Below are 69,894 nucleotides of genomic sequence, written 5' to 3' on the forward strand. Positions count from 1 at the left end.
AAAGGGAAAGGGAGGCTTTCTTCACTGTCTGGCTGCCTCCTGCCTGCCCTGCCATGGACTGTTTGTCCTCTGCCAGGTCCCTCAGCCGTGCTGCCTTGCCTTGGAACTAGCCAGCCCTGGACTGCAACCTTTTAAACTCTGAGTAGAAATAAACCTTTCCTCCTGTAACTTGTGGCTGTCAGGCATTTTGTCCATCAGTGAAAAAGTAACTTAAGGGTCAGAAATACAGCACCTGCTTGGCAAAAGCGAGGTCCTGAGTTTGATTCCAGGTACAAAAAAAAAAAAAAAAAAAAAAAAAAAAAAGAAAAGAAAAGAAAAGAAAAGAAAGAAAGAAAAAGAAAAAGTAGATTAAGATCCCATCCAAAAGCCTGAGATGGCCACGACCCTCTCTCCTGGCACTGCAGTCATTCTTGGCGTGCCCTCAGTTTCCCAAAGGCCGACTGCTGCCGAGGTTATTTCTGTGCGAGCTCTCTTCTCCTGACACTTTCACTAGAAAGTGACTTATTTATCACTTATTTAGGATTTATTTAGGATTATTTACCGATCCTGCCCCTGCAGGCACACTCCCATTCCCTACAGATCACTGTGCTCCTGCGCCTGCCACGTGCAGTTTGTAGGGACTCTGCAATGGGGACAGGCTTGTTCTGGAAGCCGCCGGCACTTTCAGTGTCCACTAGGATGGAGCCCTCCTGCATCCTCGGTTTAAAATATGGCAGGGTTGATTCTGCCCACCTGCTTTATGAAGTGCAGTCTCCATCGCTGGTGCCCATACCCCAGGCTTCCCTAGGGCCAGCGGGAGGCCCCGAAGTCCACCCTGGGTGAAGTCGGCGAGAGGAAGGCTTGCCCCCAGTTCCCCCAGCCTCTGTGATGCCCTCATTTCCCCTCAACACCTTATGTGCGTTAAGCTGAGCACACTGTCCCGGCGCGGCTGTGACACCCCCTCGCTCTGTTAAAGAGTCCGCTGGACTTGGGCTGCTGTTAGGAATCTGCTGCCATCTGCCCCCTTCCTTGGGTGGGGTCCATGTCCCTCCTTTCTGGCATTTGATGGAGCGTTTTGGCAGTGTCCTGGGTGTCTGTAGTCACCATCACCGTGCGGGGTGCGTGTCCTGGTCTGCGGGGTAGTTACCGTGGGGAGCTCTGTCTCCCCACCGCTGGGGGGTGCGGGGCTGTCCGGCTTCTCCTCAGCCTTCACCGATGTTTTTCTCCCCGGCACCCATCACGTCCCCACAGGAGCTGCTGGCCGCCTCTCTGGGCGCTGGGTTCCTCCTGCTTCTGGGAGCTGCTGCACGAGATGGGTCTTCTTGGTCCCATCTTATTTCTGGACACAGATGGAGACTGCCTCTGTGCTTGTGGGTTTTTGTTTTGTTTTTGTAACACTGGGGATCAAACCTAGGGGCTCATGCATGCTACACAAGATCTGTACCACCGGCGACATCCTGCCCACATTCCCTGTTTCTTTTTTAAAATATATTTTACCAGTGCCTGTTAACTTTACAAAGTAATAGCTGCCATGCGTGTATTTTGGTGGCATCTGTTCCTATGTCGTCCCTTACGCTGGAGAGAGCCCGCTCAGCGATCAGGAGAGACACAGACAGAGAGGCCTCACTGCTTATAGGTGCTGGGCCAATGGCACACCCAGGCCATGCGCACAGAGGACTTCACACACGTGTGCACACAGTGGGCAAGCTCTGGCCTGGAGCACTTGCCATCGCTGGGGTGAAGATCAGGAGCTCAAGTGCCAGGGCCAGGCAGCAGTGGGACAGGTTAGAGGGCAGCTGTGAAATTCGAAACAACTGGGCATGAAAACCCTTTCCTGAAGGATGTTTATCCTAGAGTCCTGCAGGCCCCAGCTTTCTGGTCCCCACCACAGGAATGGAAGTGGAACCTCCCTTCCATCCTAGCCAGATGGCTGAGCACATGGTATTTGCCTCAACTTCACTACAGGCAGGAATGAGGTGTCGCAGGCAAAGTCACCTGTCGGGATGGCTGCTGCCCTGGAAGTCATCTCTGACCTCTCCCTTCCCAGGCCTGCACAGAGGTGCGGCCCCCAATTAATTTATAACACCCCGGCACATGAGATGGGGCAGGGAGAATACTTGGCCTCCTCTCTGGGGTGAGGGAGCCCAGGAAGCGTGATCGGTTCCCAGGAAATGAGTCCCCGTCCTTCTGATGGCCTTGGGGTCTGGGGCCAACAGGCCATGACTGGAGCCCTGAAGATCTGCTCTGTCCCCATTGCTGATCTGATGCACACACGTGTGCATGTGTATGTGTGAGTGTGTGCACATGTGTGTGTAGTATCTGTGCACCCCCAGTCCACCTGACTTCCCTGTATCTGAGCCCTCGAGAACAGGGCCCCAGGCACGCCCTGGCCTCAGGGGACCCACATTCCCGGGTCTACTCTGCGTGTCTCTCTCCTCCAGGATGAATCTGAGCTTACGTGTCCTGCCCAGGGACGCAAGAAGGTCCCTGAGACCAGAGCCCAGGGCTCTCTGACTCCCATAGGACCCCTGTGGCAGGGCACCCTCAGGTGCCATGGCCTAAGGGGTCTGCTGTCTCCACACACGTCCTGGGGCTCCACACATAGGTGGCTGCACCTCTGGGCCTGCACTCCCTCCTGGGAGCTCTGCAGGCCACCCCTCTGGATGCTGGCCCCGGCCTGTCATCTTCTGCCTGTCATCGTCTGGAGCATGACACTTTCTGGCTCCACTGCAGAGCTGGCCCAGTGTCCGGCCAGGAAGGGACCTGTCATTCTCCCTGCCAAGTTCCCTGGGCCCCCACACCAAGCTGTATAAAGGGCAACCAAGGAAGGACCCCACAGAGCTTCCCCGGCCGGTGAGTGAGCTGCTGGACGCGGACAGTGCAGACTCCAAGATGAAGACCTTGATCCTGACCATCAGCCTCGTCCTCATTGCCAGCCTGCAGGCCGAGGACCTCCCGGTCGAACAGGAGGAGACCCAGACTGTGAGGCCCGATGGGCAAGCGGAAGGAACCTTGGATAGCAGGAGGCCACAGGGTCTGGGGTGCAAAGGGCGGCTGGGAGGTGGACCCGCACTTCACTTCTCCTGGAGTGGTGAGCTAGCGCCCTGAGGGCCTGGTGACAGCAGTGGGGGCACTCTGGGTCCCTATCTTGGGGAGCTAGGTGGGGTCTGCCAGCTGTGGGCATGGGGAGCAGGGGTCCTGGAGGGCTCCCCAGAGGCTGACAGAGCAGTCTTCTCCAGGTATCAGAGACCTGGTACCTGAAGGCTGTGGCCACTGACAAGCCGTTTCCTGCCAAAACATCTGTGTCTGTGACCCCCATGACCATCAAGATCCTGGAGGGGGGCAACGTGGAGCTCAAGCTCACTATGCTGTGAGTGTGTGGGCGGCCGCCACCCCTGGCTTTCCCTTCTCTGCACAGGACAGCTGGGCGCTGGAGGAGGAGACCGCACTGGGGAACCTTCTCAGCCCCTGGGGCCTTCGCGTCACTGTGCCGCTGGGAGGGGCCCCAGGGAAAGGAGGGACCCCAGCAGACCTCGTGGGTCATCTGTCCTCTGAGGGGAACCGCTGTCTGCCATGCAGTCTCAGCTGATGGGGGAGCTGGGTGTCCCCCAGACTCCCGACTGAAACCCTCCTAGGAAATTTCTGCTGTGGAGACTGGCAGGGAAGGGATCTGCATTGCCAGGCGGGGGATCCCCCACCTGGGTGAATTCCACCCTCATGCTCCCTGTGCGGCTCACACCTGTGTTTATTCCCACCTGCATGGCTCGGGCCTGTGCAGCCCCTGCTCGCAGCTTCCACCTCTCTCCGGCTCCCTCCCGTGCAGCTCAGACCTGCACAGTTCGCGGTTTTACCTCTCCTCTCACATCTGTGAAGCTCCCGCCTGCATGGCTCCTGCCCGGGTGACACGTCTGTCTGTCTGTTTGTCTGTCTCTCTGTTTGCACTCCCACCCTGGGAACGAGCCCTAGGCAGCCAGTGACCTTGGCGAGGACCCTAGAGCTTGCTTTTGCCCTAAATCCCCCAGCTGAGGTTTCCCCTCCGTGGTGCAGGTGACAGTGGATGTGGGGCCCCTGCGTGTCTTCAGTGACAGAGGGCAGCTGAGAGGACTGGGCGGGGTGACGCTGGGGCACTGGCTGGTGGGTGGCTGCAGATGATGTCCGCAGAGCACACGGCCCAGGTTCCCTCTGCGGTGAGCAGAAGTATGGACACCGCATGACCCTGGGGCTGCCCTGTGGGACAGGAGGACCCAGCGGGAGTGTGGACTTGAGGGGTAGTGAGACCGATCCTCTCAGGGCTCCTCCTAGACCAGGCCACTCACAGGGCCCAAAGGTGGCTGCCTTGAGCAGGGCGGCACCTGTGGGACCCACACAGCCTCTGTTTTCCAGGGCTAGAGGCCGGTGTCACAACTTAAACATCACCCTGGAGAAAACTGACGAGCCGGGCAAATACACGGCCTGTGAGTCCTTGGCTGCACCAGCCACACGCAGGGCAGCGGGTGCCTCCCCGGGGCCTTGGCCTGAGGTCCTTTCTCTCCTCTGCCCTGTTACCCATCACCCCCTCAATGGGCAGCTGGCCTTAAAATCGAAGCAGCGACCACAAGTACTATACCCAGTGTGGTGCATTTGTCCCCAGAGGGGCTGAGCTGTGCAGTGTCCCCCACTGGCTGTGGCTGAGGCCCTGGCAGCAGTCAGGAGCACAGCTGGCCTTGGCTGGAAGGGACCGAGGCACCAGCTCCAGCCCCACAAGCTGCCCTGTTTGTTACTCACTGGCTTGGGAAGTGACCACCTCCCAGGGCACTGCTGTGGCCTCCACAGCCTGGCGTCAGAGCTGGGGAACCTGGGTCAGGGATCCTGGGGCAGCTGGGCAGGCGGACAGTCGAGGGGTTTCACCATCTATGTGCCAGGGTGTCTCAGACCCTTGCTGAAGGATCAGGTGGTTTCCTCAGGACCTGTCACTGTCCCTCTGCAGTTCGGGGCAATCGTGTGGTGCTCGTGACTCCCTCATCCATGCAGGACCACTACATCTTCTACAGTGAGGACAAGTGGCCCAGACACCGTCGCCGAATGGTCCAGCTTATAGGTGAGTCACCTCTCCTGTCGCTGGTTCCCTGCAGCCTCTAGCTGTAGCCCTTCCCCGTCTTCCCCAGGAGGAGCCACTGGGACCCATGCGCAATATCCTTAGCACGGGCTGTGCGAAGATTTGGGATCCCCGTCTAGGTCTCTGCGGTGTGAAGGAGGAAGGAGGTGCAAGGACACAGATGTCACCAGTGTCACAGGATGAGCCAAGGCCCAAGGGGGAGGGTGTCTGCAGTGCGGCTTGGGAGCAGAGTTCCAAGGAGTAGGACAGGCTTGGGGCCCAAGGTGCAGTGCCACGCCTACCTGAAGGGGAAGCTTAGGCGCCTGAGCTCTTCCCTAGCCAGGGTGTGGGTGCAGAGCAGGGGAGCGTGGATGTGCTCCGGGGATGGCGTGGGTCCTGCATGGGCCCTGCTGCCCTGGAGCCCACACTGTGGAGGTGAGCAGCTCCCGAGTCTCCCACCCAGGGCCCTGGTCCCCCATCCTGCCCAGGCTCTCCTTCTGCCCAGGCTCTCATGCCCCAGGCCTCCAGCTCAGGCCTTGTGGCTCCAGGTTCCTTCCCAACCCCGAGGCTGCTGGTGCTCCCCAACTTGGCCCCTCACCCTCCCATCTGGCCTCGGCCTACCCCACAGGCAAAGACCCCGAAGCCCACCAGGAAGCCTTGGCAGATTTTAAGACAGTGGTAGAATCCAGAGGCCTTCACTTGGACAGCATCTTCATCCCCAAGCAGAGCGGTGAGAAGGACGCACCTGCCACCTGCATCCCCCGCCCCGCAGCGGGAGTCACTAAGGCCATTCCACGGAACAGGCTGTGGCTGGCTCTGGCTTGGCCCTCTCTGGGGTGGTGGGAAATGCTGACCAATGCAGGGCCCCTGGGGTCCTGTGCAATTCCTGGGGTCCCCTGAATCTGGCTTTCTTTCTTCAACAGAAACCTGCTCTCCAGGGAGCGCCTAGGGTGAGTCTCAGGGGACCCTGGAGCTCCTGAGGCTGATGGGAGGTCCCTGATGGTCCACCTCCCCCAGCCCTGCTGCTGTCTGGGAGGAGAGACTCCCATGGCTGGAGGGGTGGGATCTGGCCCTGGGTCATCCCCAGCTAGGGCACTGGCCTCAGATTTCCCCCACCCCAGGACTTCACTTGGGGGCGGTGAGGACCTGCCATCCCCCAGGCTCCTGAGGTTGCTGAGGAGACACTGTCCCTGTCCCTCCTCCCCAGCATCCCTCATGCCCACCTTGTGAGCAGGTGGAAAACTCCTCCTCAGCCCCCTCTGTCCTCAGGGGTCCCAGTAACTCTGTTTACCCCATGAGTTGCGTTAAAGTCCTGCTGCACCAAGGCCACGGGACCTCAGAGCTCCTGGGGCCCCCAGCCGTGTGATGTTTGCAAAGTAGGGGCTCAGAGACTCTCTGAGGTCTCTGGGCCAGGTGCAGCAGAGCAGACACTAAAGGGCACCCCATCTTTCCCTTGTCACCCTATTGGTGGGAGTCTCTGTGCCATCTTCCGACATGGGCAGCTGAGGAAGGAGCCTCCACCTCTGCTCTGGTCCCTGGAGGAGGAGCCCCTCACTGCCACCATCAGCCCCTGCAGTCCCCTGCTCCTCTCCTGGCTGGCCCTGCTGACCTCCCTCCTTTCTAGGCCAGTGGACACGGCTCTGAAGCAGCCCCGGGCGGAACCACTGAGACCTCCATCCTGGGGACTCGGAAGGAGACCCTCCTGGCCAGCAGGCCTCCCAGCCTTCCTCCCTGGACTCTCTCCCAGTTCTGCATTAATAAACAGCTTCAGCATTTCCTTGACTCTGCCTGTGTGTGGGGTCCCTGGGGGGCTTCTGAGCAAGCAGGGGTGTGGACAGGGAAGTGGACAGAAAGGACCCAAAGGCCCAGCCCCATGACACTTCTAGGTAGAGGCGTTGATGGGGAGGGGGATTTGAGGCCCACAGGGCTGGGCTCCAACCCATAGGTAAGGACCAATCGGTTCCCCACCAGCCAGAGGCTGAGGCAGAAGGAGAGAGAGGAAAGCATAGTTCTGGGGCTGGACAGTGGGGACTTCACATTGGAGGGCTCTGGGAGGACAGACCAGGGCTCTCTACCCAGGGTCATCAGCTAGAACACTCTAGTAGCTTTTTAACATCAGATGCCTGGCAGAGATTGAGGGTACCCTCAAGGCCAGGTCATGTGAGGGGAGCTCTGCCTTCGCTCCCTGGGAGACTACTGAGGCCTTCTTGGCCACACACCCTCTTGTGACATCCGCCTCTGACGTGTGCACTCCCAAGGAGGCCACACCATAAGCCCTGATTCATAACTCTGCCCTTGTCACATTGCACCTGGCCACGTCCCTCCTATATATAGCCCCTCCCTGGATGCCCAGCAAAGTACCATCCACTGCGTTGGGCATGCGCTGTGTCTCACAGGGGCCCTGGAATCCTCACACACCAATGGGCTTGGTCAACTTGGCCACCCTTCCTGGAAACCTCGCGAAAGCAATAGAAAACACTGTTTCAGCCCTGCTGTTTCTATGGAAATGTAGGAGCTGTCCTTCAAGTGGCCATTCCTCCTGCTATTTGCTGAGCTGTCACCATGACAACCGAGGCCATCCTAAAGCCCACAGCTAGCTGTTCCCGGAGATATGAGTCTTGGCTGCAACAGGCTTCAAACTCTAATCTTTCCCAGATGATACTGTCCTGTAATCTCTAAATACCCATAAAAGAGATATCTGGCCCCTAAAATGTTTGTGAGCAGTAAACCCGCATGTGTGGGCCCTCCTTCCATCTGTCCAAGGGTCCCCCCTCGCCAAACCTGCTTGCGCTGCATCACAGGTCCCAGTAAGGGCCTCACATGAGTAAACCCTGTATCTGTGTGTGATTCTTATTTCAGGTAGGATGAGATGAGTGGGTTGCACTGAAAAGAGCTGGTAATGCTAGGGTCCTGTGACCCTAGAGAACCCCAGATTGCAGTGGACACGGGTGACCTGTGTGGACCAGTGTAAGAGCCCCAGAGAAGCAGCAGAAGCTACTGGAAAAGCTCTAGAAAGCGGCTAAGTGTGTGTTGAGCCCTGCCACCGAGGAGCTGACCTCCACAGCCTGAAGCCCTGGATACTAACACTAAGAGCTAAAAGGCCCTGACAGTCACAGCTCAAAGGTGAGGCTCTCAATGTTAAGAGCTGCTGTGCTCAGAGCCTGGGGCTGCTACCGTCCACCCAGCCACACTTTGCCAGTTTGTGATTTTTATCCAAACTGAGAAAGGTTACTGTTGACAGGCAATGCATGGAGGGTCAGCTGGACATGGACATGGGCATAGGGCCAGCACAGAGTGGGGTGCATTGATCCTCTCCCTCATGCACTATTGGGTTTCCATGGCTGGGACAGAAGTCTGACCTGGTGAGTTCTAGTGGGGACCCCACCGCTGTGGGCAGACAGCTCTAGGGCCCAATTGGCACAGCCCCAATCCGAGTCCTATGGCTCCCAGGAAACACTGACTTTGGGGGCAGCTCCGCCAGCCCAACTGACCACTGAATGAGGTGTAAGCTGTGCCACTCTGGCCAGGGCTGTTTCAGCTGTGTGCTCAGGGTCCAGGAGCCCTGCTCCAGGCTCACCTCCTGCACCTGTTGGGGAGCATCAGTGATGGTAGGGGCTAGATAATCCCATCAGCCCCATGTTTACTCACCCAGCCTCAGGAGCCCTGTGTTAGTTTTCTAGCTTGTAAGGCAGTAGCGTGTGCGTGTGTGTGTGTGTGTGTGTGTGTGTGTGTGTGTGTGTGTGTGAGTGTGTGTGTGCTCCCACACACAGCTTGGAGTCATGTCTGCATTATGTCTCGGCAAGTCTTGAATGGTATAAAACAAGGTGGCAAGGGGACTGAACTGGGGAGACTCAGCATCACACATGGGCTTCCTCAGACAGTGTGGGTTTGCACACACAGGCAGGTGCTTCTGGGCTGGACAACTGAGCATTACAAGGAAATGGTATTGAGCACAGCTTCATCTAGAAGAGGGTTAGGCCACCTTGGGTGTTTTAAACACCCTTGTCTGCAACAACAAGCAACTTGGTGGCCCCACTCGTGAGCAATAAGCGACAGGGCCTTAACCCTATCATTTCCTACCTGGCAGGAAACTGTTTCAAGGAGTGTTTCCTGGCAGGGAGTGACATGGAGTGTCCGGACCCTCGCTGTTACCTCTGAGATTCTTTGTTTGTTTTCTTTCTCTTAGACCATTCTAACCAGCCACCTGGCCACACCGCCATTCCTGAGGTTCAGAGTGCTCCAAAGACCTGTCTCACCCTGAATCCAGCAGGCGAAACTTCAGGAAGGAGTCTGGATCTGATGGTGGCTCCCTGGGGTCATCCACAGGCCTCAGTGATGGGGCATTGCCCCACTTCCACCCCAACTTGGTGACCTGGGACTAGGAACAAGATTCTCAACCAGGGAACACAGCCACCCCCCACCTGCACGAGGCTGGCCAGACTCTGGCCCTTCCAGAAGGCAGCATCCCTTGTGCTGCTCTAATGGGCAGTTCTTGTCTCCTGGTTCCCTGCTGGGACTCAGCATCGTGGTGGGGTGGGGAGCCTAGTGAGCAAGGGACAGGTGCTGTCAGACCTGCAGATTGGGACAGGTCTTCTCTGATGTGTGTAGATCCTGTGTCTGTGCTGGTGTATGTGGGGCCTCTCTTTTGTGGATGAATAGAGAGCCTCTGTTGGTGCTTGAGGAACATGGGTGCCCTGAATCCTTGGCAGCACTGTGGGCTATGTGGGCTCTCTGGCCTTTACCCTAGTGCAGCCACCAAAGGGCCACTTGGCCCCTGGCTCCTTAGAGCCCACAGCCCAGCCACATGCTGTTGTTTCTTCAGTGACCCCTTCTTGCCTGACTCCCCTAAGCCCAGGGCAAACCCTTAGACACTCTGGGTCCTTGGTTTTTCCTTACTAACTGTGAGGCTGTTGCCAGTCCCATCAGCTCCTCTAAGCTTCTGCTTTCTCACCCATAATATGCAACTCAAACTTCTTCAGGGTCCTTGAGAAAATAACTGGAGACCACAGATGTGAAAGCTATTGGTTAAGGAGTCAGACTGTGTCAGTCACTGTGAGTTCGAGATGCTGCCCCTGGGCAGAGCCCAGTGTGGTCACTGGGACTCGCTGCTCAAGCCTCTGTCCCTCCCGTCACTGCCACAGCTCCCTGCACACAGAAGATGGGCAGGGCCAGCAGGTAAGGAACCACAAAGCACAAAAGGTGGGTATTTTTGGAAACGTTGAAATGTATCCTCCAAATCCTCATTCTAGATTAGAATGGGCACTGTTGATCAGTGTCCAAAACTGGTCAATGTGACTGAAATTGTCACAGGTCATGTTTCCATCACAGTAAATGTTTACAGTGGTGATAATGAGACCTGTAACATCTTTCCTACTACTGAAAAATACTGACCTTCAATATTATAAATGAATGTTTAATATAGAATCTAGATCATGTGACAAAATACCAATACTATGTATACTTCAAATTCTAGACTCCTAAAATACAGATTGCCAGCAGAAATTGGATGATAAGATCCCAGGAGTTCTGAAGTTGTCACTGTCCATAATTCAACTGGAGATAAAAGAATTGTGATGGAATGAGTGGATTAAGAAGCAAATTTCTTTAAAAAGGGCTATCTTGAAGATGACAATCTCATTGAGTGGTCTTAAGGAATATTACAGAAATCACCTGAAATTTCTTAAATAAAAATTTATTTAATGTCAAAAAAAAAAAAAAAGAAATGTATCCTCAAGTTCCTGTGTGGAAATGGAAAGTCAGGCTATGCACTCTCACTGCACATGGGACTGTGTTTACTGTTTTTATGGCATAAAGTCATGTGCTGTGATTTGAACTGGCCACAATTTACATGCTGCCGTGGTTTGTGTTGTACCCCAAAAACAAGCCCTGAGCTGTTGTCAAGAAGTGGGGGGCAACTTTTAAAAAGAAGAGCTTTTATTTAAGTCTTTTATTTAAGTCTTTTAAAAAGAAGTGCTTTTATTTAAGCTGGCACCAACGGCAGAGTGCAGGTAGAGTTTGCAAAGCTGTGAAACTGGGTTAGAATTTTGACACATTTTTATAGCCCATTTATGATTAGCTCATTGACCATTAAGTACATAGCAAAGAGAAACAGAAACAAGGTGGTTCTTTGTTCCCCTTTGCTTGAGGTCAGAGACATTTCACAGTGGGTGGTTAGTCAATTCATAGCCCTTGGTCTTCCAACTCCAGGGACATTTGTCTCTCACAAAGAGAACAAAGTCTGACACAGCAAACAGGTTACTCGGGGGTCAACACATACAGAACAGCATGACAATGCAGTCAGTGTGGTTGGTGCTTCAATTATGTGGTTACAAGGTAATAAGCATAGCACAGAATGACAAAGCTCTTTTTGGTAATAACAACCTTTTTAACTTTGCATTTTAGTTTTTTAGCATTTTAGTACAACATTCCCCACTGATTTTTGTCAGTGATCCAAATCATTGGCTCATGGAGTTTTCAAGCAGAGGCATCTGTTCATAAACTTGTGTCCTTAAAATCATGAGTTTTATAGTTTGAACCCAATCTTTGACATAATTTACCAATTTCTTTATAATGCAAGGTCCAATTGTTAAACAAGTAAGTAAGACTAACAGAGGTCCAGAGGCTGCTGTGATTAATGTTGTCAACCAGGGAGATAGAGAAAACCATCATTCAAACCAATTCTGTTCAGCTTGTCTGGCTTGTTCTCATTCCTGTAGCCGCCTTTTAAGGCTGGCCATACTTTGTTAGATAACCCCAGAACAATTGGCATACAAGCAATGATTTTTTCCTAATGCCAGACAGAGGCCTCCTTCCTTTAGGAACAGGAGGTCTAGACCCCACCAGTTTTGCAAAACCATCCCAGCCAGTGAACTTAAAGAATCGCCTAATTCAGAGACAGAGTCACTGAAGGCTGCTAGATCTTGGTCAAAGAGTGCACTTAAATGTCTATAATTTTGGTCTCCAACTGTTAGGCTGGACACTCCTAAACCTATTGACCCTGTCATCCCAATTCCCAGTAACACAGGTAAGAGTACAGGATTTCTCTTGGCTCGGACTGGACTCTTCAAGTGAAAGCTAGGGAACAAATGACTCCTACCATTATCTCCAGAGTACGAATACACTTGGGGAAAGATATGGACTAATATGCAAAGCTCAGGGTGCTAGGTGCACAAGTGATGCATGGAACAAGGAGTTATACCAGAAGTACAGGTTCCACTGGAAGCAGCAAGGTGCTGATTAGCAGGACAAGAAAAATTATGAATCAAAGTTGAAGAGTAAGATTACAGTGTGCAGCATAAGAGAAGTGTACAAAGAGTAGGAGGCAGAGTAAATACAGGTTCCTGGAGTACCCTGTATATTGTCCAATGTGAGCAGGGGCCTATCACCCCACCAACAAGTGGTGTCATCTACAGAGGAATTTAAAAGTTGATTTGCCATAATAGTCACAGGGGTGCCCATATAGAAGGGAGGTCAAGATGGAAGACATAGCCAGCAGTCAGCAGTGAAGTTTGGGGCACTAAGATTGAGAAACTGGTAAGCAATGTCCAGAGGCAAAAAGGGGTCTAGGGATGGTGCAGAAATAGCAGAGGGCAAAAAGTTCTCAAGAGCAGGAGGTCTAGTGGAGGAGGGCAGATGATGAGTAATAGGAAGAGATTGAGGTAACTGGGAAGCCTGAGGGCCTATGGGCCTGGTAGGGGGTGCTCGAACAGGCCCAGGAATGAACTGAATGGTTAAGGCCCTTCTTGGGTCATATACAGAGACCCATAACCTAATACCATAATGTAATACTGCTTTCCAAACAGGATCAGCTGGGATTTGGGGGTCTGAAAGTCATAAGATAACACTGGATGAGGGTGCAGGAAGATGGAGTCTCCCACGTAAGGAAAAGGTAATGATCCCCTTTATTTCCCTGCCAAGGAGATACAGATTTACAACCCCAATGTCTACAAAAATATTCTGTCTCTATGGACTGTGAACACCTACTAGTGTGATCAGAGGCTGGCTGTTGCTTTTGGGGCCAAAGATACCAGCCAGTGGACTATAATTTATTTTGACTACATAGGTCCCTGAAAAGGTCCATTAGCAACCAATCATGCAGCATGGCATGCACCGAACAACATTCTCTTCTGTCTAATTTTGTTGGGACATTATTTAATAGGGCACATAGATCTACCTTAATTATCCCATGGACGATAGCATTGGCTATCAATAATTCACCAGTGAATAGTCAGTAATTTTCCAAGTTCCAAACACTGGGTTATGAAGTATCTCCTTGGAATTTCCATAAAGAAGAACACATAAGAACAAGATTATCGGATACATTTGGCAATTTTAAGTTTTAAGAATCCTTGGAGGGAACAACAGTCCACTTATCTGTAGGTTGATCACTGTTGGAGGCTGGAACTGGCTTGAAATGGGAATGATGAATCCTGGCAGGCTTTCTAGCAACTTTGACGGTAGTCAGAGTGCTGAGGACCATGGTGTAGGGGCCTTCCTACTGTGGTTTGAGCGACTCGTGGTGATGTTTCTTGATGAGGACTAATGTCCTAGGTTCCACTGCAGGGTGCTCGTTCTTGGGATGGGCTGCAGGCAGAGGTTGTTGTTCTCAGAATAACCAGTGGATGTAAGTCAGAACTAGTTGAAGGGCCTGGAGAGACTTAACAAGATCTTGATTAGCCAGATCAACTAACTTTTCCTCAGAAATCTTAGGAATAAGAGGAGGAGGTCTCCCATATAGAGCTTCAAAAGAGAAAACACCTGCAACATAGGGGGTACATCGCATGCGCAAGAGGGCAAAAGGAAGGAGACTCACTCAGTTCTTGCCAGTTTCCAATGCCATCTTAGTTATTACCATTTTTAAAGTCTGGTTCATCCTTTCTACTTGTCCTGAACTTTGAGGCCAGTAAGCACAATGGAGTTTCCAATCGATCTGCAAGGCTTGGGTTAGTTTTTGAGTTATCTGGGCTATAAAAGCCAGGCCATTGTCAGACCCCATGGATAAAGGGAGGCTAAATTGGGGAAACTGCTATCAGGGCTGACTCAAGACTTAGTAGGAAAAGCTTCGATCCATCCAGTGAAAGTATCTACCATTACTAATAAATTCTTATTCCCTTGAAGTCCAGGCTTTCCCATTTCTGTGAAATCTATTTCCCAATGTTTTCCAGGCATAGTCCTATGATAATGAGTGGTTTCCATTTGTTGTGGTTGCATTGGGTTCAACAACTGGCACTGAGGGCATCTAAGGCTCACAGACTGAGTAAGCTTCAATAACTGTGGGATAAAGACGTGATCTCGAAAAAGGGGCAGTGAGTTTTGATCCTCCCATGTGAGTGGACCAATGAGCTTGTTGGATGAGTTCTCATCCCAAGGCTTCGGGGAGAAGGATTGCTTATGAGGCAGTTGGTACCAGCCCCTGGGGATATCAGGCTTTGCTTGGAGTTGAGCTGCCAAATGCAAGTTTTTTTGAGAAAAGGGCTCTAGCAGAGTAGGTGGAATCAGCAGTGATACCAGGGCTGTCTAAATCCCCACTGATTTTGTGGCCGATTTTCGGACAGCAGCATCTGCTAGATTATTTAATAGCCACCTTCCTTGGCATCCAAATGGCAGCTAACAAATCCAAAATTTGGGGAGCATTTTTTATCTTTTGGCCCCCAGAAGTCAATAAATCCAGTTCTTGATAAATGGCCCCATGAACATGGGCAGTAGCAAATGCATATCTGCTATCAGTCTGACAACTTGAGGGCTTCAGTGAGGGCAATGAGCTCAGCCCATTGGGCCAATGTTCCTGGCTCCATGGTTTGTTCCCATAGAATCTGAGAGTCCATAGTGATGGCGGCTCCCCTGACCTGCTTACCTTGACAGATGTAACTGCTTCCATTGGAGAAATATGATGGAACTCCAGACAGTGGTTCATATGTCAAGTCTGGTTGAAGTCCTGTGAGATGATCAGTAACCTCCAGGCAGTAGAGTAGGGTTTAAAGCCACTGTCCCCTTGAAACTGATGGTAGTCAGATGCAGAAGTAATGCCTGATAATGCATCACTCGGGAGTTAGGCAGCCATCAGTCCAGCGGAGCCTTGATGAGATTCTCCAGTGAATGGGAGGAGATAATTAAGAGTTTCCATCCAAAAGTCAATTTTTGAACCTCCTTTACAGGGAGGGCCACTGAGGAAATCACCAGCAGACAAGGTGGCCATTCAACTGTCACATTATCAAGCCCCTTGGAAAGATCTAAAGCCCATAGAAGAGCTTGGGACAGTCCTTTTGCCAATGCCCCTTTTCTTTGCAATAAGCACATTGATTTTTATCTAGGAGCAGATGAGACTTTGCATCGTGCTGGGTGACTTTGTCAGCTAGCATTCCCTGCACCTTTGTCTGCTTGTGGTCTTTAGGGCCCTCCTGGTTGTCAAATATCTCTTAAGCAATCTCTAATAACTAACTGAGGGGCACTCCCTCAAATCCCTCAAGCCTTTGCAATTTTTTCTTAATATCAGGGGCTAACAGTTTAAAGGAAATATCAGTGGCCCTTGCTTTTCAGGTGCTACCAAATCTATGGGTGCAGAAACCCTAAGGGAGACTCATCAGCCAATTGTCTCACCTCTGCTACCTTGGACAAATTGGTGGGATTCCTAGTGGTGCCCTCAAGAGCTTCCAAGAACAACCGGTGATACTGGTCAAGAGCCTCCTTACCTCTGGTTGTCCGATCAGGGCAGGACAAAGGGAAAACAGGGTTCTGGAATTCAGAATCACAGGATGGGTTTTCATCTGGAATGCACACTGCTTTTTATCCCGGGGTGCGAATGTTCTCTCTCCCTTCTGCTGTAAACAGAACCTGGAAAATCTGCTGGCAGTCATCCCAAGTGGGGAAATGAGTGGAGAAGACAGATTCCAAAACAGAACTAAGGCCCTGAGGGTCCTTAGAAAAATGAGGTTGAGGAAGAGAAGTCCAGCAATTCTGAACAGTGATGGCTCTTAGTCCAGACAGAACTGAGAATTACAGTCCTTTTCAATTTTTATTTTCATTGGCAAATATATTTCATATAATGGTCAATACTGACTTCATCATTATATAAACTTGGGATGACAAAGGGCTCCAGTTTGTCCTCCCCCTTTTTGGAATATAATCTCATTTTAATGGAAACATTTTGCAGTAAAGGTTTACTGATCCAATCTGTCAAATTCTGAACACATTTGTTTTTCTCTGTTTTTTACTTATTACCAATCAATTAACTTTTCTCTAGCTTTTTAGACAACACTAAAACATTTAACAAAATCCTTGAAGTGACTTTCTTTTAGTAGTCTAAAATATATTGAACCATTTTATATCTTTTTACCAACTTAAAATGCCACACTTAGAAACTGTTATTTTTAAAACTGGCTCAATAACAATATGACCTGGCTTCACTTGGTAAAGTTAATATGATTTTAAAAACAATAAACATAAAAAACATAAATATATATATATATATATATATATATATATATATTTACATTTTAACCAGAAAGAAAAATAATTTTTAAAGGCATGCCAAGGTTGTAAGTAATCAGTTGAGGACTAAAACATTAAACAAGGCACACAAAAGACAAGACCAACATTAAAGACACAAAGGTTTTTCTGTCTGTGGTTGAGTGACTTAAAGGGAAATAAATTTTCATTATGACCCTGAAGTCCAATAAGCTGCTTGGAACCTGCAACAGTAGTTTAAGAGAAGTAAAAGAAACCAGAATGCTAGTACTGAACTAACAGATTCAAACGAACAAATGGCTCCACAGTAAAAATATACCAAGCACAAACCAAATGGACAAAAAATCCCCAATCACAAATGGGCTAAAAGCCCTTTCCTGGAGGGCATCCCGCTTTGATGCAAAAGGAGTACCAGGGCTCATCTGCAACTTCAAACATGTGCACTCAAATTACACAGAATAAAAGACCCAAATACTTACAGATGGTTCAAGCCAATTGATTGGTGAAAAATAATGTGGGAAGGGGTCCCTGTGTAATCCCAGATGAGCCCCCAAATGTTGTACCCCAAAAACAAGACCCCAAGATGAAAAAACAGGGCAAGATGTCTTTTTTTTAAAAATGAGAAAGAGCACTTTTTTGTAAGCTGGCACCAGTGGCACAGTGCAAATGGAGTTTGGAAAGCTGTGCAACCGGATTAGATGACAGATTTTTATAGCGATTAAACTGCTGATGTGACAAGAGCAAGAATGGGGAAAGCCTTTGTTTCCCATTGCTTGGGGTCAGAGACGTTTGACAGTTGGTGGTTAGCCCTTTTTTTCCTTTAAGTTACAGCACTTGGTCTGCTAATTCCAGGAACATTTGTTTCTCACAAAGCGAACAAAAGTTGACACAGCATCATTTGTCTCTCACAAAGGGAACAATGGTTGACATAGCTAACAGGTTACTAAGGTGAAGACGCATACAGAACAGTATGGTGACATGGTCAGTTAATTAATCTGTAACTATGTGGTCGGTGTTCCAGGTACATGGTTACTAGGGCAATAAGCATAGCACAGAATGACAAAGCTCTTTGTGCTAATAACAATCTTTTAACTTTGCATTTTAGCTTTTTTAGTATTTAGCATGACAATTTATACCACATTTTCTTTCCCATTTGTCTGTCGACAGCCATCTAGGCTCTTTCCACAGCGTAGCTGCTGTGAATTGTGCTGCTACCAACACAGTGTGCCTGTCTCACTGTGGTATGCAACCCTTAATTCACCTAGTGATGGTGTAGCTGGATCAAATGGGACTTCCATGCTTATCTTACAAGGGAGCGCTGTATGTATTTCTGTCAGAGTTGTACTGGTTTATATTCTTATGAAAAATATGGAAGACTCCTCCTGCCATCTTGCCAGCATTGTGCTTTTTGTGTTCTTGACAATGGCCATTCTGACTGGGGTCAGGTGGCATCTCAATAAACTTTTAACTTGCATTTTCTTGATGGCTACAGATGCTGGGTATTTTCTCTATACCTTTGGATATTGAGGAATATCCAATCGATTCACTTGCCCGTTCTTACAAATTGGACTCCCTTTTTTGTGGAGGTTCATTTTTAAGTTCTCTATATGCTGTAGATACTAGTCCTCGGTCCCATCACCCAGCCGTCTCTTCACTGCTTAGTTTCCTTTCCTATGCACAGCATTTTAAATTAGATGTGGTTTTGATTGTTGATTCTTGATATTATGTCCTCTCTCTCTTTTTTTTTTCACCATGTAGCGCAGGCTGGCCTTGAACTCACTTACATAGTCCAGGCCAGCCTTGCACTCATGGTATTTCTGCTGCTCCCGCCTCTGGAGGGCTGGGGTTGCAGGCATTTTCCGCCACACCCAGTCTCTGTCACTTTGCAGTCCTGTTCAGGGAGACTTCGTCTGTGCTTGTGGCTTCATGTTTTCCCCCCATGTTATCTTCCAGCAGTTTCAATGCTTCTGGTTTTATATCTAGGTCTCTGATCCTTTTTGGGGTGACTTTAGCCGGGGTAAGAGATAAGGGTATAATTTCAGTGTTCTGTACATTGCTGTCCTGTGCCCCAGCACTGTTTGTTAAGGACATCATCTCTTCTCCAGCACATAGTTTTGGACCATGTTATGGTTTGTGTCTAGATGTCCCCCCAAACCTGGTGCAGTCATGGGGTTTTTTCAGAGGTGCTGGGATTAAGGGTGTATGACTACTAAATCAATCCACTGGTTCAGGATAACATTAAGGGTGTGAGTGCTACCGCCATAGGGTGGGTAGCGTGCATACCACATAAGGAACAATATAAATCCTGTCCTCCCTTGCTTCCTACTTTTGCTGTCTTCTGTCACAGTGAACAGTTTTTCCTCTGCCATGTATCACCCTGCTGTGGAGCCAGCTGATTATGGACCGAAATTTCTACAAACTGTGAGCTAAATAAACCTTCCCTCTTTTAAATTTGGGTGTTTAGTATTTTGTCTTAGTGAGAAAAGTAACTAAGACAGCTCTTCTGTCTTTGAATCTAGTTCTGTATCTTCTATTTTATTCCATTGGCCTTCACATCTATTTTTATGCCAGTACCACATTGTGTTTGTTGCTGTAGCTTTACAGTACAGTTTAAAGTTCAGTGCAGTGATGCCTCCACATTACTTTTTAAGCTCAGAATTGCTGTGGCTATTGTAGGTCTTCTGACTTCAAATATAATTTAGGATTTATCTTCTCTAGTTCTGCGAAGAATGCTCTTGGTATATTAGTAAGGTTTACATTAAGTCTACAGAGTACTTTGGTAATGTGGCCATTGAACTATTTAATTCTTCCAGAGCCAGTTTAAGAACAAGACATGTGTTTCCACTTCCTAAGTCATCTTCAATTAATTTATTTCTGTAGTATCCTATAATTTTTATGGAGGTCTTTAAGCTGCCTAGGTTGGTTGATGCCTTGGTATTGAATTGTTTTTGAAGTTACTGTGCATGGAAATATTGTTCTGATTTCTGTATCAGTGAATTCATTATTGGCGTTCAGGTCATCTTCCCTTGGGAAGCCCTGCTGCGCCCAATGCAGCTGTGCCTACCGACCTGGTAAGCTCTCCAGGTAGCCTAGGATTGCCACTTCCTCTAGGCCATATGATAGAATCTCCTATTTGATATGTTGTTGTACTTCCTGCCCCACAGCTGCAAATAATTATCTTCACTTACTAAACTACCGTATAAAACGACATAGCCAGTCCATTTAATAGTTACATAAGAAAACGTTTGTGCCTTCTTAACGATAAAGATCTGTGCACAGGGACACACATGCAGGCAGGCTGAAATTGGATCATGAATTTTGCTCACCAAGCCACACAAGTACCTGTGACACCTGATCCCTTAGGGGATTTGGTTTGATCCACACTGCGGTGGCCACAGGAGGCAGAGTTAGCAATTCACAGCACCCTCCCCTACGCAGCATTCCCTTGTCCCCGGTGCAGTGCACACTTGAACATCACTCAGTCTAGTAATGAAATATGTCACCAAAAATCACATGAGGTTAGAAGATTATAATTGCGTTAGCTAATGGTGAGGTCAACTTGAACGGATTAAGAAAAGCCTGGTGGCCTGCGGAGCACAGTTCTGGGTGTGTCTGTGGATAACTGACATGCAGGCTGCAAACTGAGGAGCCAAGACCCGCCCCGGATATGGGGGCACCAACCAATAGGCTTGTGGCCTGGATAGAATAAAAACGGAAGAAGAAGGACGTCCACTCTTCCGCTTCACCATCACCTTTGGGCATTTGTTCCATTCTTTCAAGCTTCCAGCAGGCTCTAGCTCTCTAACACAGACCCTCTGCCCTCCCACACAGACTTTGCACAGGGCTCTGCAGTGAACCCCAAGCCTTCTGACTGGACCCTCCTACTCGCCAGCACACAGCAGGCTGTTTTACACGGTTACACCCCTGATTCCGCAGGAGACCATTGTAAATATATATGATTAAATCCATTCCTCTAGTGAACCCTAACTGATGTCGTAATATTGTGGGGCTGCATCACTAGCTCTCCAGGGCTTTTGTAGTCCATAGACCAGAGGTTGAACATATGTACTCTACCATTCACCCAGGTTTTCCCAAAGGTAGCATCTTGCATAAGTATAATGTGACGTCAGAACAACAGAAGGTGACATCAGAACAATCCAAATGACCTTTTTCAAATTTTTCCAGTGTTATGGTTTATATCTGGGGTGTCCCCCAAAGCCTCAGTGCTTGGCAGGTGATCGGATCATGAGGGTGCTAGACTCATCAGTGGGTTAGCTCATAGCTGAGGAGACAGGACCAGGTTACAGGCATTCTCTGGAGGTGTTATCTGGATGGTCGACACCGTCCCTGGATCCTCCCTTCACTCTTTATGTCCTGGTTGCCAGGACCTGAATAGCTTAGCTTCCCTTTGGGCCAGTCCCTCCCACCATGCCTTTTCTACCTTGAAACTGGCAGACTCTAGACTGAAATTTCTGAAAACTGAACCAAAATACACCCCTCTTCCTTTAAGTTATGAATGTCAGATATTTCATCCCATCAGTACGAAAGTGGTGGAGAGAACCAGTTACACATATGCAGACATGCCAGCATGCTAAAGTTTCACCGCCTGTGTAGATTCACATGATAATCATCAGAGTCACATTGTAAGAGTCTCTTATCACATCCTTTCAGGGCCCAGGAAAACCACAGCAGGTGAACATCTCCAGCTGGCTGAAATGGAGCCCTTCTCATGGGGCTAAGGGACATAGCACAAAGCCATGTAGAGTGTCCCCACAATCCAGGCAATCCAAAGCTCACAATCCAAAGCTCTACCCTTGCATGCATGAGGCTTTGAGGAAACACCCAGCTGTAAACTATACCAAGCTTTCTTCTCTATCTCACCCTCCCACTGGCTTCCCAAATGCTCCTACCCAGGTCCCAGTTTTGATCAAAGCCACTTGGGGCAATAGCTCATGTGGCCTCCAGGAATCCCATGGTCCTACAGACCAGTAAGAAGCCATGTTCCTTGGTGTCTGGACCCTACTGGGTCTAAGGTCTGCCCAGTGATCCTGGTGGCTCCTCCTCATAGCAGAGCTCTTAGGGAGCTGATCCAAGGTCTTGTCACACCCAGGCCAAACCCAGAAAGGCTGCTGAAGTTGTTTATTTTGAGTCAGGTGGGGTGAGGGGTTTTGCAGGAGGTTATGGAGGGTGGAGTTGTTCAGGAGACTGGGCCCGGAGCCAGGATGGTAGATTCAGGAGGTTCAGACCCAGTTGGCTACAGTGACAGAAAAGGGAGCAGTGGTTGGGGCCTCTTCTGCAGGGATGGAATTGAGGCAGGAAGAGATCTTCCTCCAGGCCACCATGCAGTCCCTCCTGGATGGAATTGCACAAAGGATGATCCTGTCCCCTCCATGAATGGCCTGGTCTCAGAACCCTTGGTGTGTGTGTGGGGGGGGGGGTGAGGACCAGACCAAGTGGAGACTAGGGAATGGGAGGGGCTAAGTGGATGTTGGTAATGGAAAAGATCCCCAGATGTCTTGAGGCTATGCAGGGCCAACTCCTGAGGTGACCACTCCTGCCTGGCCCAGCGGGGTCTCTCCTGGTTGGGAAAGGAGTGGGGCCAGAGGAGATGGATGCTGGAGTTGGAATAACACAAGATTCACCCAGAGTCACTTACCCTAGCTGTGCTCAGGCACACAGTTTTCTATAGAAACAAGAAAAATTCAGAAGTGAGAGGATACCCAGGGCAGAGACCCACACCCCACCATCCCTGCAGCACAGATGCTGCAATGGGCAAGACCCCAAGGAGAACCTAGGGGACACTGGAGGAGACATCAGGAAACAGACTTGAGGGACACAAAGAGACACAAGGGTACATGTGGGTCCACAGGGACATAGGAGAAACAAAGAGGACATTGGGGACCTGGAGGGGATGTGGGGGAGACCACAGGGCAGAGCTGTCTGCTCACCCTTCTGCTCGGGGATGAAGATGTCCTCCTGCGGGAGTCCCTTATGCTGTGTGAATTTCTTAAATTCCTCCAGGGCCTCCGGGTTTTCCTCGGGGGTCCTCCCTGTGGGGCAGGGGCCAGGTGAGCAGAGGTGCGATGGCTGCACAGCTCTGCCAGAAGCTAATGGCCCAAGGGCACAGTCACCTAATGTGGTTTAAGGGGGGGAAGGAGGTGGCCCAGGTGACAGGGCCCTGGGAAGGGCTCATATTGGGATGTCCTGAGGCACTGTGTGACCCAGGGGATAGAGTGGTTCCTGCACAGTTCTGCAAGAACCCCATTTCGCAGAGGCATTGTGACATTCCTTTACCCTGGAGGCACCTGTCCCACCAAGGCCACAGTCAGGACATTACAGCCTCTGAGTTAATCCCCTCTGGCTCCTGAGACTGTAAGAAGTGGCACTTGGTGGCCTGTATCACTGAAGGCGACTTCTGCTCCATGGTGGACGGTCCCCTCCCGACTGACCCCTGCCTGCCACAGTTTGTACTCTTCCCAGGCAGCACTGTGCCCAGCACCCCAAGGCCAGCACAGGGACCTGCTTACTATTCTGGTACTAGGACACAGCTGCTGCCAGTGCAGTGGGGTAGGAGACAGGAGTCTCCAAAGGACCCTCACCCACGAGGCTTCCTACACGGATCGTGGTCCCATGGGAAAGATGCTCGGTGTAAAAGAAGCAGTGGTCCCGCACAGACAGCGCCTCTATATGTATGGACATCTTGCCCTGATCTGTAGAAGAACAATGAGAAATTAGCTTGAAGTATCTTTGTTCCCAGGGCAAACATCACTGACCATACTAAGAAGCAGTTGCCCGGGAGACCCACCCAGCCCTAGCCAGTCCTGTGGTGACCTCTGTGACAGGGCAGGAGGCCACTATGGAGAAGAGGAACCTCATGTGTTGACATCAGATGGTAAAGGCCAGGGAGGCTGAGGCAGGAGTGTGGCGCTGGCCCTGAGCAGCTGCCCCACCCTGCTTCCTTAGCCTCAGTTTCCCTAAGGGTCACTGTTAGGACTGCCCGGTGAGAGATGTGGCCTGGCTGGTCCGTGCTTTGGGCCAACCCAAGGCCTCCCGGGGAGGAAGAGGATGCCCCTCCTGGGGGAAGGACAAGGCTCCATGTGGAGAGACCCGTTACCCCTCCACAGCTCCCCAGCTCAGGGCACTGCAGGCAGGACTCACAGGCGCTGTATTCACCAGGCTCCTTGGCTTTCCGCAGCAGAACTTTCTCCTCATGGCACCGTCCCATCTTACTGGAAACCAGGAGACATGGGGGCAGCTGCTCTGAGGACTCCGTGGAGCCCCGCTCAGCTCCCCTGGAGAATCAGCCCCTACCCGAGCTGTGTAAGATGCGGGCTGTGTCCCTTCAAAGTCTGGGGACTCTGATACCAACATTCAAATGGGCAGAGAGACCCTCACTGGTGACACTCACATGTAGGTGATCTTGGCCTCCACGTCCCCTCCTTCCAGGACCATCATCATTATGGGAAACACTTTCCTGGGCTTGTCCTCCTCCGACAGGCTCTTGCTGGCCACCATACCTTTTAGGTGCCAGGTGCCTGTGACCTGGAGCAGGCCAAGCCCTGAGCCCACCATGGCCTAGCCTGACATACTGGCCTACAGCTAAACAGACACTTGCAGAGCCCAGGCTGCAGCCCCCAGACCCAGAGATGGGCCTGGCCTCCACAGCCCAGGTAGTGCCCTGGGAGCAAGGCTGGCTTCCCATCAGCAGATTGTTCGTTCTCTTTGGACCTGTGGCCTCAGCCAGAGGCACCCAGGAAGCCCCCACTTCCCACCCTTGGAAGACTTCTCTTCAGCAGGACCCCCAAGCCAGGCTTGGAGCTTTGTGCTCTAGCCTTGCCCTGGGAATGGCCTTGTGTGCCGGCAGAACCACAGAATCCCCCGAGCTCAGACCATTGTGGACTGGAAGTGCAGGACCAGAACCCGGATTTAAATGACACCTCTTGAAACAGAGGTCCCAGTTGCTGCCTGCTGTCCAGTAGTCATGGTCTTTCTCCTACCCTAGCACCACCCCTTTCCCCAGCCTCACATTCAGCTCTTCTGAGAGGAAGGACAGAGGGCCCTCGGCCGGCAGGGCGGCCGCCACCCTGAACAGCAGGAGGGTCAGTAGCAGGGTCTTTATCTCCATGGCTCAAAGCCGTGCAGGTCTCCTGGAGGCTGGACGAGGCTGTGTCAGCTCCTCTCTGAATGCCCTTTATGTCCCCTGTAGCCAGGGCCGGTGCCCACTTGGCACAGACCACACCCCTCCCACACATCCCTTATGACCAGGCCCACATCCCTTACGGAGCGGTGCTGTTATTGTTGGGATCTGATGAATAGCAAGTTAGGAGACAAAGACCACAGTGCTGGCCAGCATCTGCCCACCCCAGAATCCTGCCCACAGCCCAGCCCACCTAGACAGGAAGTCCTCCTACCCTCCCTGCCCTCCTGGCCCTCCGCACCATGGCTGACCAGGGCCAAGCTCTAGGGGAGCCACCCCCTCCTCCTGCCCAGGGGAGCCCTTTTCTTCCTGACTCCTGCTCCACTCTTTCTAACCCGGCACTGCCTACTTAGTCTTGGTCTTTTCCTGTGTCTGTGCCCCTCTGCCATCCCCTGGTTACACTTTAGGAGCAGGGAGTTGGCTGCTTGGGTTCACAGTTTTACTGTGAACCGTTCTGGGCACATGTTAGGAGGTCACGCATATTTTTCCACTAACAGAATAAACTGAGCTCTTTCACCTCCATGGGCCCAGAGCTGCCTCTCTCATAGGAGAACTTGAAACTTCCATCGCTTTAGACATCAGAAGGCCTGCTGAGGACACGGGAGGCCTCCAAGCACCCCTGGCATGGCTGAGACAACATGGGTGTTGGTTTCTTCTCTCCCATCTACATGTAGTGGGACTCAGGACCAGGTGTGACTGTAGCTTTTCAGAAACTCACATTTATGCAACTCCCTTACTTTCAACCCAGCAGGGCCCCCAGCTTCACGAAGGCCTCCTCCTCCTCAGTGTGGACCACCCCCCCACACACACACACACAAACAGCCTGAAGCTTATTCTCAGTAGATGAACTAGACCAGAAGCATAGGGAAGCCCCTTGCCTGCCTGGGTCAGAGTCTATGGCCAGCTCCCCTGGTTACCCGTTCTGCTGGCCTTAGACCCTGCTGTTTCCCCATGAAGAATTCTGCCTTCCCTGCTCCAAATGCCGCAGTTCCTGGGCCTCAGACACCTGACTGAGCTGTGGGTACAGGTGCTGGGGCCCCACAATGGCACCTTTGTGCCTCTCTGGGTCAAAATTGGACAGCCCCAGGTACTCACTAAATAATACTAATAAGCACTCTCTCTAAGACCTAGGGTTTTCCTGAAGGTGCTGGTGTGATCTGATACTTATGCCAGAGTGGAAAGGGCTGTTGACCAGGAAGCCTGTCACAGAAGGGATGGGGGAAGAGGGACCCGTGCTCCCAGGACCAGAGATTACTTGGTAGCATGGCGTCTTCGTATCAGTGAGGAGACTTTTCTGTCCTCATTCTTGTGGACTGCATCCAGGACACCTTGTATTTCACTTGTGTGTGGCATTGATAGAAGCAGCTGGTGACACTGGTACTTATAATGACATTGTTTAAACAGACAGGAAACAACATGCAAAGATGACCGCGGCACCAGGCTGCCACCATAAACCCCATGCTTGGTGCCAGTGGAGATTCACAGATGTCTGTCGTTTTCCACCTGCCCTTCCCTGCATCCCAGGAGACCAAGGTCCCAGCTATTTGTTGGATATTTGTTGTAATGATTTAGATCTAAATTGTACCCCAAAGTTTCATGTGTTTGGAGGTCGAGCGGATTGTTAGGGGATTATACTAATCAGTGGATTAATCCACAGAGTTTCATAGCTGAATGTGCTCTTAGCAGGTGGTGCCCAGTCGGAGATGGATCATGGGAGGCATGCATGAGCTGAAAACGTTTATTCCTGTTCCTGACTCCTCCCTTCTCTCTATGCTTCCTGGTTATAAGGTTTAGCAGTCTTCCCCTGCCATGCCCTTCCCCGACGCATTTCCACCTTGGAGCTAGCTAAACTCTGGACTGAATCCACTGAACCAAACTTTGGACTAAACCCACTAAAATTATGAACCAAATGAACCTCTCCTAAAAATTGTAGGTGATTGTTATTGTGTCCCAGTGATAAGAAAGTGACTGACACAGATATCAGTACCGGAGAAGTGAGGTCGTCGTTGTTACTAAACCTGACCATGTGGTTCAGACGCCTTTCAAACTGGTTTGCAGGAGAAATTTGGTAAATTTCTGAGATATAGGCAAGAGAAGTCTTGGAATGCTGTATGCAGAGTAAACAAAGAACAATGGGAGATTCTAGTTCAGGTTCAGAAACCCAGGATGCCAGTGGGAAAGTGGACAGTAAAGAGGAGGCTCGGGAAATTTCATCAGAAAACAAAGACCCCATTGGCAGCTGGACTAGAGAACATATATGTCATACTTTGGCAGAAATATTTCTTCTTTTTTTTTTGCTCATGTCCTGAGACTTTGCAGGAGACTGAGATTAAGAACAGTGGATTAATTAATCTGGCCAAGAAAATTTCAAAGCAGACTAATATTTAAGCTGTGGCATGGGTACTGCTGACAGCTTTTAGCCATGTCTACAATGAAAATCAGGACAAAAGTTTGCAGCTTCATCAGACAGGAAGTCCTTGCTAAATCTGGTCTATGGAGAGCATGGTTGCTGTAATGATTAGCATTAAAAAGATGCCACATCGGGGTAAGTTGGCTTGAAGGATTCTCAGGGATCAGCAAGACCCCACTTGTCACAGACTCAGATATACCAAAGTGTAAAGCTTTCATTTCAGAAGAAATTTCCTGCTGAAAAGGGCTCATTGTTGAAGAACATTTGTCTGAGGAATTGGTTTCCCAGTATTCTTTTGATAATGTCCAGTAATCAGGCACTGAGAGGCCTCTTCAGCCATGATGCAAGGGGTCTGGCTTCTGCTTGAATTGTCAACAGTCCTCGGTGTCATCAACAGGGTGTTTGTTATATAGTCATGACTGAAAGCATTGTGGGGTCGCAGAGGCTTCCACACAAGTTTCAACAGAAGCATGAAAGGCCAGGGAGCATACATTTAAGAGGGCACTGCATGAAACTGTGAGAGTAATGCCAGAAGTTCAGTAGAGACCCCAGGAAGTTAGAGGTGTTTGGAATATGCTGAAAAAAGCAATGTGATATGTTTCTACTCTATTTCTCAGAGCGTTTTCAGGAACACCAAGTTATTTTCCCACAAAGGTACTTTTATTAATATATTTTGCATGTCTCACTTTGTCTGAGATTTTTGAGCTCCAGAACAATGAGACAATAAGTTTCTGTGTTTTAAAAAGAGAGGGGAAAAAAAAAAAAAAGAAAAGGAGCTCTAACGGATATAACAGCAAGTGTGTTTGGGGGTGTTAAATAGCTGACTTTATCAATGTTTTTGGAACATTGAACACAGCTGTTTGCAGTCTCTCTGTTTGAATGTCCACCTTGTGTTCTTTGATACTGTGATTTGAGGAACTATTTTCAAGAAAATAGTGTGTAATCTACTAGCAGGTAATTTCTTACTGTTATGGTTTTTTGTTTTGTTTTGTAGTTCTGTATTGCGTGTACCCTTACGCCGCTTTGGTTTGTTTTGTGTTTTTCTCTTTTTCCTCTTAAATTAAAAAAAAAAAAAAAAAAAAGTTTCTGTGTTTTGTATTATCCTTTTTGTGATACTTTGTTGCAGCGGATCTGAAAATAATACAAACATATTAATAATTATATTGAATGTAAATGGCCTAAATATGACAATTAAAAGATAATAATTGGAAGATTGTGTAAAGAACTATAATAAAACTATATGTTGTCTACAAGAAATGTACCCAAATATAACCACAGAGGTAGGCTGAAAGTAAAATTATGGAAAATGATATGACACATAAATATTAAGCAAGAGAAAGTAGAAATACTACTTTATTATCAGATAAAATACCCTTTGGAAGAAAGAAAAGTTGACGTGGTCTTATGATCTAAATGAATCATTCCATAGAGAAGATGTAACAATCTCTGCAATTTTTTATTGTAGTACTAAGGGTTGAGCCCAGGGCCTTTTGCATGCTACTCAACTGTTCTTCTATAGCCTAAGCTCAGGAAGAAATAACAGCCTTAAGTGCAACAGTACCCTAAAACAGAGCTGAATAATCTGCGAAGCAAAATGGGTGGAACTGAACAGAGGCGGAAACAAACCCTCAATGTTAACTGAAAACGACGACACCTCTATCTTAACCATTAAAGGCAGCTAGCAAGGAAACCAACAGTGCATTGAAGACTCCAACACACCGTCCGTTCACATAACAGCCCTATACACATTCTTTCAATCACCTATAGGATAGAAACAAAATGAGACCATATCTGGGGTCATGAAATGAAACTCAACGTACGTATACATGCATGAGTATATCTATGTATGTATATTTTGGTCTCTTTTGAGGCAGGGTTTCACCATATGGTTCAGGATGGCCCGGAACTCACTTTGTAGCCCAGGCTGACCTCAAACTCACAGCATCCCTCCTTCCCCAGCCTCCTGAGTGCTGGGAATACATGTATGTGCCACCGGGCCTGGCTTCCATGTATTTAAAAGAATGGAAATCATGTAGAAGTGTGCTCTGACCATATGAACTGAGACAGAAAATTGATACCGAGGGTTAATGGCGAGTCTTTCTCTAGGTGCTTCTGAGGTGGTCAACACAATTTTAATCCATGGGTAGAAGAAGAAGATTTGAGATAAAGTTCTCAAAAGTCAATTAAATGAAAAGGCAGCATAACAAATCCAGTAGGACTCAGCTGTCTAGCGTTGAAAGGAATTTTAAAGCACTAAATGCACATGGTAGAAAAGATTAGACATCTAAAATCAGGCATCTTAACACGTACGCTCAGAACCTAGAATAGGAACAGTAAAAATAAACAAGAGAGGTAGGTTGAAAAAAGAAAGAAATGTAAGAACAAGTCTATTAAATTAAAAATGAATAACAACAGGGAAAAACAATGAGAGAAAGAAAAGTCTTTGTCAATATCTAACAAGCTGGTAGGCTTCTCAAAAGATGGACAAAGCAAAGAAAAAACAATATGAAATTACCAATGTTAGAATTAAAATAAAACTATTTCTACAGGAAGACAGGACAGGACAGTGAGAGGAAGTAAGACAGACTAGACACATGCAAAGGGACTCAAGCTACTTCAAAATTATAGAGGACAAAGCAGGTGAACTGGGCGACTTAATTCAGGACTTCCCTATGTAGAGCAATTGATATCTGTGACAATGGCAGGTGACATATTTGGGGACCAATAAGAAGCAGAAGATGGGATCTAAACCAGACCCTAATGTCCCCCAGCTCAAGAATCCCGTTCGCTCTGCTCACACTCGCCAGCTTCCTCGGAGTACCGCCCACTTATGGGGTTCCTGTTCCTAAGTCCAGGCTGGGGTACAGGCGTCAGCAGCGCCAGCCCCCTGCTCCCAATGCCCCCCACGAGGACACCTCCAAGTGAGGGTTCTCTCTAGACACTGGCGCCTCCTGGTGTCCCAGGTTCACTCAGCACGGCGCACAGCTCTGCAGGGGACTCTGCTGTCCAGAGATGTCCAGGACGCAAGAAGAGTTTCTGCGCAGGGTCCCAATTCCTGAAGCATCCTCAAATCCCCCTAGCCTCTCCTGAAGCTTAGGACAAAACAATCTCAAGTCTCATCTGGGCAGAACTCCCCTGAGCACACCTGCCTCCACGTAGCTGACAGCACCCTGGAAGCTCTGGAGCCTCACAGGAAAAGTGTCTAGCGGGTCACAACCTGGAAGAGCAGAGGACAGACACAGGTTCCCCGTGCTGGTGCCTCTGGACGCAGGCATTTCCTGTCCCACCATTGCTCAGCCCTTCCATTTGGGACAGTCAGAGGAGAAAACACTGTGGGAACGGGGGACTCTGAGAGTCACGGCACCTGAACCCACGGGAATAAGACCCATTTCCCAGCCTGGTCCTCCAGGACCCCTGAACCCTGGCACTGGGGAGTGAGCCCACCTCCTGGAGCTATCACAGTGGGATCACCCACTGCACAAGGGACTGGGGCAGGCAAGCCGCTCTTTCATGGCACAAGTGTCTGGTCAGGTGGGGCTGCCCCTCAGGAGCTGTGCCCACAAACCCCATCCAGAAATCTGGGCAGCGTCTGGGGGTTCCCTGACATTTGAGGGGCTGTCTCAGGAGGGGCCGAGTGTATTTCCGGTGGTCAGGGGAAAGAATTTGGCATCATATATTGGAGCTTCTCCCACAGAGACATGGTGTCAATTTCTCTTTCCTTTGAATGCAGCCTCAGCAACGTGCATTCTGATGTTTTCAGTTTTCTGTATTCTTAGTGGTTCCATATTATTATTATTATTATGGTACTTGTGGTATATGTTTGAGACACATGATGGCTTCAGTGGTTCTGAGGAGCTGTCATTTGTACCATTTCTGACCATTTTTAACTCTTTTCTCCCCTCTCTCTGCATGCTCTCTCCCCTTTCCCTGCTTCCCTTTCCCATCTCCAAAGCTTCTGCCTCCCTTTCCTGCCACCTCTCCCTTGGACACACTTGAACGTTTTCTTGTCTTCTGTGTTCTTGGTGCCTGGCTCTGGGCCTCTGCTCCCAGGGTGCCTAGCGCCATCAGGTCAGCTAACGCCTGCTGATAGCCCAACGCTCCCATGCAAAGCCCTCCCTCCCCTAAGGCAGCCACACCTGCGCCACTGTCCAGCACCGGGTACCGGAACTCTAGGGGCTGTCCACAGACACCAGGGCCTGTAGTCCCCACGCTGGCTGACATTAAGCCTCCTTTCTGAGCACTCTCCTTACTCTGCATCATTCACAAACTGGCACGCTGGGTCCTCTGTGGGCCCCTCCCTGCCTGCCTGACTTACCGCTCTGCTGTGCCCAGGGGAAGCCACCTGTGTGCAGGAGCCTGGGTGTGATGAAAAGCCCTTTCCTCATGCTCATCGTCGGTGTGTCTGAGCATCTTCCTGCACCCAATCAAAACAAAGCCTGGCCCCTTTGGCACTGTGTGACGCCTTGGCCAGGGCATATCTGGCGGCTTTACTGAAAGCAGAACCATGACAAGGCATGGTCACCAGGAGCCCTGCCTGCAGGTAGGAGAGTGTGGTCACGGGTTGAGTTTCTCACCCTGACGGCAGCGTCTGCAGCGGTCCCCGCATGCCTCAGTAATCTCTGTTCAGCTCACAGTGCTCTGTGGACCCAGGAAGAACAGGGGCAGGGGGAGAGGGGTGCGCTCACCATTTTATAGGGAAATCATGGGTAAAGGAAGGAGCAGCAAGCACAAGTTTCTTCCTCTACCAGCCTGGGGAGCGTTGGTGATGACTGCTGTCTTCAGTCTTCTCTCCTCCACAAACATTTCAAAGACCCTCAGAGCGTCCAGGTTTTCATCCAGAGTGCGGCCTGCAGACCAGATGGGGTGAGGGCTGGGGAGAGGAGACAGACCCTGCCCCTAGATATGTGGGATGGGAAAAGGGTGCCAGGGGTGGGGTGCCCTCCTTTAAGGCTGGGGAACCATGGCAGGTCCCCCAGGCACCTCCAGGCTGTGCTGGAGTTCCTCCCACCCCCACCTCGCTGCAAACAAGTCTGCAAGGGGGAGTCTTCGGGCAGGAGACCTGTGTGGGCCTTGCTCAGACATCACACAATGAGCAGCTTCCCAGCTGGTCTTACCTGCTGCAGCCTCCCCGGGAAAGGGGTCGTACCTGGCTGCAGAGACTAGTAAGAGGCTGAGCTCCTCAAATGGGTACATCCTGGGCTCAGGGATGCTCTGCCTTGCCTCCCCAGCCTCTCTGGCTATGACATCCTGAGTCATGATGGGGGGCGAACAGGAGGTGGCAAGGGGGGGGGGGATACTCATCAGTGACCTGCACACCCTGAACCAGTCCCTACAGCCCGCAGCCCCTGTCCCCCACCTCACGAAGCTGCTCATCCTGGAGAGGGAAGTCCCCATGTGTATCTCCTGGATTCTGGCCCCTCTCTTGGGAGACATGGACTCAGAGTCCATACACCTGATGGCAGCCCGACTTTCACCCCTGAATCCTACCCGAGGCTCCCTGCACACCAGCAGGTCACTAGGGGTGACCAGGGAGCTCTGCCTTCCTGCCCAGCTCCCTCCGTGTCCACCCAGAGAGCCCTGTGGACACTCCCGGTTCCCAGGAGGAGGCTGTTGGCTTCGCCTGTCCTCAGCTCCTATCCTGCCCCGGGCATCTTGTACACCTCGAGCCCCACCCTGCGTTGTCAGGTGTGGACATTTGTCCTCACCGGAAGCAGGACAGCCAGAGGAGTGAGAAGCACATGAAATGTGATCAAGGACAGGGAGATGGGGGTGGTGCTGGCCAGGGTCTGTGTGGCACTCAGGGTCCCTGAGGCTCAGGGTAGTGATGTGATCCCAAGTGTCCCTGTCCATGTCACCCTGCTCCAGCCTGAGCCCCTGCTCCAGTGATCGCTGGTAACCTATGGGACCAGAGCCTCCCAGGGGACTGAGGACAGCAGTGGCCAAACATGGGGCACATCTGGAGGGTGGGGAATCCTGGACTAGATGGGGAGGAAACCGTGAGTCTCCAGGCCACGAGGGGCCCTTGCTGCAGAAGCCCTGGAGACTGGCAGAAGCCAAGACGAGGCCTGACGGTTCAGTGGGGTGGAAGTCTGGTTCCGGACCTGTGCATGGCACTGCTGATCTTTGAAGTAGGGTGCTCTCGGGGTCTGGGGTGTTCAATGGAGCCCCAGCCTCCACCCTCTAGATGCCGGGGCTCCATTGCTCCAGCATGACAACAGCACAAGTCTCTAGACATTGCCCAATGTCCCCAGGGCAAATGGGCCCCAGTAAGACCACTTGATGGTCATCCTGAACTCCAGCTTATTGATTCTGTTCCTGATGAAGCTGAAGGGCGGAAGCGGGCTGGCCTTCTTCTGGACAGGAGTGAGCATGTCTCCTGCCCAGCGTATTATTTGCCAGGGCCTTAAAACCTGGAGGTGGTGGGGAGGAAGAGGGATCCACCCTTATCTGGGTTGCAGAATCAGGGCGAGTGGGAAAAAAAGAGACCCAGGCTTGGGACTACAGAGGCTGGGAGGGGTCCTGGTCACAGCACAGACCCTGTCCTTGGACAGCCAGGGACAGGACCCTTCCTGGGCAATACCACTCCAGGGTCCTGCACTGGCTGAGCTGGGAAAAGTCTCCCAAAGGTCCAGTTTGGACATTTCTGTCCTCACCAGGGACAGGGTAGGGGCGAGCAGTCACAGAGACACGGCAAGGCTGCACACGACTGAGCGTGGGCTCACCAGAGGACCGCGACCAGGCTGCCTACATGGACCATCACAAAAGGCCAGTCCGTGGCTCCTTCCCTAAGGATCAGACTCATCAGGGTTCTCCTGGTACCGTAGAACTTAAGGCTGACCTTGCACACACAGGCACTTGCATGTCACAGGGGCCTCGGATGCGTGACCTCCACACTGGACAGTGCTGAGTCCCTCACTACTCTCCTGAGCCCAGGGGTCCTGGGTGAGAACTGGAGAGTCCAGGTGCAGCCCTTAGTGAGGAGGACAGGGCAGATCCAGACCACAGTTTTAGAGGGCAAATGACAGAGAAGGAAGCTAGTGTCCCCCAGGCCAGAGCCCCCAGGCCAAGAACATGGCCAGCAGCTGGCCAGCTCCCTGTGATGAGAAAGCCACCATGGGGAGGCCCTAGGGTCAGGGCGTGTGAGCCCAGAACCTGGACTTTCCATGTGAGGGACCCAGAATGCCGAGGCACTGTTCAGGACCAGGTCAGCTTAACTTCCAGGAGGAGGACGTCAGAGAGAGAAGAGGTGAAACCATGCAGGTTAGCCATCCTTGAGGGCCTGGGCTGATGTCTGATCAACTAGCAGCTTAAACTTTGTTATAAAAGCACCCACTTTTTTTAAAGTAGAAAATTCTTGGGGCAATCCATGATTTCTTGTAAATGGCCATCCGCCTGCCTTTCACTGGGGGAAGGAACATCACCAGATCCCACGGCTGACCGAGGAGCAGGCACATCTCTGGGCAGCGGGACTGGCAGGACCGCACCAGGAACTCCTTTGCTGGCCTCCCTAAGCCACTCTTCCAGCCCCCTGAGGGCAGGAAGAATCCATGCTGTCCTCTGGATACCACTTGGCACCCCTACCCCCAAATGCAGGACACTGGTCACTCAGGTAGATCAAAATTCCTGAGACCCCACCCATTCCTTGGAAACCCAGGTCCCAGCTCCGTCCCTCCCCAAAGATGTCACCTCTTCAGAACCAGCAGGCACCAGAGGGAGCGGCTCAGCCTGCACCTCAGGGAAGAGACTCAGCCCTGTGGTCAGCAGGAGCAGCCACACAGTCCCCATGTCCACGCCACTCCTGATCCACTTGCTGTGGCTGTGGTGGACCCTGAGGGCTGGAGCTGACTCTCCCACACCAGGGCAAAGGCTCCTGACATCCGCAGAGCTGGCTACACTGCTTGGTTTGGACTCTGTGAGTGGACGGTGCTAATTTGTGTAATTAGCCACCCTGACTGCCTTTGATCGCACTCTGAGCCTTCCTTGTCCCAGGGAGAAAGTTATCAGCATGGGAAATGCCTGCCCCAGAACTGGCACCAGGAGGTGCATGACAAGGGCTCTTTGTGCTCTGTCCCCCCCCCCCAACCCCAGGAGTCTGGGTCTGACCTGATCCCCCAGTCTCCAGCTCAGGCTCATTACTCAGTTCCCATCAAAGGCAAAGTCACTGCCCTCTCCACTTGTCCCAGACCTTGGAACACAGGACAGCCCCCAGCCCTCTTCCAAACTCCTCCCCCTGAGGCTGGACGGCACCCTGCAGCCCGGGACTCCTGCTTTCCCTCCAGTGCCCCTTGTGCTCGCTCTCTGGCTTCCCCCATCCTCATTCCTGCCCTTCACCAGCCTGCCAATTTGGCTCCTAGTGTGTCCCCAAGTCCACCTCTGCCTGGCTGCTCCCCTTCCCTGGCTCCAGGCCCCTGAGGAGACACGGCTGACCCAAGCTCTGACAGTGGTCGCGTCCCACGGCTCATTCAGCCTCCTCCCTGCTGCTCGCAGACCTCGTGCTGAAGTTTGATCGGGTCTTTTCATTCCTGTGCACCGATGTGAGGAAGCTGATGTATGTCTGTGTGTATACGTGCATGTTTTTCTCAGTGTGTGTACATGCAGATGCATCTGTGTGTGCCTCTGTCTGTGCACATGTGCAAGTGGTGGATCTGTGCCTTGTGCATGCATCTGTGACTCTGTGCATGTGTGTGTGCACGTGTATGTGTGCATGCACTTCAGTATGCCTGTTAATCTGTGCATGTCTCTATGTGTGTATTTTGTATCCATGGATCCCTGTGGTAGGAACAGCATCCAGAAAATCTCCCTGCTGTGCAGTTCTTACTTAAAAGAGGGGGTGACTCCACACCCCCAACCCCAGAACCTTCCACGGCACCCAAACTCCCGCATTGCTGCTCCCCTGTTGGGTCACGTCCACTCTATGGTATCGTGTCCAAGGTCAGAGGTCCCTTCATGGGAGGTCTTTCTAGTGTTCCCGGGGAGCTCAGTCATTCTGTTGTGCCCTTGTCTCCTGCCTACTATGCCCTCTGGAGCTTCCCCAGAGGCCCAGTTCCACCTGTATCTCCTCCCTCAGCTCCTCTAACACAAGGTCCTTGGGTGCCTACGGGCTCCCCAAAAGCTGCCATGGCTCTAATACACTGATCCCAAGCATCTTAATATCACAGTGTGTTAGTGTAGGCAGAAGCTGCAAATACCACCTTCTCACCGTGCAGGCAAAGACGGTGACCCTGAGGGACAGGTGCTTTCCCCATGGTCATGCAGCTGGTGGGCAATGGCAGCGTCCCCTCCAGCTTGTGTTATTTTTCATCCTGGCATGATCTAGGTAACAGGGCCCACTGGGCGAGGTAGAGGTGACAGAAGTTGAGTAAAACCAATGAGTAAGGGGGAAATGGAGGCCACTGGGTGTGGCTCAGCCTTCAGTTTGGGATTTTCCTGTGGAGCACTAACTGGGGAGCAGCCCCAGCTCCTAGGCATCATACAAGGCAGCTGGGTCTTTCCTGAACTCAGATTCTCAAGTGTTTGTGCACACGATCTGCTCTCTGTGTGTGCAGGATTACAAAACATTGAGATCCGGATCGGATTTTCTCGTATAGCTTGAGTGTCCAGCTCACACATCAAGGCATGCCTGATATCAACAGCCGAGGTCACCACCATGCATAGAGGGACATCCTGACTGATTCTGTGCCTTTCCCCACGTTACCAGAGTAGCTGCTCACTCTTCTCCTGGCAATGCAAACCACACAGACAGGAAAATGTGCTTCCCTGCCACTGTATTTATGGCTTCCTTGCTTTTCTATTGAAAGATCTCTGCCTGACTCTGCAGGACTTGAGACTCACCCTTTGGCTGGATTCAGAAAAGCTTGTGCTCGCTTGTTGTTTCCTGTGAAACTGAGCTCCCAGGGTTGAGCCTCGCCAGGCAGACCAGGACCAGCCACCCTGATTCCCCACAGGCGGGGAAGGGGAGCCACACTCCCCCCAGCATCTGCAGCCCCTCAGGCTGGTTTTCCTTCCTGGGTAGATGAAAGGAGGAAGCCACTGCATGGGCCAGAGTGGTGGAGAGGCACAGCCTTCTGCAAAACCCAGAGCAAACTTCTGTCTCATGAGAAACCACTGTGGACACTGGGGTTTAAATCCCCAGGGCAGGATTTCTGGATTTCTTCTCCAGTTTAAAGTACAAAGCTGAGGAGAGAACTCTGGAATGTGCTCATAAGAGACAAAGCAAACTGCACCTTAGTAATGTGGACAACACATTGCTAAGGAGAGATGCCTTTTATCGCTGGGAGTTTTGTGTTTAAAAAAGCCAAACTCTCCATGGGAAGGTGAATCCTCAGCCTGCAGAGGGGCTCCTGGCTGGGGGACACCCTGCCATTGTCACAGGGGAGAGGGGGCAGCTGGGGTGAGGTGTGGCAGACACATTCATGTTGCTTCTGCATCTGAGAAGACAGCCTTGCCATCCTGAAGCCGAGAGCCCCAGGGACAATGAGACCCTACAGTGACTTCCGTGCTCCCAGCTCGCCCTTTTCTGGCAGGCACTGGGTGTGAGCATTTACACATTCAGCCCAGCAATACTTACACCACCACCCCTAGGAGGTCACTTTTGTAAAAGATGGAATTTTTAATTTATCCTTTGTTCCTTAGAAAATTGTTTTTTAGACTGTAATTTAGAGTAGTTTTATGTTCAGGGCAAAATGGAGTGTGAAGAGGCAAGAGATGGCCCCGTGTACACAGCTTCTCACCACACCCAGGGCTTCCCGGCAGAGCAGAGTATAAGACATCACTGAAAACAGCACTAAATCAAAGATCTGGGAATTGTGGCTTCAGAAGTTCACCTTTTAAAAGTTTTGAAGGTAGCAGAAATACAACTGAACAAGACAGAACAAAGCCAATGCAGTGAAATTGGTCCAGAACTTCACAGAAGGTTACCAGGATACCAGTACTAGGTACCATAGTATATCTCATTATCTTCACAATAGTTGTCCATTCAATCAGGTATAGCGAAATCAAATCAAAGATAGAATATTACAAAAGAAAATATTGAATAGTGTAATAAAATTAATCATAATGAATTAATCACAAACAGCACAAAAACCATTTGCCTTCAAACAGAAGATGGAAGGAAACCCCCATATTTGCTGTATTGCATAGGGTCATCCTCCCAAGTCATGTTTAGATCTCTGTCCCAGAAGCTGCTGACTGGGGCTCTCCTGGCTCACGCCCAAGGAAGACACTTACCAAGAGGGCAGGCGAGTTGCCTTCTTCTGCAGCCTCCTGGGTTCCACCATGGCTGATTCTCCAGAACTGCATGCTTAAGGAAAGATGGGGAACCTGCTATGCATGTGAAAGTGAGAAGACTTTTTAGGATGCCCAGAAACAGTGGGTGACAGTGATGTAGAACAGAAGCTTCACTGCTGAAGAGAATCAAAAACGCATAACGTCTCAGAAAACATCTGACTGTACAGCACTTTCAGTGATCATGTTTCTATAAATAAGCATTCACATCAAATCATTAAATGACTTTTCTCTCAGTGGAAATTTGGGAAAGTCAAAAGTGGGTGTAGTCCATGATTCAATTAATTACTTGAACAACTTTCAAATATAGCTGAGAAAAATTGTTATTCAAACATTTCGGCAGACAAGAGCTGGAAAATAATGAACAAAGTTCTACATGTGATCAATTTGGAATTTCTTTTATGGGAAGTTCCACAAATAGCAGATATGCATTTCCTGTGCTAAAATATAAAACAAACAATTTTTATAAGTACAATAATTATCAAAGCCAGATATAGATATGACCTATGTAATGAAAATGGGAAGGTTTTTGGTGAGAGTGTTACCCTACATAATTATCAGGCTATTTGAATTGGGCAGAAAACATATCAGTGTAATTAAATTCATGAAATCCTCCTCCAACGCTGAAATCCTAGTAAACATCAGCGTATTCATTCTCCAGAGAACACTTGCAAATGTGATAAACATGAGAAATCTTTGGTCAGTGCTCAAAAATCACTATCTACAAGACTACATGTCAGACAGAAGCTTTATAAGTACATAAGACATGGAAAATGTCTTTGCTGAGGACTCTATCTTTAATCAAGATCAGAGAATTCATACTAGAAAGAAATCCTATAAATGTACAGATTGTGGCAAAGCTTTTAATGTTTCTCAACCCCTATTCACACCAGGTAATTTATACTCTTGCAGCAAAATTGAATCTGGGACAGGGGTGGCACCCACGGAACTCAGGAGGCAGTGAACAGCCTTATTTTACACCAGTGGTCCCGGCAGGAATAATTTCCAACCAAAGCCAGGCAGCAAATGTGTGTGAGGCAGTATTTTTATGAGGCATAAGCAGGGGTGACAAAGGTGAGAGAGGCAGCCTGGCAGATCTTCTGATTAGCCAGCAGGGTGAGGTCATTGGTCACAGGGCTGGATTAAGGTCCATCAGTTACAAGGCTAGACTGATAACCACCAAGTGCGTACAGTCAAATATCTTGTATATTTGGTTATGTTCCCATGATTACAAGGGTCAAGAAAGCAGTCACAGAGCCATGAAACAGCTGCAGAGCTAGGCAGCTTCAAAGAGAACAGAGTCATAAAAAGAACAATTTTTCTTAGTACAGCTTTCCCTTTCAGTCCTGGCGAGAAACATTACCACTATAAAGAACATGACAGAAACACAACCCCTGAGAATTCATACTGATGAAGATCCCTACAAAGGTAAACATGTGTCAAAACCTTTTAGCAAAACTAGAACTTTACTAAGCAACAGAGAGGCAATACCGGAGAGAAACAAAGCAAGTATGAAAATTGTGCAATGTCTAAAAATATTACTCAGCACCAGAGAATTCATACTGAAGACTCACACTACAAAGGTAAAGAGTAAAGTAAAGCCTTTGGCCAATGTTGAACCCTAACTGAACATCAGAGAATTAATCACTCAAAGAAACCCTAACAATGTAAAGAAAGCAGTAAATCCAGTAAATATTGTTCAAAGCTTATTGGACACCAGAGAATACATACTGGACAGCCCCGCCTACCAAAGTAAAGACTGTGACAAAGTCTTTGGTCAGTATTTAAATCTTAGACACCACCACAGAAGTCATGTTAGATAAAAACCCTACCAATAAAGACTTTGGAAAAGCCTCCGATCATTTTCTCAGGTTGTATTCAACATCAGAGAATTCATACTGGGACAACTCTATGAATTACAGAATATGAGAAGGTTTTTAATGGGCAATGTTACCTTCAGTTTCCTTGAAGATAAAAGTTCTTTGTAATTATTTTTTATTTTATGAAAAAAATCAAACACAGTTATATAACAAAATAAGACAGTAACAGCAATCAATACTGTGTGTCACTGTCTTCATAGTAGTTACTCAGAGTACTAGACAGAAACCAAAAAGACTCTTGCAAGAAAAGAAACATAACAACACAGCACTTTCTCTATAGCCATCTAACATAAAGTACTAGCATAAATGAAGCAAATTGGAATATATGAGAAAATGTTTTTGAAACAACAAAATATATAATTTGGGGAAAAATTTGAACTCTCTACTTCCTATTTTTATCATATATATGTCAAAATATATATATACTATAATAGTATAATATATATACTATATATAAACTATAGTGTGTGTATATATATATATATACTAGATAAACTGTAGTATATATACTATATATACCATAGTGTATATATATAAATATATATAGTGCTTTTTATATAAGAGAAACCATGCAATAATTGAGCTTGTATGTCTAACCCATTTGCTTAATATTATGTATTTTGTTTTCAGATCATTCAAGGGCCAGTGGTATGCTTGGTTTTAATCTTTAGTCGTAGCTTGTGGCTGTTGATCTTTGTGAAGCGAGTATCAGGGTTAAGTGATTAGCTAATTCTTACTGGCTTGCCTTTGCACCCCATCCTCAGGAACTTGAACTTCCAACTCTCCTGCCTCAGTCTCCCAGAGTGCTGGGATTACACATGCATGCTGCCACTCCAAGCTCTGGTGTGACATTTTGGAAATCAAGAATCATTATTTCAGAGATGCTTCTCTTCAAGGCAGCTGGTCACCCCATTTCCGTGAGAGGGCGACTCTGTGCCTATGAGGTCTTGGAGCTGGGCCTGCTCTGCCATTTCTTTGATCTCCACAGTGCATCCTGCCCTGCGTACCTGTGCACACCCTGGGAACGTCCTTGCCCTCCAGCCCCTCACAGCACCCTTGTGAACCTGCCGAGGATGGTGCAGAGGGGCCAGTGCAGTGCACCACTGCCGAGAGGGAATGTGGAATCCACTTCCCAAAGCAAAGGCAATGGTTCAGAGCCACACCTGCAGTGTGTACTGCACTTTCCCCTGAGCCTGCCTTTGGGCTGCTGGCAACCGCATGTCACACAGGGACCCACAACTACCTGTGTGACCCCCCCAGATAAGCCAACTCCATGTTGAGCGTTTTAACCAGGGAGGTGAGCTAGTACCGAGCAGGGCAGGACTCCGGTGCCAATCCTGTGGGTCATGGGGCTGGGAGGCTGGGTGACACTCGGTGACGTGGCATGGGCTTGACACCTGTGTCTTGTGTCGCTTGCCCCCCTGTGATGCAGCACTCTCAGTTGCAGATTCTTTGTATTTATAAAGCACCCTCCCACTTCCCAGAAAAGAAGCTGATGTCACTGAAAAACTGGGTGAACCTCAGAGCAATCGTTTCTTTATCTTCACTTACACAGTTTGCTGCAAAAATATTGGCAACTGTCCCAGCTGTGGTGTCTGTCTGTGACATCAGCAGTTTCCAAGTTGAGTGATATGCTTTTACAGGACTGGTGAGTTGTAAGCATGTATTACTGTGATTGCAGAAATCTAGCAGTAACCAAAAGCATAATTAGGTAAGAATCAGCTGACTCAAGGGAGTTTGCAATGAAGAGACTGTGTATTTTATTACAAAGCTTCACCCCATGCGGGTATTATCTCAGGAAACTTCATTATACTGCTTATTTGTGTGTGTTTGTCTATCAAAAAAACTGTGCATGAGGATGAGAGGAAACTTTAATTTTTATTTGTAGGGTCAAGAAAAACTGGGAGTGATTTCTAAAAATGTGATTTGTGCTTGATGGGTCCTTGGGGTCAGTAAGAATCCCCAGAGCAAAAGTGGTTTGCTCTAGGTGTCTTTGGGGGTGTGTTGGGAATGAGATCATATGAACTCATAGTTTGAGTTTTTTTTAAAAATTAGTTGGTTGGATACCTCACAGATCTAGAAAAAATATTCCTAAAATTCATCTGGAAACAGAAGAAACCTACAACAGTAAAGGCGATTGTGGGCAACAAAGGCAAAACAGGAAGCATCTCAATTCCTGACTTGAAATTATACTAAAAAGCCACAGTAATAAAATTAGCATGGTACTGGTAAAGAAATAGACCTGAGGATCAATGCAACAGATTAGAAGACACAATCACTATTACAAAGACACTCAGCCACTTTGTATTTGACAAAGGGGCTAAACATGTTCACTGGAAAAAAGATAGCCTCTTTAATAAATGGTGTTGGAAAAATTGGCTTTCCACATGCTGAAGACTAAAAATAGACCCATGCCTATCACCATGCACAAAACTAAGTCTAAATGGATCAAGGATCTCTAAATATTAAAACAGAAACACTAAATCTACTGGAAGACAAAATAGGTAAAAACCTTGGAGACATAGGGGTACGGAGAGAATTCGTGAATAAAATTCAAACCACACAAGAAATATTCCAAAGAATCAACAACTGGGATCTCACATTGTTAGAAAGTATTTGCACTTCAAAAGAAATCACCAACAAAGCAAAAAGAAAACCCACAGAATGGGAAAGAATTTTAGCCAACTATCCCTCAGACAAAGAACTTATATCCAGAACATATAAAGAACTGAAAAACCTCAAGCCCCCCAAATTCAAACATCAAGCCTCCCTCTCCAAAAATGGGTATCAGAGATGAACACACAGTTCTCAGACAAAGATATACAAGTGGCAAATAAATATGTGGAGAAATGTTCACCATCATTAGAGAAATACAATTAAAATAGCATTGAGATTTCATCTCACCCCAGAAAGAATGGCTGCCATCAAGAAAACAACTGATAACAAATGTTGGCGAGGCTGCAGGGGAAAAGGAACACTGCACTACTGTTGGTGGGAGTGTAGACTGGTGAAACTACTGTGGAAATCACTATGGAGATTCTTCAAAAAACTAGCATTGGAAGTTCTATTCAATCCAGCTATTCCCCTTCTGGGTATTTTCCCAGAAAAATTGAAAACATGTGCACCCATGTTCATAGCAGCACAATTTATGGTAGCAAAATCTGGGAAACTACCAAGATGCCCATCAACTGCAGAGTGGATGAAAAAAAATGTGGTATTTCTATACAATGGAATACTACTCAGCTATAAAAAAGGATGATCTTGAGACCTTTATAGGTAAATGGAGACAACTTGAAAATATCCTCATTAGTGAAATAAACAAGATTCACATGAGTAAATAACACATTGGTATTACAGCATCTGTCACCACACTTGGCTGGATGCACATGTTTTGAAGAAGTGCTGTTTCTTCTCTGAAGCCTCAGCATACCCATTTTATGCAATCGGGAAATGGAGGATCAGAATTTGTGTATTTGGGACAGCTGTATGACAGTGTGCTTCTCTCTGTGATCTTCAGGATTCGTGTGTGTGCTGCAGTGTGTGGTGAAAATGATGACTAATTTTCCTGGACTGGTTAGATGAATGTGCACAGCTGTAGAGTGGAATTGGTGTGATTTTGCATTTTAGGTGGAAAGGTTGTTTGTATTTTGCAGTGTGTGCTTGTTACGACTCATATCTAGAGGAGCCCCAAATCCTCATGCACTCATGGGTGGGCCTTCTGGGAGCAGCTGGTCATGGGTTGTGATACTGATGATGATGTATGATCCTGGCTTAGTCCACTGATGAGTTTATAGCTCAGCGTAGTGTTGCGAGGGGAAGCCAGGTGGGAGGTGGTAGGTCACTGTGGGTTTGTGCTAGATGGGTGTACAAAGACATCCTTCCTCCCTTGATGGCTGTGGCTCCCTGCCTGCCATGCCAGAGACTGTTTCTCCTCTGCCACGCCATCCAGCCTTGGAAACTATGGACTACACACTGAAGACTCTATAAACCTGAACCAGAATAAATCTCTCCTCCCTTAACTTGTGGTGCTACAGCACACAGAAACACCAAAATGACACCCAAGATTTGGAGGCAGATTTATTTTATGTCGACAGGCACTGAGTGGGATCTCTGATGGTCTAGGGTGTTTAGGGGATGCACATGCAGGGAGAATGAGGAGAGACAGAAGAGCCTGGGATTCCTGCTGATTAGCTAACAGGGTGCGGCCATCAGTTATGAGGTCAGATTAATGGTCGTAGAGCTTTTTACAATCAGATGTCCTGCGTGTTTGAGTACGTTTTCGTGGTTACAGGAGTCAAGAAAATAATTGCAAAGCCATGAAGCAGTTACAGAGCTAGGCAGTTTCAAAAGAACAAAGTTTTAAAAAGGTGAGAACTCCTGTAGCATTTTTCCCTTTCAGTGGGTGTGGAGTATCTGTCTCAATAATGAGAAAATAGTGAAGACAGTGGTTTTGTCCACACAGGAAGCATAAGTAGTGAATATCTGGAGACACTTGCTGTGCGTAGCACTCACACCCAGGGCGGGCCTTCCCATCATCCACGCCTAGAACGATGCCAAACCAATCAATGGGCCAACTTGTTAATCACACACCCTTGATCCCAGCATCACACACTCTGGACCCAACCAGCTCTGAGAAGCCCTGCCTATGATATATGACCGCATGAAATTGTGGGGGTCGGGGACATCTAAACACAAACCATAATATTTGCAAATTCGTAATGTGCTGGTTAATTGTGTAGATATTTGATGCTTCAGGAGAAGTACATGTGTTTGAATTTGTGTTTATTAAAACACTTCTTGGATTTGTGTGCTCATGTATGCATTGTACAAATAACCAGAGAGTTATATTAAGGAAGGTCTTTTGAGTACATATGTATGTATGCTCAAGGGGTATGGAAGATTGGGTAAATATTTTTGTCTGGGTCTGTTTGTGTCTCAAGGAGGAAGCTATTAATCCATAACTGATTACTCAGGATATCTAGATATAAGCATAATGGTCAGACCAAAATACACAATCTACCTAAAGCAGACATGATAGCCTTCCATTTTGATATTTATAATACATGTGAGTAGGGTCTCAAAGTCAATGGTACTGTAAAGAGGGGTACAGTGAGGTGCTCCTGCAGCTGCAGGATGTTTACCATCACAGGAAGAGGTGCCCTACAGTTCCAAGTGGTCTGTGAAGCCGAGGCTGTTACAGGAGTCCCCAGAGCTGTCACTCTTAAAGGAATCCAGTCTTTGAGCTGAGACGTTTGAATGAATGGCAGTGTTGGAGCCGGGTGGGTCCCCTCTGTTCTTTCATTTTCACATTGGAAGCACATGCTTGCTTCTCTTTCTTCGCCTCATCTTCTGAGAGACACCTCCTCTTCCCAAATCACCCTTGTGCCAGGTGCTGCATCTCAGATGTGGCTAAGGGGGCCATCTCTGGCCGGCATCTTCCAAGGGCCTACGTCCTGCTCCCCCAAAGGTCAGGAAGCTCTGACCTTTGAGCTGTCTCAGCATCCCTCTCTTTGGGGGTGAGCCCCTGCTTGCCCTGCCCTCTGCGCTCAGTGATGTCCGCTGTCCCACCCAGATGGCACAGTTACCTAAGCTGTGGCCATGGCCTGGACTCTGCCCATGCTGTCTTCCCCTAGGAGTCCGCATGGGGATTAGGACACCTCTTGAGCCCCAGTGGCTTTATGGGATCTTTGTGATGTCTGAAGAGCATACAGAAACCTGGGCACTTGGTGGGCACATTGTCACTGTCCTTCTGAAGCTGACCTCAGAGCCCAGCTGGTGGGATTCGGCTCCAGGCATGGGGATCAGGGACCTGTTGTAAGGCAGAGCCTCAGAAACTTCACCAGAACCAAAATCCATTTGTGAGATACAGAAGGCAGAGCCCAGTCAGAACAGAACAGAACAGAACAGAACAGAACAGAACAGAACAGGAGCCCTGACGTGATGCCTTCACTGAGGCTCGAGGGCCTGGCAGGGAGCTACCCAATCCCTGCCCTGGGCCACCAATCAGTCCAGCATCCACTGCTGCCCCTGTCTGTGTCCACAGTCTGGGGCCATGGTCATGAGCCCATGGTCAGGTACCACCTAGCAACTGAAAAAGGTGTCTATGCCCAGAAGTTCCTTGGCCCTAAAATAATTCAAATTAGCCAACCAACGGGCAGCCCACAAAGCCCAATTCACCCATACCTTACATGCTATCCAACCACTGCCCCCTAAGTTCCTACTACCCTGTTCCCAGGTGCAAGCCGCTCCCTGGGGCCTTGCTTGGCAGGCTGCTCTCCCTGTTGGGACTGCATCTTAGGTCCTGCCTCTCACGTAGCAGTCCAGGGACCACTGTGTTGGATTGTGTCATCAACACACAATTTATGTAAGACATAGGACACCAGGAAAGATGTCTGATCATGGGGACGCCTGTGGGTCTCCACACCCAGGAAGCTTGCCCTCCGTGCTTGTTTCCCTGGAAAATCCCGTTCCTCCCCAGCATTCCCGTCCCTGTGTCCAGGCCGAGGTGAGCCCAGTAATGGTGCCAAGCTCCTTCTTCCAGAACCTTCCAGTGCAATCTTCTCTGAATGCCCTCCCAACTACACACCTGCTCACTTTAACGTTCTGAGTCAGTCAGTGGGGCAGAGCCCAGAGACTCCTTCCAGGAGATGCCGTTGCCCAGCAATGACCAGGCACCAGGCCTGGCGTCCACCCCAGGATCACATGGCTGGGAGGACCTCAAACTTTACTGCTCTGCCTAGTGTCAGTGCACAAAAGGGGAGTATCTGAGTCTCACTGGGTGCGGAGTCTCCTGCGAAGCTGACAGCGTGTAGGTGGCTCTGTCTTCCTGAGGCTTCACGGGGAATCTTCCCATCGCCCCTCCCACCCAGACAGGTGTGGCCTACTTCAGGGACACCTGCCCCTGTCCCTTCGTGGGGGACACCTGGAAGGAACAGCACAGTGAACATCACGGATCTGTGCCCCTCCACCCTGTCCCTCAAGAGTAGGGCCCCATCTCCCAGCCTGCCCCATGCAGGTGCTTATCTTGGAGGGTGCCTGGCCCCCTTGGGGTCCTTCACTCTTTCCCCTAAAGTGAGCACATTTACTACGGCTGCCTTGCTGGTGTCCCCCACCGCCAAGGGCCTCTGGGAGGGAAATAAGCTGCCTCTCCACTGCATAAGTCTCTGGCCGGCTGAGTCTGCACCCCAGAAACATGGTCCGCACACTGACCCCAAGTCAGTCAGCCAGGGCCTCCTGGTTCCGTGAGGCGGGAGGGAGTAGCCCTGGGAAGGCTGAGTGTACTTTGCATGTGAGTAACTGGGGCCAGAGGAAAGGTATAATCTATGTAGGCACTGGGACTTCTGCTCCAGAGAGGTGGATCGATTTCTCTCCTTAGCGTCTGGACTTGGCAATGTGAATTTTATGTTCTTCTATTTTCTCCATTCACCCTAACGTCTGGGCCTCTCTACTCCGGGAGGGCCTGGCCCTCCCAGGTTGCCTAATTCCTAGAGATAGTAAAGGCCTCCCCGGGAAACCTCATCTTCCATATGCCAAGAGCCGACCCTGCCCTCCTCTGTGGGCTCCCACATGTGGACCACGCAGGATCCAGGTCCTGGTGACAGACCACTTGGGCCCAGCCCGAGCCCAGGGCTCTGGAAGCACCCGTGCTAACTGACCCTGCCTTGGTGTTCCCTGTCCTCCTGTCACACGCCCCCTCACCAAGGGCCTCTCTTCCCTTCCCTGCTTGCCCGCTGCTGTCCTGTGAGACCTGTGATGCAAATCCCTCCCTTCCTAATCATCGTGATCATACACAAGTGTCCTCCCACACATGATTAAAGCTGTCACATGAGACCCGTGCGACACTTGTAGCAAGAGGACATATATATTGCTTTATTGTGAAGAGAATGAAAGTTTTATTGAAAGGTTCCTCCAGCTCCGGGAAGTTTTGCCTGCAGCCAGCAGGGGGCAGCGTGATCCCAGCTCTTCATCTCTGGTGGTTTCTGGGGCCCTAGGACTGTTTGGCCAGCACACAGGTTTCTGCAGGCCCAGAGAGAGACAAGGGGTGCTGTGAGGTCGCCACTTCCCATGAGGAAAGAAACCCTAAGGATGCACAGCCAGATGAGCGGAAGTTACAGACCAAAGGAGGGGAAAGGAAGGGAAATGTTGTTACCAGCAACGGCTGGGAAGATGACAGTTCCGTTCAGCTCTTTCTCATCCATAAGGTCCTCAAAGATCTGCTTAGCCTCTAGGTCTTCATCCAGGGTGCGGCCTGAAGGTGGGGGTGCAAAGACAGGGCCCCCAGTCAGTGTGGGGGTGAGGAGGAGTTTAGGAGGGCCATCCCTCCAGGCTGGTGTCTTGAGCTCCCCAGCGGCCTCGTGACATAGGGAAGATTCAAGCCTGATGTCCCAGGGCACCCAGAGATGAACCACAGCCCCCATGCCAAGCCCAAACTCTCTGAGATGGTGGACCGGGTAGGCACCTTCATGCAGGGTGGATGGGCCTCCTGGGAAACCAACAACTCCATGGGTGGCTCTGAGGCCCCACCCACCCCTGCTCAGAACACAGAAGAGGTGCTGGGTTTCCTGCATGGGTGAATCATGGGCTTGGAGAACCCGGCCCCTCCAGGTCCAGCTCCTCTGTGATGGATAAGCCTGATCCAATGGCTGGGCAGGAAGCAGAGGACAGGAAGGTTAGTGGTCAGCCCACAGCACCCCCAGAGCAGGGTTTCACCATCCAGCCTGACTCATAAAACCTTTCCCTTGCTCTGCGAAGAAAGCTTGTTCTGCAGAGAAAATGTCCTGCTGTGAACCCTCCATTCCTTCAGGGCCCCGTGTAGCCCTCTCTGGCCTCAGCCTCTCCCTGCGGGGACCCGATCTGAAAATCTGACCCTGGGCCAGTCCTCAGAGGCAGCACGCTCTTCACGTCCAGATCCTGCTGAAGGCTGGCCATGGCCATATGGGCATTATATGCAGGGGAGGCTTTCCTACGCTGGAATTAAAGTGGCCCAAAGGAGAGCCGGAACTCAGGGAATTTGGAATAGAGGGGTGCTAACATAAGAGGGTCCTTGGGGAGGTGATGATCCTAGGACATCCTGGGTTAGTCTGTGGGGAGTGTCTACCTAAATGTGGGGTTGGGAGGTGAAGCTCGGTCACAGGAGGTGGTCACTGGGGCATTGCCCGGAAGGGTCAGTCTCACCTCCTCCCTCTGACTCTCTGCTTCCTGTCTGCCACACCCTCCTCCGCATGCCCTGGAGCCAACCAGCTACAGCTGAAACTTCTGCCAGCTGTCAGCCAAGGCCACCTCTATTCCTTTAATTTATGAGCCTCAGGAGTTGTGTCCCAGAGATAATAAAGTGACTAAGCCAGGAAGGATGGAAGATGTGACGTGGGGAAACCTGAGAAAGACAGGGCAGCACCTAGGGCCCCTGAAGTCCATGATCACACTATAAAACGGGGTCCATCGACAGTAGTGGGCCTTTCTCAGCTCGCCTTCCCATTGTATTCCAAGCCCTCCAGCAGGAGTTGTAGGCTCTGTGGGCCTTGAGCTTCCTTGAGGGCTGCAGTCAGGGATGGCCAGAAGGGGGCAGCAAGCAGAGGCGGGGAGAACAGGCAGAGAGTGCTGGGCCAGAGGGAGCAGACAGCCAAGAGAACAGCGCCCAGGGAGCTCCTGGGAGCACAAATGTTAAGAACTCCACGCTAAAAGCCTTAAGAAAGAGCTGGGAGTCTGAGGACCTGGGGGAACGGTGCTGGCCGTGGAGTCAAAGTCCCCATCTGATCTCAGCCCACCTTTGAGCAGGGTACCTTCTCAGGGCGACGTGACCTGCAGGACTGGGTGACACTCAGGCCTCCACCCGCCAGAGGCAGAGACACCACCCATGCCCGCATGACAATAACACACTTCTCCAAACTCTGCCCAGTGTCCCTGGAGCCGAGAGGCCCCAGCAAGTGCCCTGGTCAGAGTATGACCACGCCGCTAAGTGGGGAGGAAAGAGAGAGGCTGAGCCACGGGAAGAGGAGAGAGAGGGTTGGGTTGGGTGCCCTGTGAGAAGACAGAGCCCCAGGATTGGGCTTGACAACTGGAGAGCTGAGGGTGAGAGAGGTGGAGAGCTGACGAACCCCTTGCCCACCAGAAGCCCAGAGCACCCTGTGGGGTCCCCAGCCAGCTCCTCGAACGCACCCATCAGCATTGACATCTTGTATCTGGTCTGCACCACCTTGCCCTCGTAGTAGGCAATGGCATGGCTCTTTCTCTTTGGCAGGAAACTGATGATCACCAAATGTCCTGACCCTGTGGATGACATGTGCTGTGGCCATCAGGTCACTCTCTGTAGGATCTACTGGAGAACGAGAGTGTAACTGGCCACTTACAGGCCTGGTAGTGTCCAGGGGTTCCGCTGACTTCATCTAGGGGCAGCTTGAACTGAACACATCCAATGGGCTTCCTGGAACACAGAATCTGAGCATGGTTCTTGGCCCAGACACCTGCCCAAGCCTTTCCTCGTGACACCCACGGGGACCCCCAGTTGTCAGCTCAGTCCCCAACTCTTTCCCAATGTATGCTACTGGAAATCAGCCAGTATTCTTCAACAATGTGCCCAAGTTTGTGCCCTCAAACCAATCCGGGCTGCCAAAAGAGACCTGAAATGGGACCAGAGTGTCTCTACTCTGGGCACGTGAGGCCCTTTCAGCAGCTGTGACTATTCTGACCTGATGCCTTATAGGCTCAAGCTTGACCTCAAGGAGCCCAGGTCGGTGTCCCTGAAGCTTTGTGAATGCTCCTATGCTAGGCTGGTGGACATGACCAGGAACTCCTGCTTAGTATGGCTTTACAACAGCTGACCACAGCCCCAAGGAGATGGCTTGTCATGGGCCCCCTCATTTGTCCCCTGGGCTCTCAGTGACCCCAGCAGGGGAGAAGCCAGGCAGGTGCAGAGCTGATGACAATGGTCCACACCATGAATTCAGAGCAGATTGGCACCAGCCCATACGAAGGAGGCCAGGTCCTGCCCTGCATCTCCGGGTGTTTCTCCTAATGCATCTCAAAGTCCTGGATCTGCCTACACCCCAGCCCGGGCTTCTTACAGACTCTGAAATTCACAGCAAAATCCTAAAGGACCCTAAGGCTCTCTCAGCATGGAAACAAGCCTGGCACCCTCTCAAGGCTTCTCCAGGAGCAAGTAGCGCTGGGCTGGAAAGCTCGGTCACGGAATCTGGCCAAGGGCACCTCAGGGCCCCTGTGCTGAGCTCCTGGTCAGCAAGAGCATCATGACCCAGAACGTTGCTGAGACAAAGAGAGCGCGGCATATTCCAGGCAGGGTAACAGGCTAAGCTCAGGGACTGTGTGGAAGACGCGGGTCAGGTGGGGATCACACAGCCAGCCACAGAGCAGGGCTCCTGCGGGCCGCACACTCACTTGATGTTCATCCTGAACTCCAGCTTATTCAGGTTGTTCCTGGCGAACCAGAAGGGCGGCAGCGGGCTGGCCTTCTTCTTTGCGGGAATGGGCATGTTTCCTGCCCAGCCGATTATAAACCAGTGCCCAAGAAGCTAGAAGAGGAAAGCCACCCTTGAGCAGAGCTGCAGGGATAGAGGGAACCAAGTAAAGGGGACCCAGGCCAAAGTGGAGGCAGAGGCAGGAGAGGGCTTGGCTTAGGGCCCCAGAGCAGGCTGGGGAGCAGATCACCAGGGACCTGGTCACAGCAAGGCCCCTCTCCATCAGCAGCGGGTCAGCCCAGGTGGCAGGGATAGAGACCCTCCTGGGAAGCTAATCTCTTGGATGGGCTCTGGTTAGGGACTCTGCAGTGGCCACCAAGAGGGAGCTGGGAAGTCACCAAAAGGCTGGATGGGGTAGAACCTTTGTGTTGAGGTGCAAGAGACGAAAGGACAGGACAGTGATAGCAGGTAGAAAAGACAGAGCTGGCGCAGGATTCTGGTCAAATTAATCACTGCTGCTGGCCGCTGCCAGCCCTGGAGCCCAGTCCCTGCCTCCTCCTCTTTCAGATGCCCAGGGCTCTAACCACTGGACTCACCAGCGTTCTCCTGCAAGTAACAGCAGTGAGAGCTGGCTCTGTGCCTGCAACCTCTGCAGGTCACAGGACCCTTGAACGTGACTCCTGGGATATCTGGCCACAGACCCTGGGTGAGGGGAATAAGGAGGATCCAGACTAGGGGTTTGGGATGGAAGGACAGAGAGGAGATCCAGGGTCCCCAAGTCCATGTGACCAAGAGTATGTCCAGCAACTGGTCACCCCCAGAAAAGGCAGAGGACGACTTGGGGCTTCCAAGGGGAGGCCCTAGGGTCAGGATGAGTGGCCCAGGAGTGGGATTTGTTGCTGGAGGAACCGGCTCTCTCTGTGCCTTGCTAGGGCACAGCAGGATAGTGTGCTGTCTTTGGAGACTTCTGGATGCACCTCTGCATCACAAACACAAGGTCATGGCACAGGCACCCCAGTGACACCTACTCGTGGCTCCAATCAGTGGTCCCAAAGTTCTCAGCCATCGAGGCACCTGACCCCAGAAACCTGAGCCCCTGCCCAACTCCCTCCCCCAGGCCAGTCACCTCATTAGCAAGAGCAGGGGTCAGAGGGGGGCTCTCAGCTTGCATCACGGACAGCAGGCCCAGCCCTGCAGTGAGCAGGAGCAGCTGCATGGTCCCCATGTCGCTCTGCACTCCTGGTCTCCCCTTGCTCTTTATCCCCATGCTGGAGGCCCACAGGGCTGGACCCCACCCCCTGACCCGCACAGTCTCCCTAACCTTCACCACAGAGCTGAGCGCACTGTTGCATTTGGATGGAGGTGAATGGATGGATGGTGAGTGGCGTAATCAGCTTCCTGAGAGCTCTTTGACTTCCTCCAGGGAAACCTTATCCCAGAGAGAATGTTATCAGAATGGGAAGGACAGCGGCTCCCAAACAGGAAGCAGGAGAACGACAGGGGCTCCTGGTGCTCTATCCCAGGGACTGGACCAGCCCAAGCTCTGACAGGTCCCCCACACTCAGCTCCCATCTCCACCAGTGGGGGAGGCCCTACAGCTTCCCATGGTCCCAGGCTAAGCACAGCACCCAGCCCCACTATACATCCCCACAAGACGCCAGAGGGGTACCCAGGCCCGGGTCCCCCTGTGCTGCGTGGCTATCTTCCTTTCCAGCGCTCTGGCTCCTGTGTCGTCTCCCCACCTTTCCCCATGAAGACCTGGCTGGATTTCTGTGCTCCATGCCTGCCCGCCAGCTGCCTCAGTGACAAGCTTGGCATTGGATAGAGTGGATCCAACCAGGGAACTGGCTCACTCCCTGGGACACTCAGAGAAGCATTAGCGGGACACATCTGGTGCTACGAAGAGAAAAAGAGGCAGCAGGCCAGGGTGTGAGGCCAGCAGGGTGGGATTGGCACCCCTTGTAATGGAAAGGGAAGTGTCCCGCTCAGGCATGACCACCTTCAGAACCTGGTCTGGGAGAAAGAAGCAATGGTCTGTGTCCTTTCCCCTGACCCGTGGGTGGGTACTCCCTCAGACTGGCCCAGAAGGAACAGCGGGGAGAGGTGGGTGAGGCCTGGCAGAGTCCATCTCACCTTTGGTCATTTCTGTCTTCGAATTGGATCCCCGTGCTCTAGGCAGACCGAGACCGAAGCCTTCTTTGGGGGAGACCAGCATGGCTCCAGGTGGCAGAGTATTCTTACCATCCCTTCCTGAACAGACGTGGGCAGGGAGGGTGAGGGCGTGGGTGGCACTGGCTGCCTGCTCCCCATGGGTGAGCAGGAAGGGAGCCTTCAGAGTCTGGGATGAGAGGAGTCTGGGGGGACAGTAAGAGGCAGTAAGAGGACAGTAAGGGGGACAGTCAGTCCCACCACAGCCCAGCAGCAGCTGGGGAGAAGCTGTACCCTGACCACTGGGCTCCCTCTTCTGAGTGTTGCTCAGGGAGCTTGGAGGCCTCCACCTGTGCACTGGGCAGTTGAACTCTGGTATCAGGGTGCCACTTGGAGCCCTTACAGAAGAAGCTTTCTCTGAGAGAGAAGTCTACAGTCTAATGGAGACCATGGGGTCCTGTCTTAGGAGAGTTGGGTCTGCCAGAGGTTTGCTAAGAATCTTTTTGGTTCCTGCTCCCTAATGATGGTATGTTCACACAGGTGGACATACTCCATAGAGCACAGTGTTAACTACTGCCCCACAGTGGCCTGTGCCTGCAGTGCAACACCAGGGCAACATCAATCAAAATCCCAGGAGCAGAGGAGGAGCCAGACCTGAAAAGTCCCAGGGGCCAACACAGACATATCAGTCTTCTCCTAGAGGAGTGGTCCACCGCTTTGTCACACACTGCATGACTGAAGTCTTCAGTTCCCTAAGCTCCCACGTGGCTCTCACACATGGCTACCTCCAGGGAGGAAAAAGCATTTTCTGAAGACCTTGGTATGCTGTGGTCATTTGTCAGAGAAGAACACAAGCAACTTTGCAGAACCTGAGAGAACTTTGTCCTGGGTCACCTGGTTTAAGAACTTCAGTTTAAAGTGCAACAATTTCAGGTTTCCAAAAAGTGATGGCCTCTCCACACTAAAAGGTTACCACCTCCAGGTTACCAAATCAGTGGGGCCAGAACCCCTTTCCTTGAGAGTACTTTAATGAAGTCTCCAGTGAGGCAAAACATGGAAATCTTGGGCACTCACTTCATTAGCCTGGTTTACTCTGAAATGTCCCCCCAAAGTCTCACATGGGAATTTTGGAAGGTGATTGGATCATGGGGGTGCCATTCTCATCCGTGGATTAATCCATCGATGGGTCCATAGCTTAATGTGTGTGAGGAGATGAGCCAATGTGAGCCACTGAGGGTGTGACCTAGAAGGGTGTAATGTCGACCCTGAATTTCTCTCACTGATTCCGGGCAGCAATGGGTTGAACAGTTTTCCTCCACCAACTCTTCTGCCCTGCCGTTTTTGGCTTGGAGTAAAATAACCATCCATGAATGGGACACTGTGAAACTGTGAGTCAAAATAAACAACTTCTCCTTTAAATTGGAGGTGTCAGGTACTTTGTTCCAGCACAGAAGACTGGTACCAGTAGTAGCAATTGTTGCAGTGACTATATTGGATGTTTCATAAGCATTTGGAATGGGTTCATGAAAAGAGTTTGGGAAGGTTTGGAAATGCTAGGTAGAGCAGCCATAGCATGTTTTGATCAGATTGATGGGAGATTCAAGTGAGAGCTCAGAAGACCACAATTTTCATAGGAATGTGGACAGTAAAGGCTAGACTCATAAGGTTGCAGATAGGAAGGAGGACTCTATAGGAAATTTCAAAAGAGGTCATGTGTGTTAAACCATGGCAAAGAATTTGTGTGCATTTTGTGTGTGCCTGAGATTTTGTGTGAGGCTGAATTTAAAAGTGGTAGACTAATTAATCTGGCAGAGAAAATTTCAAGGGAGCCCAATATCAAGGCTATGGCATGGGTGGTGTTTGCTGCTTTCAGCCAGATTAACAATGAGAATCAAGAGCAAAGAGTAGAGCCGAAAGATTTGAAAAGTGTGCAGTTTGTTCAGTAAGAAAGCATGTGTAAAGCTGGGTCAAGGACAGTGTGGATGCTGAAAAGATTGATGCCATTAAAACGAGCCAAGTGCTTTGCTTTAGCACAATAAGAAAGACATTTTGCAGGTAACTTGGCATTAGCCAGACCCACCCATCGTAGACACAGGGGCAAAGTTTTTTGAAAGATGTTGTTTTAAAAGAACACAGGGATAGTCTGCTCACTCAAGGTAAAAATGTGTTTCCCCAAGTTCAGCAACCCAGGCACTCAGAGGCCCCTCAGCCACGGACCAAGGGGACCTAGCTGTTGCTCAAATTGGAGGGAGACCTTGGTTTCATCCACATACTGTTAGTTTTTCAGGCATGAAGAATGCAAGAGTTGGGGGGTCATGGACACTTCCACTCTGATTTCAAAGGAAGAATTGGGATATAATATATCCCAGCAGTCTGCCCCTAAGGGCAATATATAAAACTGTGAGAATAAGGTTAAAAGTGGACACCCTAGGAAGTTAGAGAAAACAGAAATGTGGAGTGTCTTCTGGGGAAAACCACAGGCAACGAGCAGAACACAAGAAAGAAGTCACGTGGGCTGCAACCAGTAAGGCCACAGGCCTCAGGCTTCCTGGACCCTTTGTAACTCACATCTCACCACCACATGCTCTTGGAGCTGGACATGGAGCCACAGGATTTAATGACTGCTCCACTGGATTTGAGGCCTACTTTGGTCCAATTCTTTTCTATCCCTCTATTTATCCTTTATGGAATGGAAGTGTTCACTGTATGTCACTGTGTACTGGAAGCATGTAACTGTCCTTAAACTCTTACCAGGGTTCACAGATATGAGCTTGCTCTTAAAGGAAACATCAAACTTTGAATTTTTAGCAATGTTGCAACATTAAGACATTTAGCAATTCTTAGCAATGGATTAAATGCATTTTACATAATTAGATGAAGACGAGCCTTTTGAAGTCAAGGGAGGGATGCTGGGATTCAGATCTAAAATGTTCCCCAAAAGCCTCAAGTATTCAAAAAGTGAAGTTTTGGGGAGGCTATTGAACCAAGGGACGCTAGGGTCATAGTGATTTTTTCCCATTGATGAGATAGCTAAACATATTGTTAGAGGTGGGTCACCGGGGGGTCGATCTGGAAAGCTGTATTTTTGTTCCCAGTTCCTGTTTTCTCTCACTCCTTCCTGACTGCCACTGGGGGACAACCTTATTCCACCATGCCTTTGCTGTCTGGAGCCAGCCACCTGTGCAGGCTGAATCCTGTAACACCGAGAACCGCCTCTACGTTGTAGTGTCAGGTATTTTGCTCTACCAATGGTAAATCTTTTCCCCCACGGAAACCCCAGGGTTGTTGGTAGGACACTGGGCACGCATGCTCCACCACAGAAATGCCTCCAGCCTGTTTCTTCCTCCCCTACCACCTCTCCAGTGCAGCTGATCCAGTGTGAGTGTTTGTGTGAATGTGACTGTATTCTGAGAGGACCTTGTAAATGACAGGAAAGGGCATGGCATGAGCAGGGAGGGGTGCCTGGGACCTGAGGACATTCTCAAAGGAAAATCATAGAAGGCCCGCACCTGGCGAAGAAAGCAGGAAGTCTCCCTTCTCTCTAGTCCGTGCTGACCTCACTCCCTTCCTCTCCCCTGCCTCTGCCAGCTGATTGTTGCAAGGATTACCAGAGTGGCTCCTGCCCACCCCCTCTCTGTGGACATGCTGTGGGGTGTACAAGAACCTCCCTCAGCAAATAGATGTGGCACTGACTATCCAGGGCAGCCGCACCTCACATCTGTGGCCAAGGACATGTGTGTGGCCTGTGGGGGAGGGCTGCAGCAGTGTGCCATCCTGTGTCCCCTCTTACTGCAGCAGCACTGAACAGCATTCAGCTCTAGGTAGCTATCTATGTTCAGCCTACATGGAGGATGCCGAATCTTTCTCTTCTTCATCAATCGTCCCTTCCAACCCCAGAGCATCGTCCTGTGCTGGGATTCCTGTCGTGGAGACTCCTGGGCTCAGTTCTTTGGACACCTTTATATCCCTGCTCTGCTCCCTAGCACACCTCCCACAGAGGTGCTCAGTGACTCATTTTTAGTTGAGAAAACTAATCTGTGAGAAGTCACACTTGAGCGTCCCCGTCATGGGGCTGTGGAGGCCCAGTGAGTTTGAATCCAGGTCAACTGACCCAAAGACTGTGTTCATCAGTGATGAACTTATTGTGGATGGGACCTCCAAGTGAGGAGCAGGGGCTTCTTTGTCTCCAAGTAGGAAGACAAAGGGCAGTAGGTCTAGGTTTCTCTGGGAAGGGAAGGCTACATGGAGTTGGAGGTGACATCTAGGTGTACCTGTGGAGAGTGTTTGGCCAGATCCCACCAGAGTCTGATTTGAGATGGGGGACACTGCAGGCCAGGCAGTAGGGTACCTCATCCATGTGATTCCACCAGAGTCATGACCAGACTTCCTTCCCCCAGGCCTGGACCCAGTCTTGTGGGTACGACTGTCCCCTGATCCCCCCTTGTTATTTGCCCTTTGGTAACCCTGAAGTTCTGATAGCACTATCAGCGCTACTCTTGTTAATTGTTCATTACACAAAGTCCTCCTGTTCAGTCTGGTGTGTGATTCTGACGCCTAATTGAACACTAATTTGTATAATTATATATTTTCAAAAGGTGACAGGTTCTATGGGGAGGAAGCAAATGATCAAGTTGGACATCAAATATGGGCACAAGCAGTGCTCGGGTTTTAAATGGAAGGATCCATGTCAGGTGACATTTGAACACAGAACTGATGACAGTGGGGGAAATGAGAGCACACATGCCAATGCACTTAGTTCAGACCTGGAGTGGGGAGAGGGTGCTGTGAATGTGCCAGCCACAGACTGGAGGGCAAAGCGACTTTTGCTGGCCTAAGGCAAGGACGCAGAGAGGACAGGACCATCCGTGGGCCGTCGTGAGGACTTAGCTTCTACTCGGGTGAAAGGAGAGAACACGGAGGGCTCTGGCGAGGTGAAGATGTAATGGTCCCCTGAGATGACACTGACGTAAGCAATTGGGCAGAATACGGAGCCAGAAAGGTCAGACTGAAAGGCAGGGCAATGGCTAAGGTCAGAGCACCACCGCATCTCCTGGGAGTGAAGGGTGATACACTGGGGCTTACAGATGCACCAGAGGAAAGAGAAGTGAAGCCCTGTCTCCTGACCCTGGATCGCAGAAAACTTGGGCTATGGTCCTTGAGCAACAGGAGTGAATGAGGTCACACATTGTCATGACAGAGCAAAGGCCAAGGTAATCCCAGCACCACACAGAGAAGGGATCCAACAGGACGAAGGGACCTCCCTGGAGGAGGAGACCAAGCAGAACCTGGGGGAGCCACGACAACCAGAACACACGAGACAAAGACGCTAAGGAGCAGTGCGGAGAGGGTGCACCGAAGTCCCACAGGGGGACCTGTGAGCAGCCAGCAAGTGTGACCACTAAAGGGGAGACTTCGGTGTGAAGGAGCCCAGCCCAGGCAAGGCACAAGCACAGAAGTGTGAGGCAAGCAACGCCCAGCAACGCAGAGCTGAGGGTCAGCAAGGGCTGCAGGCAACTCAGGGGGAAAGAGCAAAGCCTTCAACTCTGGGAAAACTGAGGGGAACCCCCAAAGGAGGAGGGCGGACCCACAATACAAAAATCTGCCTGGAATGGATCAAAGACCTAAATGTAAGAGCTAACACTATAAAATTCACAGAGGGTAAACCGATCTTCATGACCTCAGTGTTGGCAAGTGTGCTCTATGTGCTCCAAAAGAAAAAGACACCAAACAGAAACAACAGTGCACCAAAATGTAAAGCTTCCCGGAATCAAAGGACTTTGCTGAAGAATTGAAATGGTAGGATAGAGAGTGTGAGAAAATCACTTAGGTGATGACAGTTTAACACAAAAATTACCTAAAATCATCTTCTAACTCAGCAATAAATATTTAAACATCCCAGTTAAAAATCAAAAATTAACCTCAAAGACATCTCTCTAGCGGAAGCATAAAGCCGACTGATCACCACACATAAAAACACGTTCGACATGATTAGTATTAGGGAGAGGGGATCACAGCTTTGTGAAACTCCACTTTCTGGCCACAGGGGGACGAGAACAGAAACACCAGAGATTAACAAGGGCTGGCAGGGAGCATAGCAACCGGAGCACCCCTGCACAGCCACTGGGAGAATAAAATGGTCCGCATCTCATAAAAAATAATCTGTTGGGGGCTGGGGATTTAGTTCAGCGGCATAAGTGCCTGCCTTGCAAGCAGGCAGTCGTGAGTTTGATCCCCGGTACCGATAAAAAGGAAAAAGACCAAAAAAAAAAAAAAAAATCTGTTGGTTTATCCAGAAAATAAACATAAAACAACAAATGACACAGAACTAAGAAAAACTAGAATAAATAAAACAAATTAGCATATATGTTAAAATAATTTTTGAAACCATGGCATAGACAATTTGACGGAATGACTTGAACTTTTCCCTAATTTCTGTTTATCTCTCTTCTGTTTTGCTCTTTATTTGTGCATATTTATATAATATATAGATCTTCTATTTTGTTTTTTATGTGATATTTAATCTCGTGTGTCTGACTTACTTCACTTAACACTATGTTTCAAATTGCCTCCATTTACCTGTGCACGTCCCAAGTTTATCCTCGTTTATGGCAGCGTGGTAATTTATTGTGTGTAAATATCACATTTTCCTAACCCATTCATCTGCTGATGGATATATATACCTTTTCCAAGATCTGGCTATTAAAAATTGAGCAGCTATAAGCTTGTATCTGTGTGTATCCCTGTGGAAGGATGATTTTAACTCTTTTGGATGATACCTAGAAGGAGGAACATCTGGTTCAAATGGAATTTCTATTTTTAGTTTTTTGAGGAATCTCCACACTGATTTCCATAATGATTTCCATAATACATTCCTGCCAATAGTATAGAAGAATTCTTTTTTCTCTATCTCCTCACCAGCATTTAGTATTAGATTTCTTGATGGTACCCATTCTTTCTCATTGTAGTTTTAATTACACTTCTTTATAGATAACAATTTTGAGTGTTTTTGCATGTATTTGCTGGCTTTTTGTACTTCTTCTGAGAAGTATCTGTTCATTTTATTGCCCCTTTTTGATTGGGCCTTTTATTTGGGGGAGACCAAATTTTTTAGTTCTTTATATATTCTAGATGATAGTTCTTTGTCCAAACAACAGCTGGCAAAAATCTTTTCTCATTTTATAGGCTGCCTCTTCACTCTGTTGTTGGTTTGCGATGCAGAAACTTTTTAATTTGATGTGACCCCATTTGTTGATTCTCAGTATTGTTTCTTGTGTTTATTTCTTCCTCGCTTATGAAAATGTCTTCAGGAATCATGCCTATTATATCTTCCAGCAGATTAAGCATTTCTGTTTTAACATTTAGGTCTTTTATCTATTTTCTTTAGTACATGGTGAGATATATGAATCTAGACCCAATCTTCTGTGTGTGGGTATCCAGTTTTCCCAGCACTACTTATTAAAGAGGTTATCTTTCCTCCAGTGTCAAAGATCAAATGTCTGTGTGTGCCTGGGCTTGTTTCTGCTTCTATTCTGTTCCACTGATTCATAAGGTCTGCTTTTGTCCTGGCACCAGGCTGTTTTAATCACTGTAGCTTCATAGTATTATTTCAGATCTGGGATTTTGATATCACTTGCTCTTCTTTGTTACCCAGAATTGCCTTTGTTATTCTAGGTCTCTTCTTGTTCCATATGAATTTCGTGATTTGTATTTTCTCTAGAGCTGTGAGAAACATCATTGGTATTTTGATTGGAATTGCATTGAATCTGTGTATCAGTTTTGAAAGTACAACCATCTTGACTGTGTTGGTTCTGCCTATCCAGTAAGGGACATTGTTCCATTTTTTGATGTCTTCCTTGATTTCCTTTTTCAAAGTGATTTAATTTTTATTGTAGAGGTCTTTCACTTCCTTGGTTAGGTTAATTCCTATTTAATTTTTTGTGAACTGTGAGTACGTGAGTAACTTCAAAATATCTCTCCAAGGACCAGAAAGCCTGTTGTTTGAAATGTGACCATTGGAAAGGACCAGGCCTCTGTCTCTGTGGCAAAACACGGTCTCGACTTCGATAATTGCCCCCAGTGGACACAGCTAATGGCAACTGTCAAAGATCATAATGCAGAAAATAAAAGATGTGTCTAAGGGTAGGGAGTGTCAGGGGCAGGTCACATAACAACCTGAGCAAAGTTTAATACAAAGAGTCAGAAACCGGTAACAAGGCAGAGCCTACCAGAGGGCAAGGAGAATGCTGAGGACCGTGGCAATACCAGGAATCAGTGAGGTTCTTCCCAGGGTGGAGGTGGAAAATTCAGCACAATCACACTGAGCAGACTGGGGCTGGGCCCTGCGATGGCACAGAGATTTGCCAAGGTTGCCCCTGGTGGGACAGAGGACCCGTGGAATTCTCTGGTATCCTGCCCAAGTGATGCTGCCAGCGCTACTGGGCATCCTGCTTGCCAGTCAGGTACCGGAGGACAAGGAGGAAGAGTAAGATCTTGAAATCTGCAGGGAAGTTGCTTTTCCAGGTGAACCTTCATCATTACCTACTGATAAGGCCTAACTTTGCTCCAGCTGCAAAGGAAACACGTCTGCAAGACCCAACCCTTGAAAATCTCGTTTCCATGGTCCCCTACCTGTGCTCCCATGAGCCCCTCAAGAGCTCCCAACCTCTACCTTGGTCCCTGCCAACATGGGCTCCTCTGAGCAGGGCTTCTTCCTACTCACTGGCTCAGTTCCGTGTCCAGTCAATGGAGAAGGCCCGTCTGACCCCAGGGAAATCGCTATCACCCGTGGATGTCTGGGGCACCAAGGAGGGTTTCCACCCAAGGGCCCCATGTCAGAAGGAACTCACAGCCCAGTGGCCTGATCTAAGCCTTAAGGTGTTTGAGACTCATGAGGGCACAAAGCCCTGAAGCAGACGAGCCAGTAGCAAGGCTGACTGTAGATATGTTCCCTCATCTTCAGGCTCCGAGGGAAAAGGATTTCCACCAACCCTGACCGAGGAGAGCAGAGAACGGCTGCGGAATTTCCTGCACAGGCACACCCTGGGCTCAGAGATGCCCTGCCCCAACTGCCCCAGCCTTCCCACCAACGACAGCTTGAGGGGACCACACAGAGGAGGGGGAGCCTCCTGGGTTCTATGACCTCTGATGCCTCATGAGAAGGACTGGGCCATGGAGACGCTCGTCTTGGGAGAGCATGGGTCCTCTGGGGGTCCTCCAACCCTCTTTCTCCCTGTGATGAGTAGGACTTTCACATCCACGGTGCTTGCCTCCCTGGTGAGCCACACCATGCCAGGGACCGGCTGAGCCAAGAACCTGACTTCTCACGGCCCCTTAGGAACTTGTCACAGGCAGGCTTGGGTCTGCTGAGTCCTCCCGCTGGAACCTCCCAGTGCCCTGGTAACTAGAGGTGTTGCCTCATGAGGTGCTGAGTGTTGCATGTAAATAACCACCAGCCACAGAGAAAAGCATGCGTGTGTAAGAATAATTTCTCACTCCTTTGAATCCAGACTCAACTTTGAGCATTTTTATGTTTTCCTCTTTTCTGCAATTTTTTTTCACTTTGAATCCAGGCTTTGCTGCCCTTGAGAGTCCAGCCCTCCTAAGTTAGCACATTTCCAGGGCAGGTAAAGCCCTCACCTGCAAAGAACCACACCTGGGTCATGGTCCAGCGCAGGACACCAGGTCCTCAGGGGTCACTCCGGAAACCCAGACTTCTGGATTTACTCCCACTTTCCAGATGTAAATCTCGAGATCTCCCATCCGGGCTCTCATCCCGGTCCCCCCCGCCCACATCTGCCCAGCCCGCCATGCTGCTCCACGCAGTGTCATTGCCTGCTGTAGCAGCCACCTGTGTGTGGGGAACCCTGGCTGTGCTGAAATCCCCCTCACCCCCATCATCAGGGTCGGGTCTAAGCATCTTCCTACTCCTGCGAAAAAGCAACACCCAGCCAGAGGAGGCGGTGCAAGCCTGCAATCCCAGCCCCTCAGGGGGCCGAGGTTGGAGGACCTGGAGCTTGCAGCCAGTCTGGGAACCTTGGGATCTCCTCCAAATGAAATCAAAAGGGCTGGGGCAGTAGCTCTGTGGTAGAGCATGTGCCCAGCAAGCACGAAACGCTGAGTTCCATCCCTACACCAAAAATCAGTAAATACATAAGCGATAAATAAAACTTCAAAAAATTCAACTCCAGAAGACCCTGTGTGGTACACACGGCCAGGGGAATCTGACCACCTTTATTGACAGCAGAGGCTCGGGGAGGTGGGACCGCTGGGCCTGGTCTCTCATCGCCAGGAGCTCCGCCTCAGGTGGCATGGGGTGGCAGGGTCCTCTGCTCTCCTTCCTTGTACTAAGTCTCTCTGGCCAACTTACAGACATCTGCGGACCCGGGGGAGGTAAAGGCCAAGGGAGAGAGTTTGTGTAGTCCCCATTTGACTCAAGAAAAGAAAACCAGAGGGCACAGTTTTATCCCAGGGGGAACATAAATCATGGTTGAAAAGGAAAAGGATATGGAGGGGGGGCTTCCTTCTCATTACCGGCACGAGGAGGGTTAATGATGTCACTGGCTTTCAGCTTCTTGCTGTGCACAAACTCCTGAAATTGCTGTAGAGCCTTTGGGTCTTCATCCAGGGTGTGGGCTACAGTTCAGACAGGTAAAGTGGGTGTGGGAAGGCAAGAGCCCCATGTCCCTGTGGGTGTGAGGAGGAGCATAGGGCCCCTCGCTGCAGCCTGAGTGCCTGCAGCCAGCCAGAACTCCCCACATTGACAGGACAATCCAAGGCTCCAGAGGAGATGGATCTCAGCAGCCTGGGCCATGCAAGCAGAGAACAGAGGCAGAATTTGCTTCCCATGCACACTGTGAACTTGGGGATCCCCTGCCCCAGCCCCACTGTGAGGGACCAGCGGAACATGAAGTGAAAAAAAGAGGGGTCCACATGTCAGTACCCTTCTTGCTGAATCAGCACCTCACCCTTCTTGAGCAAGAAGACCCTATTTCCCAGCCTGACTTGTGAAAACTTCCAATGGCCCTCAGAGCTCATCCTGGGCCCACTGTGTGCCTTCAGCACCTCAGGGGCTTTGCTGCCCTGTCTCTCCGAGAGTCCTGGGACCTCTCTCAGAAAACCCAGACTCAGAAGCCACACCCCGAGCTCTTCCTGGGTGGCACCTGCCCAAGGCACCCTGCACCAAGTCTGTTCAATGTGGTGTCTGCCCTTCCTGGAATCAGGGAGGCTCAGAGAAAAGAGGATGGGACACGTGAAATCCCATGGAGGAGGAGAGGGAAGAGACCCTGAGATGCCTGGGAGGGTCTGGGTAGCACAGAAGGGTCCACAGCCATGAGCTTACATCTTTCTGCTGCAGGCCAGGGCCCTGCACAGGGGCTCACAGGACTCTGTGGGCCCGGAGCCTCCAGGGTAGGACACAGGGGTGGCTGGGTAAGAAGGCAGAGTGGGGAGGGTCAGGAAGATGGACAGAGAAGGCTGCTCAGGACCGGCAGGGGCAGCCCGGTGAAGGTCCGTGTGTGGAAGGACCCTTGGGGCAGAAGTGCCACAGAGCTCTTTGGAAGGGTGAGGAGCACTGTGAGCCTCAGGATGGGGATGTGGCTCTGACGGTGACGGCAGGTTCTGAGCAGAGCTTTGAGTGACAAGACCCCTCTCTGAGTGACAAGACCCCATGGCTGCTGCCATGTCTCCAGACAACTTGCTCCATGTCTCTGGGAGCAAAGGGCCCTAATCAGGTGCTCTGGTCGGAGTGGGACCACGGCAAGAGGTCACCGAGGAGGAAAGGGAGGAGCCAGGGTCTAGCGGGTCACGAGGAGCTTAGGGCCCCGGCCACAGGGGTTGGTCCTGTGAGAGCTGAGGATGAGTCCAAGGGCTTATAAATCCTTCACCCTCCAAGGCCCCAGGGATCTCAGCAGTGGCCCTGGCTGGGAGCGCCGGGAGCCGGATGAGAAGAGGGTGCTCCTTCTCCAGGCCTAGACCACGGAGTCCATGACGGGGCCCAGAAAGCTCAGAAAGGGCTGGACGCACCCATGATCATCATCATCTGGTAGTACATGTAGTTCATGTAGCCCTGGAAGTAGACGATGGCGTGCCTCTTCCCCAGCAGGAAGTACATGTAGATGGTGTGCTTCCACCCTGCAGGCGACACAGACCCTGTGAGCTCAGGTCTCTTTATGCAGACTCCACTGAAAGAAAGAAGTCCCAGCCAGACACTTACGGGTCACAAAGGTGCCCAGTTCAGTGCCTGCGTCCAGGGGCAGCTTGAACTCGATGCATCCAATGGGTTTCCTGGAACACAGGACATAAACGCAGTTCCCACGGCTGAGGTTTGCCCAATCCTTCCTCCCTTGTGCAGGGATCAGAGCAGCCCCACACCATCCTGATGCAAACTGCTCTTCCGTGGCCACAGCTATCCCCTCTGCCTAGCACCTCTGGGGTGCCCACCGTCAGGTGGCCAGGACCCTGGAGCCCGGGGCTGCCAAGGGATAACTGAAACCGAGTGCTATGTGCACCGGTGAATAAAGCTTTTTCGACAGCTGGCACCCAGCAGGAATGCAGGCACAAGCAAATCCACAGAGAGCCTCTCCGGAGGCTCCTATCCTAGTCCACAGGACAAGGCTCAGGAACTCCTGGCTGTCAACTTCTTTTGTACGGTGTTAGGGATGTAAGGCAGGGATACTCTACTACCAAGTGACCTCCCCACTTACCATCTGTCTGTCTGTCTGCCTGTCTATCCATCCAATCATCCATTTAACTTATTTTCTAGAGAAACTGAATCACTAAGTTGCCCAGGTTAACCTTAAACTTGTAATTCTGACTCAGCCTCCTGAGCAGCTGGGATGACACACGTGGGCCACCATGACAGCTACACTTTCTTTGTAATAACAGTATGGCTTGCTGTGAGCTCCATTTTCCCTCACCAGGTGGCACCACCTGGAGAGAAGCTAGGCAGGTACAAAGCTGATAGCCAGTCCACACTGTGAGCTCAGGTCAGCCTGGCACCTGGCTCACACCTGGCCACTTCCTCCCTAGGAGGCCAGGTTGGCCCTGGATCTCCAGCTGATTCTCAGGTGGATTTTCAGATAACTGGGCCCTGAGTCTACCCTTGCTCCTGACTGTGGAACGTGCAGGGGAATCTTGAAGGATTCAGAGCTCAGTGCGGGCACAGGGCTTCTCCAGGAGGACAGAGCGCTGTGTAGCCAAGCCAGGACCCAGCAAGCACCTGCATGGAACTGGCAGGTGGGTGCCTCAGCCTCACGTGCCCAGTGTCCGTGTGGGTACTGTCTCTGTGGCCACTGCCAAGCTGCAGAAAGAGGAAGACCTGCTCCATGTAGAGCAGCAGGATGAGTTCAGATGTGCATGGGAGGTGGATACCACACGGCTGGCAGCAGGGAAGGGCCCTGGCAGGCACGGGGCACTCACATGATGTTCATCCTGAACTCCAGCTTCTTCTGATTGTTTATGCGCATCGTGAAGGGAGGTATGGGGTGGTTCTTCGTCTCATCAGGAATGGGCATGTCTCCTGCCCAACGCACCATGTACCAGGTTCCCGTAAGCTGGAGGGGGAAGCCATCCCTGAGCAGGGCTGCAAGAGGAGGGGAGCCAGCAAGAGGACTCAGGCTGGAGCCAAAGAGAGTGCAGAGGCAGGAGGGGTTTTGGCTTAGGGTCAGTACAGGCCGCAGGGGCCTGAGACAAGGTCCTGGTCACAGCATGGCCCCTCTTTACCATCAGGAGGCTGAGGCAGGAGAGCCAGTCCAGAGGCCCACCTGGATGGCACACTTCCTGGGAGGACCTCTGACCAGGGCCCCTGCATGGACTTCCTAGGGGGAAGTGGGAAAAGTTGCCCAAATGATCAGGTCAAACCTTTATCTTTAAGGAAACTAAAAATTAAGACAGACAGCAGACCAACAGGTGACCAGGCATGGGTGAACAGCAAGACGAGGCACTGACTGAGGGCCATAGTCACCCTGCTGGGCTGGGACCAGTACACAGGCTCCAGTCTGCACCTCCTTCCTCTGCCCACACATGGGTCTTCTAGAAATTGCGCTCATCGGGGTTCTCCTGGAGCCAAGGGATGAGCTGAAGTCGCCAATCACAGAGCCCTTGAATATGACTCCACACCGGCCACAGATCCAGTCCCCAGCTCTTCGGATCCTTCTCCACCTGCTCCCAGGGCCTCAGGGGCACAGGTGAGTTTGGAATGCCTGAATACAAGGGTTGCCCAGACCAGGCATTGTGGTGGGAAGGGCAGAGTGGGGGTACGGGGACCCCCAGCCCAGCTAACCAATGGCGTGACCAGCGGCTGGCCAGCAGCCTGAGAAGGAAAAGCACTGAGCGTCACTGCAGAGGGACCCTGGGGCAGGGTGGTGAGTCCCAGGAGACAGACCTGTTAGATGGAGCCGAAGTGCCTGGACCATGGCCTTGAGCCCCCGGGCCTGTTTGAGACCAGGTCAGTAGATAAGGAAGGCTGCGGCCAGGCACACTTCTCCATCGCCACCGGGCCCTGCGTGTATGTCAGATCCTCTCCAGGGACTTCAATCTTGTGCTAAAACCCACTCAGGTCAGAGGTAAATTAAATAAGGCTGAGGAACCCTTAGGTTCGTGGAGGGTGCCGTGCCTGGGGTTTTACTGGGAAATGAAAATGCTGGGGTGAATCCACTCTGCTGAAGGGAAGAAGCTTCCCAGGGGCCCAGAGCAGAGGAAGGCAGCAGATCTCTGGGCTGCAGGGGAGGCGACACCCAGCCCAGCGATGGACTGAGTTGGCCTCCAAGGCCACCTCTCAGCCTCCGTGGCCCTCCCGGGAGGCAGGAAGACAGCAGTGTCCCTTAGGGACTGCTCAGTCGAGCAGACCCAAGGGTGTAAAACAGGGCATGCTGCCCACATCCACCTGGGACTCTGATCAAAGAGCATGAAACTTTCCCAACCTACACCCAGCCCTTGGAACACAGCTCCCACTGCAGTCCTCCCCAGGGATGTCACCTCCTCGGCGTGAGCAGGAACCATCGGAGGCAATGCAGCTTGCACTGCAGAGAAAAGGCTCAGTCCCGCAGCCAGCAGGAGCAGCTGCATGGTCCCCAGGTCAGCTCTGTGCCCCAGCTGGCCCTGCTGATGCCCTTTTATCACACACCAGGTGGCCCTGGGGACCTGCCCTCTTGTCCCAGCACGAAGACTCCGCCATCTGCTCTTCAGGGCGACTGCCTTGTTTTGTTTGGATGCTGTGAATGGACAGAGGTAATCCGTGTAATTAGCCGTCATGACACTGTCTTTGGACACATCCCGAGGAAGGAGGCATTGTCCAAGGGAGGATGGCACCAGAGCAGGAAGTGCCCGCCTCTGGTGTCCACAGCCAGGAAGACAACAAGAGCTCCCTGTGCTCCATCCCAGCCCAGGAGTCTGGCTCGGCCCTGGTTCTGAGTGCTCTCTGGAATCTCCGGTGCAGGACCAGGCCCCTGTACCTCCCAGAATCAGTTCCTGTCAGGCCTTCTCCTTCACCCCAGACCTCTAATGCGAAGACCGTCAGCTGGACCGCCGGTGTCCTTACCTTCCCGTATGCTACCGAAGGTGCCACCACCCAGTGGGTGCGGGAACTGCTTCATAGCCCGCACCCAACCTCCAAGACCAGGCCGGCAGCCCCTGGACACGCACTGGGAATGCTGGGCCTTGGGAGTGTCCTTCACCCCATTTTGCTCTGTGCAGACTGCACCAATCACGAGGCAGGAGTGGTCTTAGCTAGAAATGGTGGCGTGAGGATGACACATCAGCAGTGACCCCCCTTCTCTGCTTTTCTCCTAATTGAAAAGGTTATTACAATAAGAGACTCACCGCCGTCCATCTCTCCCAAACCCCTGCCCTGGCTTCCAACAGGTCTCCCAGCCTTCTGGCCACTTTCTGAGGCGGGTGTGGAAGCTCCCTTTCACGAGTATCTCTAGTGGCATCTTCAGGGAATCAACTCAAAACAGTTACCTACCTTTCACGGTCGATTTTACTTTGGGGAGGAGCCTGAAGTCTCCCGAGGCCATTCTGTGAGTGAGTGAGGAGGACGGGCACCCCCTGAT

At 50.5% G+C, this 69,894-nt stretch overlaps 3 protein-coding genes and 1 non-coding gene across 4 annotated transcripts; 2 read left to right on the forward strand and 2 right to left on the reverse strand.

Moving 5' to 3' along the window:
• Positions 1 to 2,871: 2,871 nt before the first annotated feature.
• On the forward strand, positions 2,872 to 6,283 carry LOC100725475 (von Ebner gland protein 1). The gene is made up of 6 exons (XM_063244090.1): positions 2,872 to 2,961; positions 3,219 to 3,349; positions 4,363 to 4,433; positions 4,946 to 5,056; positions 5,682 to 5,783; positions 6,261 to 6,283. The coding sequence occupies exons 1-6, from the start codon at positions 2,872 to 2,874 to the stop codon at positions 6,281 to 6,283; spliced, it is 528 nt and encodes a 175-aa protein (XP_063100160.1).
• A 4,006-nt stretch (positions 6,284 to 10,289) lies between these two features.
• Positions 10,290 to 10,420, forward strand: LOC111757103 (small nucleolar RNA SNORA1). Its single transcript, XR_002791486.1, has one exon. It is a non-coding gene; the product is annotated as a small nucleolar RNA SNORA1 (small nucleolar RNA).
• An 11,220-nt stretch (positions 10,421 to 21,640) lies between these two features.
• On the reverse strand, positions 21,641 to 24,677 carry LOC101787544 (odorant-binding protein 2b-like). The gene is made up of 7 exons (XM_063244166.1): positions 24,543 to 24,677; positions 23,925 to 24,058; positions 23,675 to 23,745; positions 23,116 to 23,226; positions 22,465 to 22,566; positions 22,173 to 22,199; positions 21,641 to 21,868 (listed from the first exon to the last, which is right to left on the reverse strand). The coding sequence occupies exons 1-6, from the start codon at positions 24,639 to 24,641 to the stop codon at positions 22,174 to 22,176; spliced, it is 543 nt and encodes a 180-aa protein (XP_063100236.1). The 5' UTR covers positions 24,642 to 24,677; the 3' UTR covers positions 21,641 to 21,868; position 22,173.
• A 24,408-nt stretch (positions 24,678 to 49,085) lies between these two features.
• On the reverse strand, positions 49,086 to 52,913 carry LOC134474968 (lipocalin-1-like). Its single transcript, XM_063244091.1, has 6 exons — positions 52,824 to 52,913; positions 51,678 to 51,811; positions 50,633 to 50,706; positions 50,442 to 50,552; positions 49,754 to 49,821; positions 49,086 to 49,253 (listed from the first exon to the last, which is right to left on the reverse strand). Exons 1-6 carry the CDS (start codon positions 52,911 to 52,913, stop codon positions 49,086 to 49,088), a joined length of 645 nt encoding a protein of 214 aa, XP_063100161.1.
• Positions 52,914 to 69,894: the final 16,981 nt, after the last annotated feature.

The sequence above is a fragment of the Cavia porcellus genome, unplaced genomic scaffold (assembly GCF_034190915.1).
Source record: "Cavia porcellus strain 051 isolate PalLab524CR breed Dunkin Hartley unplaced genomic scaffold, mCavPor4.1 scaffold_49, whole genome shotgun sequence".
NCBI classification, from domain to species: Eukaryota; Metazoa; Chordata; class Mammalia; order Rodentia; family Caviidae; genus Cavia; species Cavia porcellus.

Bases quoted from the DNA above. Each gene is read 5' to 3' on its own strand.
- LOC100725475 (XM_063244090.1), top strand. From the start codon at position 2,872: ATGAAGACCTTGATCCTGACCATCAGCCTCGTCCTCATTGCCAGCCTG. The intron at 3,350-4,362 runs GTGAGTGTGTGG...TCTGTTTTCCAG, and splicing joins GAGCTCAAGCTCACTATGCT to GGCTAGAGGCCGGTGTCACA. The intron at 4,434-4,945 runs GTGAGTCCTTGG...GTCCCTCTGCAG, and splicing joins GCCGGGCAAATACACGGCCT to TTCGGGGCAATCGTGTGGTG.
- LOC101787544 (XM_063244166.1), bottom strand. From the start codon at position 24,641: ATGGAGATAAAGACCCTGCTACTGACCCTCCTGCTGTTCAGGGTGGCG. The intron at 23,227-23,674 runs GTGAGTCCTGCC...GTTCTTCTACAG, and splicing joins GCCTGGTGAATACAGCGCCT to ATCAGGGCAAGATGTCCATA. The intron at 22,567-23,115 runs GTGAGGGTCCTT...CCTGCCCCACAG, and splicing joins CCGTGTAGGAAGCCTCGTGG to GGAGGACCCCCGAGGAAAAC.
- LOC134474968 (XM_063244091.1), bottom strand. From the start codon at position 52,913: ATGCAGCTGCTCCTGCTCACTGCAGGGCTGGGCCTGCTGTCCGTGATG. The intron at 50,707-51,677 runs GTGAGTGTGCGG...TCTGTGTTCCAG, and splicing joins GAGTTCAGGATGAACATCAA to GAAGCCCATTGGATGTGTTC. The intron at 49,822-50,441 runs GTGCGTTCGAGG...CCCTGACTGCAG, and splicing joins CAAGATGTCAATGCTGATGG to CCCTCAAGGAAGCTCAAGGC.